Source organism: Nicotiana sylvestris, chromosome 5, assembly GCF_000393655.2.
Source record: "Nicotiana sylvestris chromosome 5, ASM39365v2, whole genome shotgun sequence".
Taxonomy (NCBI): Eukaryota; Viridiplantae; Streptophyta; class Magnoliopsida; order Solanales; family Solanaceae; genus Nicotiana; species Nicotiana sylvestris.
In genome coordinates, this window is record NC_091061.1 from 96,221,426 (window position 1) to 96,293,514 (window position 72,089).

At 40.1% G+C, this 72,089-nt stretch overlaps 2 protein-coding genes across 2 annotated transcripts; one reads left to right on the top strand and one right to left on the bottom strand.

The window, feature by feature from the left end:
• Positions 1-18,803: 18,803 nt before the first annotated feature.
• Positions 18,804-25,998, top strand: LOC138869010 (sister chromatid cohesion protein PDS5 homolog C-like). The gene is made up of 8 exons (XM_070146596.1): positions 18,804-18,866; positions 19,194-19,254; positions 19,808-20,012; positions 20,165-20,466; positions 20,577-20,787; positions 24,746-24,883; positions 24,969-25,614; positions 25,657-25,998. Exons 1-8 carry the CDS (start codon positions 18,804-18,806, stop codon positions 25,996-25,998), a joined length of 1,968 nt encoding a protein of 655 aa, XP_070002697.1.
• A 6,966-nt stretch (positions 25,999-32,964) lies between these two features.
• Positions 32,965-33,321, bottom strand: LOC138869011 (uncharacterized). Its single transcript, XM_070146597.1, has one exon. The coding sequence runs from the start codon at positions 33,319-33,321 to the stop codon at positions 32,965-32,967; it is 357 nt and encodes a 118-aa protein (XP_070002698.1).
• Positions 33,322-72,089: the final 38,768 nt, after the last annotated feature.

Consider the following 72,089-nt stretch of genomic DNA (forward strand, 5'->3'; position numbering starts at 1 on the left):
TAATCTTGCCGGCCTTATAGGCCCGTACTTCATATGTATAAATTTGTATTCAATCATGCTTTACTCTAGTTCATTTACCTATGATAGAATGAAATGAAAGATACTTTATGTTGGTACTCGGTTGAGTAAGGTACCGAGTTCCCATCGCAGTCCATCAGTTTGGGTCGTGACAGTATTAATGTTCTTTCTAATGAGATGGTGTTTAGTTTTACATACTAGTACTATTCGATAGTACTAACATCCCTTTCTCTAGGGGCGCCACTTCTTTAAATGGATGTAGGTGGTTCCATAGCAGATGTCGTGCCCCCTTTTTTTTCCTCCGCGGAGAGAAGTCCCAATTTCGACGTTCATGGGGGTAATAACTCATTCCCTTTTTGGGATTTGGGTATTTGAAGAGTCGCCACCTAATGGGTTATGGTGTGTTAGGGCACCTAGAGAGATTAACTCTTACACTAGCTTGCATTACTAGAGATTTATGGTAAGGGTTCAAAATAACCTTGAGGGGAAGGTGTTAGGAACCCCTCTCGGTCCAAAATGGTGGGTCCCGACCGAACTTATACTTATGTAAATTAGTCTTTTTAACAAATAAACAGTCTAAACACATACTTGCAAATGAAAGCATGTTTTGGCATTCTAAGCACATATATGATTCAAGTAATGAAATAAAAGAAAAGGTTTGAACAAGTTGCACATATATAAAGGAAAGTGAATTTATTTAAACAATGGGAATTGGGAAAGAGGGGTCCTAGGTTGATTAGCCTACATGATCACCTCACACAATGCCCGATAATCACTCCTCAATGAGGGGCTACACGTGACATTAGCGCGTAGTCATCATATCCTTACTACCCAATTCCCTCCCCTTGGTCATAGCCTAAAACATTCTAATAACCTTGATATACGTCCTATGCATGCACTACACATCCCTTCCTTGTGGCCCTGGAGGTATTTAGGACCTCTAATTTAGGTAGTTCTAGAACTTCCTAAGGTTTTAAAGGATAAAAGTCTAGGCGTCAATAAAAAACAATTAGGACTGCATTTAAAGAGAACAAATTGCAGGCTAACAGTCACCTCCACAAATATAACAAGTAAGTGTACGTCATTAAACAATAGTCAAGTATTTAAGAAAAATCCTAGAACGTGATATATAGGTGAGCAAGGATTATACAACATTGAATTAAGACCAAGTGTCAAAGACCTATTTAGCTTGCCTACAAATTTTACACCTGTTGAATGTGAGCAGACTTAGATAACAAAGCGCAGTATTTATAGTTGCAGGATTTTAATCGCCCTATAGGCTTGCCTAAGCACAAAACAATGATGTCCTAAAAGCATGGTGTCTATATTGATTGGAAATGCAGTAAAATAGTAAAATGATTTTTTAACGACAACTTGAGATCCAATAGGCATGCTTTCTAGCAGTGTTTGAAAACTTACTAAAGAAGCGACAGATTAATTGATTAATCCAATCAGAATAAACAAATGTGAATAATACATTACACATGCAGAGTTTAGACATGTTGAGCAAAGAAGTAGGCAGGAATACAAGTTGAACTCATAACTGATGATAGTGCAGGAATGAAACATATAGGGTTTGGATTTCAAAACAAAACTAGAGACATACTAGTTGAAGAAAAGAGTGCAGAATATAAAGCAGATGAAGTTCCAATATCTAGCCTTGGTTTTTAGTCGGCTAGACCAGTGAATATCACAAGTAGCAGAGGAGAAAAGAAAGCTTTAGAGTGTAAGTGTGCTTTGTGAACTAATGTTCTGTCTCTAGAAGTGAGAATAAGAGGGAGTTTATATAGTAATCAAAAGCTTAGAAAAATAAGGTAAGGGATCATTTAAGTAGCAATTAGAGAGATTCAGGGAATCAATCATATGTAAAAATCAGCAAGTCTTCCCCTTAATTAAGGGATAATCAAATCAATGGTAAAATCATACTAGATATTTAAGGAAAAGAATCAAGTAAATTTCGGATATAGAGTAGTTAATTAGGAGTAAATGAACAGAAGTTTCAATTAAGGTAACAATGAATAAAGATCAGCATATAACAAATAAGGCAAAGCGAAAGCTAATGTCACTACCCTAACCCGGACCTGGTCGTGATGGCACCTCTCAAGAAGATAAGGCCAGCCGACTACTCCCAATTCGACGTTAAATAGTTAAAACAGTAGTAAAACAGTCTAAGACATGATTAAAAATGCGAAGTAGCAAATAATATCAATAAAAAAAATGCAGAAGTACAACCCAACACAGCCCTAACCGGGATGTCACTAGTCATGAGCATCTATAAGTTCTAATACAAGTCTGAGAAGTCTATAAACTATTACAAACTATCTGAAAAGAGATAGAAGTGATAAAGGACTAGAGACACGAGGCTGCGGACACCAACAACTACCTCGTGAACTCCAAATGTCCGACTGAAGTTGGAGGGATCAACACTCGGGAGCGGAACTAGCTACGCCTGAATCTGCACACAGGGGTGCAGGAAGTAATGTGAGTACTCCAACTCAATGAGTAACAAATATAAATAAAGACTGAAAGCAAGAAATCACGTAAGGCACAAAGCATTCTATAATGAAGCAGTAAAACCATTTAAAATCACTAAATCAGTAAAAGGTTGGTAAAATCCTTTAACTCAATGTAGTTTCATGAAAGGCCTTTTTCAATACTTAAGCAAGTAATTGACAGTCAATTATGAACAGTAAACACATAAAGGCTCGCCCCTCGGGCACAGTACAACAAATCCGCCCCTCGGGCATTAGAACAGTACCAGCCCCTTGGACAATCACATAGAACAATACCAGCCCCTCAGGCTCAATCTCATATTACAATGGGTACCCGCACTCACTGGGGGTGTACAGACTCCTGGAAGGTCCCCTTACGACCTATGCACAATATCAAGCCACCTCGTGGCATCATCACTAGGCCCTCAGCCTCATATCAATCAAACCACCTCGTGGCGTACATATCTCAGGCCCTCGACCTCATATCAATATCAGTGTTTCCTCACAACATAGGCCCTCGGCCTGACTTACTCAGCCAATAATTCTCACAAGCCACTCGGGCAATAGTAAAACAGTGTTTCACAGCCCAAACATCATTTAAAATATCATTTACGTATCAAAAACCGAGTACACATGGCTGGGCATGAAAACAGTAGGAAATAACACGACTGAGTTCAAGTATAAAGTCAAAACAGTGAAGAAATATTAATAAAAATCCCCGAAGGGTTCAAATAGTTGGCACGAAGCCCAAATGCAACATCCAACCCAAATAATGATGATAGCAAATAGATTTCAGTTAAATACGCGGTAAAATCATCAATCAGGACGGACCAAGTCACAATACCCAATAGTGCACAACCCCACGCTCGTCATCAAGCATGTGTCTCACCTCAATATAGCACTATGATGTGCAATCCGAGGTTTCAAACCCTCAGAACATAATTTACAATAATTACTCACCTCGAACCGGCTAAATCTCTAGCTCGCGACGCCTTTGCCCCTCGAATCGGCCTCCACTCACATCGAATCTATCCAAAATTATAACGAGGATGTAAAAATATGTTAAGGGAACGAAGCCCAAGCGAAAACAATCAATAAAGGGCACCAATCCCGATATTACCAAAACCCGACCCCCGGCCCCACATCTTGGAATTCAATAATTTTTACATCCATCGACTCCTTATCTCCCCACGAGTTCAGACATATCAAAAGTTCTTAAATCCGACCCCAAATGGTCCTCCAAATCCCCAATCAAAAGTCCAAATTTCCAAGCCCTAGTTCTTCAATTTTTAGCTTAAGTTCCATGATTTTCTAGGTGGAATTCACATAATAATCGAGTTTTAGTCCAAAATTCTTACCTACAAACATTTCCCCTTGAAGCCCTCTTCAATCTCCTTCAAAAATCTTCAAAAACGACCAACTATGGAGGAAATAGGCCCCAAAATAGCAGACGAGATGAGCTTAAAAACATTCTGCCAGGCATTTATTCCTTCTTAGCGAACGCGGTCAAACCCTCGCGTTCGCGAAGCACAAATTTACTTCGACCAATATTTCTCCTACACGATCGCGACCAAGACCTCACAAACGCGATGCTTTACCCAGATGAACCTTCGCGAACGCGCTCCCCCTCTCGCGAATGTGATGTACAACTTGACCTCAAACCCAGCTGACCCAATTCCTTTACGCGAATGCGAAGCCCTACACGTGAACGCGATGCATCACTTCCCAGCCCTCCGCGAACACGAGGGTCCGCTCGTGAACACGAAGGCCAAAATTCAACTAACTTCCTCTGACTATTCACAAACGTGAGGGTCCGCTCGTGAACGCGAAGAGTAAAAACCTGCAACAGCTGACCTACAACTTCTCCAATTTTCTAAACTCCAAAATGATCTGATTGACCAACCGAAACTCACCCGAGGCCCCCGAGACCTCAACCAAAGGCACCAACATATCCTAAAACCTTATTCAAACTTGTTTGTTCCAATCATCAAAGCACCTCAAACGACATCAAATCACCCAAAACACATCGGATTCAATCCAAACTTTCTAAAATCTTCCAAATTCCGCTTTTGATCAAAAACCTAACCAAACCACGTCCGAATGACCTGAAAATTTGCACACACATACAAAATGACCTAAAGAAGATTCTACAAATCTCAGAATTCCATTCCGGCCCCTATATCAAAATCTCGCCTACCAACCAGAAATCACCAAAATATTGACTTTGCCAATTCAAGCCTAATTCTACTCCTAACCTCCGAAACTCATTCCCATCACACTCCTAAGTCACAAATCACTTCCCGAAGCTAACCGAGCCATCAGAACTCACATCCGAGCATTCAAATACATAAGTCAACATGCAGTTGACTTTTCCAACTTAAACTTCCTTAAAAGAGACTAAGTGTCTCAAACCTTACCAAAATCATTCCGGATTCGATCCGACCAACCTGATACCACAAAACATGGATAACGAAGAATAAATAAGAAGAAAGGGGGGAAACAGAGTGGTAACTCAAGAGGCGATTGGCCGGGTCGTCATATCCTCCCCAGGTGATGATATCTGCTCTGCATCTCCCGCTCGATCTCCCAGGTAGCCTCCTCCACAGGCCAACCTCTCCACTGCATCTTCATTGAAGCTATATATTTTGACCTCAACTTCCAAACCCGACGACCCAAAATAGTTAATAGCTCCACATCATAGGTCAAATCATCATCTTACTGAACCGTGCTGAAATCCAGAATATGAGATGGTTCCCCAATATACTTCCGGAGCATAGAAACATGAAAGACCGGATGCACACTCGACAAGCTAGGTGGCAACACAAGCTCATAAGCCACCTCCCCAATCCTCCGAAGCACATCAAAAGGCCCAATGAACCGCAGACTCAATTTCCCTTTCTTCCCAAATCTCATATCACCCTTCATGGGTGAAACCTTTAATAGAACCTTCTCGCCAACCATGTAGGATACATCTCGAACCTTCCTATTAGCATAACTCTTTTGCCTCGACTGCACTGTACGAAGCCTCTCCTAAATCACCTTCACCTTCTCCAAAGCATCCTGCACCAAATCAGTTCCCAATAGCCTAGCCTTATCAGGCTCAAACCAACCAACTGGAGATCTACACCGCCTCCCATACAAAGCCTCATATGGAGCCATCTGAATACTCGACTGGTAGCTGTTGTTATAAGCAAACTCTGTAAGTGGTAGAAACTGATCCCATGACCTTCCGAAATCAATGATACAAGCACGCAACATGTCCTCCAATATCTGAATAGTGCGCTCGGACTGCCCGTCCATCTGAGGGTGAAAAGCTTTGCTCAACTCAACCTGAGTACCCAACTCTCACTGCACAAACCTCCAAAACTGCGAAGTAAACTGAGTGCCCCTATCTAAACCGATGGAAATTGGGACACCATGCAAACGAACAATCTCCTGGATAAATATCTCTGCCAACCGCTCTAAAGAATAAGTAGTACACACAGGAATGAAGTGCGCGGACTTGGTCAGTTGATCCACAATCACCCAAATAGCATCGAACTTTCTCAAAGTCCGTGAAAGTCCAACAACAAAGTTCATAGTGATCCTCTCCCACTTCCACTCTGGAATATACATCTGTTGAAGCAAACCACACGATCTCTAATGCTCATATTTCACCTACTGACAATTGAGACACCGAGCTACAAATCCCACAATATCTTTCTTCATTCTTCTCCACCAATAGTGCTGCCTCAAATCATCATACATCTTCGCAGCACCCGGATGAATGGAATACCACGAGCTATGGGCCTCCTCTAGAATCAACTCCCGAAGCCCATCCACATTGGGCACACAAATCCGGCCCTGCATCCTCAACACCCTATCATCACCAATGGTCACATCTCTAGCATCATCATGCTGAACTCTATCCTTAAGGACAACCAAATGCAGATCATCATACTGACACTCTTTGATGCGATCATATAAAGAAGACCGAGAAACCACACAAGACAATACCCGACTAGGCTCCGAAATATCTAACCTCATGAACCAATAGGCCAAGGTCAGAACATCAAATGCAAGAGGTATCTCCCCAACTAGAATATATGCCAAACTCCCCATACTTACTGCCTTTCGGCTCAAAGCATCGGCCACCACATTGGCCTTTCCCGGATGGTAAAATATAGTGATATCATAATCCTGAAGTAACTCCAACCATCTTCGTTGCCTCAAATTAATATCCTTTTGTTTGAACAAGTACTGGAGGCTACGATGATCAGTAAACACCTCACAAGATACTCCATACAAGTAATGCCTCCAAATCTTCAATGCGTGAACTATGGCAGCCAACTCCAAATCATGAACGGGGTAATTCTTCTCATGGGGCTTCAACTGACGAGAAGCATAAGCAATAACTCTACCCTCCTGCATCAATACACAATCAATTCCAACTCTCGAAGCATCACAATACACGGTATATGAACCTGAAGCTGATGGCAAACTAACACTGGAGCTGTGGTCAAAGCTGGCTTGAGCTTCTGAAAGCTCTCCTCACACTCGTCCGACCATACAAATGAAGCACCCTTCTGAGTCAACTTGGTCAAGGGCGATGCGATAGATGAGAATCCCTGAACAAAACGGCGATAAAAACCCACAAAACCAAGAAAACTGTGAATCTCTGTGGTGGAGGATGGCCTGGGCCAACTCTGAACCGCCTCTATCTTCTTTGGATCAACCTGAATACCCTCGCTGGACACCACGTGCCCTAAGAAAGCCACTGAACTGAGCCAAAACTCACACTTGGAGAATTTTGCATAAAGCTTCTCCTCTCTCAATATCTGAACACAACTCTAAAATGCTCCACGTGCTCCTCCTGACTACGCGAATACACCAGAATATCATCAATGAAGACTATGACAAACAAGTCAAGATAAGGTCAGAACACGTTGTTCATCAAATACATGAGCACCATTGGGGCATTGGTCATCCCAAAAGACATCACCAAGAACTCATAATGACCATATCGGGTCCTGAAAGCCGTCTTAAGAATATCCGAGTCCCTGATCTTCAACTGGTGATAACATGAACGGAGATCAATTTTGGAGAACACCCTCGCTCCCTGAAGCTGGTCGAATAAATCATCAATGTGAGGCAAAGGATACTTATTCTTAATTGTTACTTTGTTCAATTGCCTATAATCAATGCACATTCTCATAGTGCCATCCTTCTTCTTCACGAATAGAACCGACGCACCCCAAGGTGACACACTAGGCCGAATGAACCCTTTATCAAGGAGTTCCTGAAGCCGTTCTTTTAATTCCTTCAAATCCACTTGTGCCATACGATATAGCAGAATAGAAATGGGCTGACTGCCTAGCACCAGGTCAATACCAAATTTAATATCCCTATTCGGTGGCATACCCGACAGGTTTGCAGGAAACACATCGAGAAAATACCTCACAATTGGAACAGAATCAATACTGGGAGTCTCAACACCGACATCCCTCACGAAGGTTAGAAACAAAAGACAACCCTTCCCAACCATATACTGGGATTTCAAGGATGAGATCACTCTAATGGGAACATAATCAGTCACACCTCGCCACTCAATCCGTGGCACACCCGCTATAGCCAATGTGACTGTCTTAGCATGACAATCCAGAATAGCACGATACAGAGATAGCCAATCCATGCCCAAGATGGCATCAAAATCCACCATACACAATAATAAAAGATCCGCACGGGTATCCAGACCCCCATTTGTCACCACACAGGACTGATACACACGGTCTACAACCATAGTATCACCCATCGGGGTAGATACATGAACATGTGAAGCAAGAAAATCACGGGGCGTACCCAAATAATGAGCAAAGTATAATGACACATAAGAATAAGTGGAATTGAGATCAAATAATATAGTGGCATCTCTATGACAGAATGAAACAATACCTGTAATGACAGCATCTGAAGCAATAGCATCGGGTCTACTTGGAAGTGCATAAAAACGGGCCTGATCGCCCCCTGATCGACCTCCCCCTCTGAGGCGACCCCTAGCTGACTGCCCTCCACCCCTAGCTGGCTGGGCGGGTGGTGGTGAAGTAACTGGAGCTGAAGCCGATGACTGACCCTCTGCTGAGATGAACTCGCAAGACGACGAGGGCACTGGCTCCACATATAACCCATCTCACCACACTCATAACAACTCCCAGGTGCTGGAGAAGGGGACTGAAGGGAACCCCTCGCACCGGAGTGACTAGCAGATGCACTCGGCATAGACGAGCCCTAAACTGATGGAGCACGGGACAAACTCTAAGATGGAAGGGCACTAAGTGATAACTGGCCCTGATGAGAACTGTGAGAAGCATGACCTGATGACGCCCCATGATAACTTAGGCAAACTGGCTGAGCATGCCTGAACGGGCGGCCTCTGCCGTGATAAAACTAACCCCTCGAAGGAGTACCACTGTAACTACCAGATCCTCGAGGCCTCTTGGCCTCCCTCTCCTCTCGCTCCTGGCAACGAATAGACTCAATCTCACGAGCAATATCCACAACCTCCTCAAAAGTAGCACCAATCACCCTCTCCCTGGTCATGAGAATACGAGGCTGATAAGTGAGGCCATCAACAAACCTCCTAATCCTCTCCCTATCTATCGGAATCATCCAAATAGCATGACTAGATAACTCGGAGAACCTCAGCTCGTACTGCGTCACAGTCATCTCTCCCTGATGCAACCACTCAAACTCCCTACGCAGCTCCTCTCTGCAGGACTGCAGCACATACTTCTCCAGGAATAGAATGGAGAACTGGTGCCAGGTAAGGAGTGCTGCACCAACAGGCCTACGCCTCTCAAAAGCCTCCCACCAAGTAAGGGCAGCTCCCGAAAACTGATAGGTAGTTAAAGCGAACCCGCTGGTATATAGAATACCCGTTGTAAGAAACATCTTCTAGCACTTATCTAAGAAACCCTGGGCATCCTCGCCCTCTACACCACTGAAGGTCAGAGGCTGCAGTGTACCAAACCTCTCCAACCTACGCTGCTCATCCTCCGACATAGCAGGAACTACATAGTCCTGAGCAGCTACAACTCAACACAGCCCTAACCGGGGTGTCACTAGTCATGAGCATCTATAAGTTCTAATACAAGTCTGAGAAGTCTATAAACTATTAAAGCTGTCTGAAAAGAGATAGAAGTGTTAACAGAGTAGAGACATGGCGCTGCGAACGCCAACAACTACCTCATGAACTCTGAATGTCCGCCTAAAGTTGGAGGGATCAACACTCGGGAGCGGAACCAGCTACGCCTGAATTTGCAAACAGGGGTGCAGGGAGTAATGTGAGTACTCCAACTTAGTGAGTAACAAATGTAAATAAAGACTGAAAGCAATAAATCACGTAAGACACAAATCATTCTATGATGAAGTAGTAAAACCATTTAAAATCAGTAAATCAGTGAAAGATATGTAAAATCATTTAACTCAATGTAGTTTCATGAAAGGCCTTTTTCAATACTTAAGCAGGTAATTGACAGTCAATTATGAACAGTAAACACATAAAGGCTCACACCTCAGGCAAAATATCAACAAATCCACCCTACGGGCAACATCTCAGAATAGTACCAGCCCCTCGGGCAAACATATAGAACAATACCAGCCCCTCGGGCTCAATCTCACGTCACAATGGGTACCCGCGCTCACTGGGGGTGTACAGACTCCTGGAGGGGCCCCTAACGGCCCATGTGCAATATCAAGCCACCTCGTGGCATCATCACTAGGCCCTCGGCCTCATATCAATCAAGCCACCTCGTGGCGTACATATCTCAGGCCCTCGACCTCATATCCGTATCATAGTTTCCTCACAACATAGGCCCTCAACCTGACTTACTCAGCCAATAATTCTCACAGGCCACTCGGGCAATAGTAAAATAGTTTTTCTCAGCCCAAACATTATTTAAAATATCATATAAGTATCAAAAACCGAGTAAACCTGGCTGAGTATGAAAATAGTGGGAAATAACATGACTGAGTTCAAGTATAAAGTCAAAACAGTGAGAAAATATTAAGAAAAATCCCCGAAGGGTTCAAATAGTCGGCACGAAGAACAAATACGACATCCAACCCAAATAATGATTATAGCAACTACATTTCAGTCAAATACGCGGTAAAATCATCAATCAAGACGGACCAATCACAATACCCAATAGTGCACGACCCCACACTCGTCATCAATCATGTGTCTCATCTCAATATAGCACTACGATGTGCAATTCGGGGTTTCAAACCCTCAGAACATCATTTACAATCATTACTCACCTCGAACCGGCTAAATCTCTAGCTCGCAACGCCTTTGCCCCTCGAATTGGCCTCCACTCACGTCGAATCTATCCAAAATCAGTACGAGGATGTCAAAATATGCTAAGGGAACGAAGCCCAAGCGAAAACAATCAACAAAGGGCACAAATCTCGAAATTACCAAAACCCGACCCCCAGGCCCACTTCTCGGAATTCAATAATTTTTACATCTGTAGAATCCTTATCTCCCCACGAGTTCATACATATCAAAAGTTCTCAAATCCGACCCCAAATGGTCCTCCAAATCCCCAATCAAAAGTCCAAATTTCCAAACCCTAGTTCTTCAATTTTTAGCTTAAGTGCCATGATTTGCTAGGTGGAATTCACATAATAATCGAGTTTTTAGTCAAAAGTTCTTACCTCCAAATGTCTCCCCTTGAATCCCTCTTCAATCTCCTTCAAAATTCTCCAAAAATGATCGACTATGGAGGAAATAGGCCCCAAAATCGCGGACAAGACGAGCTTAAAAACATTCTGCCCAGGCATTTATTCCTTCTTCGCGAACGCGATCAAACCCTTGCATTCGCGAAGCACAAATTTAATTTGACCAATTTTTCTCCTACGCGATCTCGACCAAGCCCTCGCGAACGCGATGCTTTACCTACACAAACCTTCGCGAACACACTCCCCCTCCCGCGAACGCATTGAACAACTTGACCTCAAACTCAGCTTAGCCAATTCCTCTACGCGAACACGAAGCCCTTCACGCGAACGCGATGCATCACTTCCCAACTCTCCGCGAATGTGAAACCCTTCTCGCAAATGCGAAGGACAAAATTCCACTGACTTCCTCTGACTCTTCGCGAACGCGAGGGTTCACTCACGAACGCGAATAGTAAAAACCTGCAATAGCTGACCTACAACTTCTACAATTTTCTAAACTCCAAAATGATCCGATTGACCACCCGAAACTCACCCGAGGCCCGCGAGACCTCAACCAAAGGCACAAACATATCATAAAACCTTATTCAAACTTGTTCCAATCATCAAAACACCTCAAACAACATCAAATCACCGAAAACACATAGGATTCAAGACAAACTTTCTAAAATCTTTCGAATTCCGCTTTTGATAAAAAACCCAACCAAACCACGTTCGAATGACTTGAAAATTTTCACACACATCCCAAATGACCCAACAAAGCTACTGAAACTCTTGGAATTCCACTCTGACCCCTATATCAAAATCTCGCCTACCAACCGAAAATCGCCAAAATATCAACTTCGCCAATTCAAACTTAATTCTACTCCGAACCTCCAAACCCCATTCCGATCACACTCCTAAGTCACAAATCACCTCCCGCAACTAAACGAGCTATCAGAACTCACATCCGAGCCCCGTAACACATAAGTCAACATCCGATTGACTTTTCTAACTTAAACTTCCTTAAAAGAAACTATGTGTCTCAAACCTTACCAAAATCATTCCGGATTCGATCCGACCTACCCAATACCAAAAACACGGATAACGAGTCATAAAGAAGCAGAAATAGGGGAAACAGAGCGGTTAATTAAGGCAAAGGGTTCAATCAAAAAATAAGAATCAAAGTTTGTTAAGAAAAAGAGTTCAAATCAAATCAGGGAATAAGAATTTCAGAATAGTCAAGGAGAAAATCACGTATACACTCACAAGTTTAGCAAATAACATGTAATTTTAATGAAACAAATAGTTAAATCGACACTAATTCAAGGAGAAAGACATAGGTCTTAACATGAATAGCCAGGATGAACACAAGTATATAGAATCAGTGAAAGGTTGAACTAAGAAATTCAGTAGAGGCATATTAGGACAAGAAAATCATGAGGACTCACAAGAACCAAAGCAAGAACTTAATCAGTATACCAATAATCAGAAAACTAGACGAAGAACGTTAAAAATTAGGGTTTTTAGTACAAGCGAGTTAAGGTTTACAAAATTAGTCAAAACACATAAGAAGCAGAAGATTAAACACTCAAAAATCATTAAACATTTTGTAAATGAAATTTCCGAAAACCCTAGTTTAGAAAAAGATGAAAATCACTTGAAAATCATACGATTCTTGTAAAGAGTCTCAAGGTTTTTGTAAAACTCATATGAAACAAGTTCAAATCATCTCAAATCGGTACAGATCTAAGAGGTTCAGAAAAAAGAAATTAGGGTTTTCTAAGAGAATCACACAGAGGTGAAGAAACATGCTTAGAAACCCATAGATCATAGTCAATATAGGACAATTTTACTTGGAATCATACTGGAATGACATGAAGCAGGCGAGAAAGGGACCCTAGATGCAATCCAACTAGCCCTGCTCACTTGAGGACCCTGGAGATGGCAAGACTACCGTGAGGGAGACCATTGGAGGCCTGGGGTGGTGAGAAACCACCATAGATAGCCCTGGACGAGTGACGATTAAGTCTGATCAGGGTTAGGTTTGAGAGCGTTTGAGAGAAGAGATGGTTTTCAGGGAGGCAGATGGTGTAGAATTAAAGGGTTTGGGGGGGGGGGGTCTTTTGGTTTATTTTATGAAGGGTCGTTTGTGGCCGTTGATCTCTATGATCAAAGGCCGAGATTAGAATGGGTTTTGGGGTCGGATCAGACAACAGGGCTTGGGATGGGTAATTTTAATTGGGATTGGGCTGATATTGGGTTGAATTTGGGGCTAACATTGAAATAAAAATAGGCCAGGTTTTAAATAGCCACTTTTTAATAAATACATCATTTATTAAAATGATAAATGGGTTCCAAAAAATATTTTCGTGTACTAAAATGACTTAAAATAGTTATTTAATATTTTAAAAATATAAAATACCATTATGTTAACATGGGCTATTATTACAAAGATGTACAATTTAGTCTATATTGTAAATGCAATTATAAAAAATGCACTAAAATACTTAAACAATTATGAGGGCATAAATAATGAATTTAAATGACTAAATCATCACAAAAGTAATTTAAAGGATAATTATTGGATATTTTATAAATAAAAGAGAAGAAATAAATTGATTTAGGGCTTTTAAAATTATAGAAAAAATTATAAAAGTGCTTATGCATTCTTATAACTGCATATGTGCAATTTTAAAAGTATATACATGTATTTAAAAAAAATGTGAGGAAATATTGGATATCAGCAGCTGCCCCTCTTTACCCGGGAAGGATGAAAGAGTTTTTGGATAAAGAAATGATGGCCAATTTTGACCGGTCGAGATGTTTTGAAAGAAAGAGACCAGACTCTGGTCTTGAGTTGCCTACATATCCCTAGTTTTACTAGAATCAGGCCAGGTGTAGTTCTGGATTCATTAGCGGAATATACCAATGAAGTCATTGCAAAAAGGGACACAAGATGCAGGAATGCTTATAGTGAGCGGTTATGTTTGAGACAGTTTTAAAGAACTGGAGCGAGGTCGCTCCTGCTAGGATAGTGGTTTCTTTCTATTCACCTGTAGATGAAAATATGCTATCGGCATGTATTTGTGCGGAAATTTAAACATGATGCAGATTCCCTTTGGACCATGAAAGTTGGCTTTGGACGGTTAAGGATGACGTCCTTGGACCATGATGTCCTGGGCCATGAATTATTTAGTGAGGGATTCGAAGGCCATTATATGATGTTCTCGGGCCATGAAGATGGTTCCTCCGAACCATGACGCCTTTGAATAATGATATGCAAATTTGAGGGATCCTCAGACCATGGCATGGTGTCTTCCGGCTAAGGGGATGATGCCTTTTAGACTATGATGCCTTTAGATAGGTTAGCGATATTTCAGCCCATGAGGTGCAATAATATGTTGCTACCAAGACAATGCTTAGTCTTGTGAAATAAAGGGTGGAGCTTAGCCCGATTGAAAAGAAAATAGGTAGTACTAGAAATAAAGTGATATATATGCAAAGAGGGACAGTGCCTGGTCCCATGCGAATGTGGAGGAAAGGATTAGCCTTATGTAGATATGGAGGTAGGGATTAGCCTCATGCAGATATGTAGGCAAGGATTAGCCTCACCAAGTATGGAGGCAATGATTAGCCTCATGCAAGTATGGAGGCAGGGATTAGCCTCGTGCAGATATGGAGGCAGGGATTAGCCTTATGCAATTATGGAGGCAGGGATTAGCCTTATGCAGGTATGGAGGCAGGGATTAGACTTATGCAAAAATGGAGGCAAGGATTAGCCTCATGCAAATATGGAGGCAAGGATTAGACTAATGCAAGTATGGAGGCAAGGATTAGCCTCATGCAGATAGGGAGGTAGGGATTAGCCTCATGCAAAAAGGTTGGCAGGGATTAGCCTCATGCAATGTGGAGGCAAGGATTAGCCTCATGCAAATAGGGAGGCAGGGATTAGCCTCATGTAGGTATGGAGGCAGGGATAAGCCTCATGCAAATAGGGAGGCATAGATTAGCCTCATGCAGATTGGGAGGCAGAGATTAGCCTCATGCACGTATGGAGGTAGGGATTAGCCTCATGAAGTTATGCGAGACAACGCTTAGTCCCATGCCAAGAGTGAGAGTAGTTTATTTCTTAGCTGGAGATATGTTCGGCGTCTGATGTCAGGATTGACAGTGAATTTGCTTTGTGTATACATATTTGCGAATGCTATCGCTATGTCAAATGTGCCTACGTTTAAAGGAAAATTGTAATTTTTGTGATGGGGAGGTTGGTTCGTGCTTCTGTCCGCTGGTCTTGCTTTTCTCTATTCAGGAGGCCTTTTCGAGTTTCTCCGGGTAACACCTGGCTGTTACAGAAATAGAGTTTTAGAAAATATGCAATTATTGGTAAAAAAAATAAAGTCATTTTAGAAACACCTGATATATCAAGTGATTTTTAGATGAACTAGTGACTATAACACATTTCAAAGACATTGCAACTCTCTTATGTTAGAATTTTAAGTGTCCTCCTCAAAATTCTACCCCAGTTTGGTAGATGACCTGTCGACTGTTTGCGGGTAATGTGTCTTGTTGAATCTTTTCTGGAATTTTGAGAATATTTCTCAAAATTCTGCCCCAGTTTCTTAACTGATTTTTGACCATTTGACATATGTTAGTGTTGGCTGAACTTGCTCCGAAATTTTGAGGGTCCTCTTAAAATTTCTGCCCCAGTTTGTGATCTCAGGGGGAAATGAAAATTTTATTATGATATGACCGAACCCATAAGGCTGCATACGTATCCCCTCTTAAACAGGAATCAGGTCAAGCATAGTTCAATTACATCAGACAAGGAAATGTAATTAGTCTAAGTATAGTATCTCTTGACTGCGTCTGAATTGATTGGTTTAGGCCAAATTTCTCCATCCATTTCTGCAAGTACGAGTGCTCCTCCTGTTAGCACCTTGTGAACCATGTAAGGACCTTGCCAGTTGGGAGAGAATTTTCCTTTGGCTTCATCTTGATGTGGGAATATCTTCTTAAGCACCAGCTGTTCTGGTGCAAAATGCCTTGGTTGACCCTTTTGTTTAAAGCTCTGGACATTCCGTTCTAATAAAGTTGGTCGTGACACACTGCGTTCATCCTCTTTCCATCAATAAGGTCCAACTGTTCATAGCGACTCCTTATCCACTCTGCATCGCTAAGTTCAGTTTCCTGTATGATTCTTAAAGAAGGAATCTCTACCTCGGCTGGAATGACAGCTTCGGTACCGTAGACCAACATGTAGGGAGTTGCCCCGGTTGATGTGCAAACTGTTGTGCGGTAACCCAACAAAGCGAAGGGTAGCTTCTCGTGCCATTGTTTGTGGTTTTCTACCATCTTCCTTAATATTTTCTTGATGTTTTTATTGGCGGCTTCTACGACACCATTCATTTGAGGTCTGTAGGCTATGAAATTCTTGTGCTTGATTTTGAATGTTTCACACATGGCATTCATCAGATCACTATTGAAATTGGCAGTATTATCAGTAACAATGGACTCGGGAACTCCAAATTGGCAAACGATATTATCTATGACAAAATCTGCAATGACTTTCTTGGTGACTATCGCGCCCCTTTTTTCTCGCGAAATCGGGTTTATGACATTTGGAGGGAAATTCCTTCCTTTTAAGAACTGGGTGTTGCATTTGAAGAGTCGCCACCTAATGAGTTAAGGTACATTAGGACACCAATAGAGATTCAATTCTAAGTTTGTTTGGATAACCAGAGATTGGGTAAGGGCTTGAAATTATCCCGAGGGGAAAGTGTTAGGCACCCCTCAGGATCCACTAGTGTGTTTCCCGGCTAGACAGTTTATTGTGAATTTAGCAAATATACAAGTACGGGCTCAAATATTAGGGTATTTGAACACATAAAAAGAAAGAACAATAAAAAGAAGAGTAAGAAAAGAGTTTGCTAATAAAAGGAAAAAAGGGGTCATATGTTTATATCTAACATGGATCACATCAATGAAATACCCGATAAGACACTCCTCAGAAGAGGAGATACACGTGGTACTAGCGCACCAGTCATCATATCCATATCTACCTCCCACCTTGTTAAGGTATTAGAGCGCGGATTGGTCTTGATTACTATTGCATGCTTTTACCCGTCCATTCCTATCAGTCCCGGAGAAACTTAGGACTACTAGTCCTAAAGGTTGGGATATTAGGCTGATTGGTTTCAAAGGATAAAAATCTAAGACGACATACAAAACAAATAACACTACACATTAGGGTAAAGCCTGCAAGTAAATAAAGGCTCAAGTATGCCTCTTCAAATAAAGCACATATACAACATGACTTGCACATACTTTTTAGGTTTGATTAAATATACTAAAGACGAGGGGGGTTTGATTAATGAAGCAGACTTTTTTATTACATAACTCAGATAAGAAGTCTGAATCAGGCCTGCCTGCTGGTTGTAGGAATTAACAAAAAAACAGATTCAATTTTAGAGTTATTACTCTAAGGCTTGCCTAAGTGTTTAGACGGGGTCCTATAGGCATGATATCTACTTAATTCAGAAGGTGGTGAAACAGTGATAACTCAAAACGAATTGTTTAAAATCCTATAAGCATGCTTGCTAAACCTCGTTAAAATAAGGGAATTAGATAAAAAAAAGGTTTAGAATGGACGAATTTTAAGTTAGACTAGTTTAGTTTCTGCAGATGACAGTATCCACTATCGCTGATTTTTACTCCTATGAACATGATATCTAGGATTACTGATTTTTGACCCTTGTAGACATAATTGTTGATTTTGACCTTAGTATCTGAATAATTTCAAACCCCTATAGGCATAATATCTAGTAGACAATGGAACAGGTAGGTTTTCCCTTGGAAATTCCTATAAGCATGATTTCTATACTTTATACGGATCTTAACTTGATACTGGGTTATAACTAATTGGGCCCTAAAAATATGATATCCAAATGGTGCCAAACGTGCAGAATTTTAGATAATTCATATAGGCAGATTATCTAGGTGTGAACAAGCAGGATTTAAAGTAAGTCCTATAGACATGGTTTCTAAATGTGATGTGAATATGAAGAATTAAAAGTAGTCCTATAGGCATGTTTTCTAAATGCGAATTGAGCATGTAGAAAATGCACTCCTATAGGCATGTTTTCTACCCTTGAGCATGCATAATACCCAACCCTTTTCACTGGCCAGCCCCAAATGTTCATTACAACTTATTACAAACCAAGAATACTGAATTACATCAGAAAAGTACAAAGAAAAGTAACAACTAAAGTAAGCCTGATTCTTGACTTCCTCTCTGTGTTATGAAATAAACCACCTCAAAATGCCATTGATCCAAAGCTTTTCTCATACATGAGTGTGTCAGAGTTCCCAAAGGCCTCAATAGGACCCCGGGCAGTGCTCACACCCAAGTTACATGATCAGAATAGAGATGGGTACAATGTAGAAATGCCATCCCTTATACGTCCAAGTTTAGAGGGAGCTCATGGGTCCCAAGTGTTGGCCCAAGAACAGGTGAAGTTTTAAAGAATGACAAATGAACTCAGTCATGGACTAGGTCCATCTTGTGAAGTAGTGTCATGATCGACCTACACATGTGAGATGCATGTGAATGAGATACGTCCTACTGATCAAGCAGCAATATCTCCTGATCTGATCGAAAAGGTTGCATATTGGATAAGGAGAGAAAGTCTCCTTATAGGAAGAGAACACAATCTAGATAAAGAGAGTCTTAGAGTTTGATATCTTCAACGACTCAACTACGATAGAAGATCAGAAATTGAGTCCCAATCGAACTTTGATTTCTAACATATAAAATGACAGTGATTGTTCTCTTTTACAGGTATTGCACAAACACAGAAGTTAAACTAAATTGAAAGCAAAAGAGAAAGGCAATTTTTCAAGCAATTTGTGTTAGATTTGAGTGTGCACTCCTGAAGCTACTTGAACGAGATAGAAGAACCAGTTTTATTGTGTTTTTTCTTATTCTAGTTCAATTGTAGTAGGTTGTTTAACGTTGTACCTTCAGCTTTCATAGAAGCAATTGTATTAGGTACTTTGAGTGTTCAAGTTATAAGCTAACTTGAAGTTTTCACAACAGTTGAGGTTGTGTGCCACAACGAGATTAGAGTTAATCCTTAGGTTTACAAAGTGTTTTTGTAAATGCTGTTTTGGGTCAGTGATTTTAGTGGAAGTTTGGGAAAATCCTACTGAGTAGTAGGTCATGGTTTTTTTCATCTTTTGAGCCAGGTGTTTTCCACGTAAAAATCTCTGTGTTCTTTATTTTATGTACTCTTTATTCCGCAAATAGTAGTAGTTAGAACACCTAGAAGAACCAGGTTTTTCTAGAGCAAAAATTGGGTACCACACAAATAACCCCCCCCTCTTGTGTGGTATTCACATTTAGAACATCAATTGGTTTCAGATCGGGTTATCCTTGAAGAGGCTAATACCTTAGGAAAATATCAACATGAGTGCACCACCTGGGAATTGAGAAGGGCAATCCACTACTAGGCCTCCACTTTTCAATGGTCTCTACTATTCTTGGTGGAAGAATAGGATGAGGGATCACATCATATGAGAAGACTATGAACTTTGGGACATAGTCACTGATGGACCTCTAGCAACTACTAAGAAGAATGCTGAAGGAGTGGATGTGCCAAAGACAAGAGCTGACTGCACTATTGAAGACCTGAAGAAGTGGGAGAAGAATGCCAAGGCCACAAAATGGCTTGTGTCTAGACTAGGTCCAGATGAGTACAGTAGAATTAAAGCTGTACCACTGCTAAGGAAATCTGGGACACTTTGCAAGTGGCTCATGAAGGAACACCCCAAGTGAAGAGGTCCAGAGGAACACTACTATATTCTCAGTATGAGAATTTCACCATGAAGGAAGTAGAAACCATCCAAGAGATGTATACAAGGTTCACCACACTGACAAATGAACTTAAGTCTCTTGGAAGGATTATTCTTGAAGAAGACAAAGTTGAGAAAATTCTGACAAGGGTTCTGCCAGTCTCTTGGGAAAGAAAAATCAGTACTATTCAGAAATCAAAGAACATTGCCACCCTCAAGCTGGATGAACTAATTGGAAACCTTACTACCTATGAACTGAGAAGGCAAACCACGAAAATGGATGCACCAAAGAAGGAAAGAAGTCTGGCTCTCAGAATTGCTGAAGGATCAGAGCTGGAGGATGATGAAATGGCTATGATCAGAAGAGATTTCAAAAAGTACATGATGAGAGGAAAAGGTTCTTCAAGAGGTACAACCTTCAACAAACTAAGGGCTCCTGAGAAACAGACCAATAAGGGTTGCTACAAATGCGGTAAGACTGATCACATGATCAAGAATTTCCCTCAATGGGAAATTGAGTGGAAGAGGTAAAGGCTGAACGAAGGAACATGAAGAAGGAACAGGTTCAACTAAAAAGGAATAAAGGATCAATAAAGGCTATGGTTGCTTCCTGGGGAGAAACATCACATGAGAAATCAGAAGATGAAGCTGGAGATAAACAAGCACTTATGGCCATCGGAGAATCAGATAATGAACAAGAGGTCCAAGTGAAGGGAAGCATGCAAATATGGTACATGGATAGTGGCTGCTCAAAATATATGACTGGAAGCAAGAACCAATTCCTTTCACTTGAGGACATAAGGGGAGGCAATGTCTCCTTTGGAAATGGGAAGAAAGGTGAGATCATTAGGTTGGAAGGGTAGGTAATACAGACTCTCACTCTATTGAGAATGTCTACTTGATAGATGGCTTGAAATACAGCCTGATCAGTGTGTCACAACTATGTGACAGAGGTAACCTTGTAGCATTCACCTCTACTAAATTCTTTGTGATTAACCTTACCACTAATAAGATTGTTTTGCAGGGAAAAAAGTTAATAATATTTACATTGTAGATTTGTCTACTCTCTCAGAAAATGAACTAACCTGCCTAAGTGTGCTGGATAATGATCCCCTCCTGTTGTACAAAAGACTTGGTCATGCTAGTCTGAATCAGCTAAACAAATTGGTTTCTAAGGACTTGGTGATATGGTTACCCAACATCAAGTTCAAAGAAGAAAAAGTTTGTGAGGCCTGTGCAAGAGGGAAGTAGGTAAGATCATATTTCAAAAGCAAGAAAATGGTAAGCACAACCAAGTCGTTAGAACTGGTCCATATGGATCTCTGTGGTCCAATGAGAACCATGAGCAGAGGAGGAAAGAAATATGTAATGGTACTTGTTGATGATTATTCTAGATTTACCTAGGTACTATTTCTAACATCTAAAGATGAAGCATTTCACATGTCCACTGCCTTTGTTAGAAAAACTCAGAAACAATTAGGAAATCAACTTACATCAATCAGGTCTTATCATGGAACTGAATTTGAAAATGCTAAGTTTGCTGAATTTTGTGATAAAAATGGTATAGTTCACAATTTCTCTGCCCCCAGGATCCCTCAACAAAATGGAGTAGTTGAAAGAAATAACATGACTCTTGAAGACATGGCTAGGACTATGCTTCTTTCTAGTAAACTACCCTATAGCTTCTGGGTAGAGGTCGTAAACACTGCATGTTACATTATCAATTGATGCATGACTAGACCTATTGAAGAGAAGACTCCCTATGAGTTACTTAAAGGGAGAAAACCAAATATATCCCATCTTAGGGCATTTGGATGCAAGTGCTTTGTGCACAATAATGGAAAAGACTCTCTAAGTAAGTTTGATCCCAGAAGTGATGAAGGAGTATTCTTGGGATTTTCTTCACATAGCAAATCATATAAAGTGTTCAATAAAAGAAATTTGTGTGTAGAAGAAAGTGTACATGTAGTATTTGATGAAACTAACATTCTTTCTGAGAGACAGGAACATGAATATGAAGCCATTGGATTGGTAAAGGATTTGACTGAAGCCTCAGCACACGTCAAAGTGGCACCAAAAGAAGGAACATGTGATGGAACAGGTTCTTCCATCCAGGGCAATCTGACAGGTGGAACTGATCAAAGAGAAATTGAAATAAATCCCCTAAAAGAACATGTTCATGACCCTGTTCCTCAGCAACAGAACATGGGAGAAACATCTAGCAGAAACTAGTTGGTTGTGAAATCTCACAAGTATCAAAGTTCTCATCCTATTGAGAACATTATCCCTAATCCAACATTCGGAATAAAAACTAGATCACAATTAAAGAATTTGTGTGCTTTTAATGCCTTTTTATCTCTTATTGAACCTAAAAATGTTGTTGAGGCTTTGCAGGAGCAGATTGGGTGAATGCAATGCAAGATGAACTCAATCAGTTCGAGATAAGTCATGTTTGGCATCTAGTTCCAAGACCCAAGGACAAATCAGTTATTGGTACAAAATGGATCTTTAGAAACAAACTTGATGAAGATTGAACAGTTACAAGAAACAAGGCAAGACTGGTGGTCCAAGGTTACAGCCAAGAGGAGGGCATAAATTATGATGAGACTTTTGCTCCAGTTGCAATACTAGAGGCAATCAGACTCCTCATGGCCATTGCAGCACACATGGAATTCACTCTTCATCAGATGGATGTCAAAAGTGCCTTCCTGAATGACTACCTAAAAGAAGAAGTGTTTGTAAAACAACCTCCAGGGTTTGAGAGCAAAGAATGTCCTGAGCATGTGTACAAGTTAGACAAGGCTCTCTATGGACTCAAGCAGGCCCCAAGAGCATGGTATGAACGACTGTCCAAATTCCTACTGGAGCATGGTTACAAAATAGGTAAAATTAACAGTACCTTATTCTTAAAGAAAAAAGGTAAGGATCTCCTTGTGGTACAAATATATGTTGATGACATAATCTTTGGGGCCACCACTGATAAGATAAGTAAGGACTTTGCAAATTTAATGGGGACTGAGTTTGAAATGAGTATGATGGGTGAGCTTAACTTCTTCTTAGGCTTGCAGATCAAACAAAGTCCTAATGGAACCATGATCCATCAGCAGAAGTATGCAAAAGAGCTTATCAAAAAGTTTAAAATGTAAGAATCAAAAGAAATAGACATACCCATTGCAACTGCCACTAAATTACACATTGATGAACCTGATTCATCAGTTGATCAAAAGTTGTATAGGGGTATGATTGGTTCACTCTTGTATCTTACTGCCAGCAGACCTGACATTGTTTTCAGTGTATGGCTTTGTGCTCGTTTTTAGGCAAATCCAAAAGAGTCTCACTTGACTGCTGTCAAGAGGATACTAAGATATCTGAAAGGCACCACTGATTTGTGTCTTTGGTACCCCAAAGGTAGTAATTTCAATCTAGTAGGATATGTTGATGCTGATTATGCAGGTTTCCTAGTGGATAGGAATAGCACCTCAGGTATGGCTCACTTTCTTAGTTCATGTCTTGTATCCTGGGCCACTAAAAAGCAAAATTCAGTGGCCTTATCCACTACTGAGGCTAAATATGTTGCTGATGCATCTTGTTGTGCTTAATTGTTATGGATCAAACAGCAGCTGGTAGATTTTAGTATTGAAGTTGGTTGCATTCCTATATTCTGTGATAACACTAGTGCCTTAAGTATGACAAAGAACCTTTTTCATCATAAGAGGACTACGCACATAGATGTTAGACACCACTTCTTAAGAGATAACTATGAGAAATGATTGATCTCCATAGAATTATGTGCTACTGATAAGCAAATTGCTGACATCTTCACTAAAGCACTGAGTAGAGAAAACTTTGAAAGGAACAGGTTGGAACTAGGGATGATTAAGATCACCTAATAGGTCCAGCTCATAATGCACAATGAAAAAAATGGAAAAAAAATTATTTTTTTTCTAGGAATTCTGAACCTGTGTAAATATCTAGATTAATTCTCACTCAGCTTCATACTTTAATTAGTATACTCCTGTGACATGTGTATATATGAATCACTGATCTCTTACAACATTTTCTCTATTATGGCATTTGAATCATGTTCAAGAGAGTTCTATATGAAGAACCTTGTTCATCAGTATGGGTTCATATGAAAGCTCAGGTATGTTTTCTATACTCTGCACAATTAGAAAGATTAATAATTCAATCATGAGCAAATTTCCTATACTTGTCAAATTCCTTGAAAATTCTATCAGTTGAGCGTTGAACTAGGTTCGTCCATATAGAACTCTAAACCGTGATTTTTGCCTAATATCTAGTAAGCCAAATCTATCATTAAAATTCTGGAATTTCAGTTTGATTAGACTTCTCTTTGACCCCTGAAAAAGCTGTCATTACTTACTTAATGTCCAATTTGCTTTAAATACACACCACATCTCTCCAGTCTTCTTCATAATTCTAAAACCGTCAAAAATTACTCTTTAGTTCTAATTGACCTCTTCTCCAATATTCCCAAATTCTCTGAAAAACGAAGAATCATGTCTAACCCACAAGATCATCCTGGCAGTCCTCCACCACCATCTCCCTCAAATTCATCCTCATCTACTCCACCCAGTACATCTCCCAAACCTAGGTTTCGAAGGCAGAAAATGCTTGCTCAAAAAGCTGTAGCATCTGGGGGCTCTGAGAAAGGTTTTAAATGAAAGGTTGAAAGCTAGCCAAGTGAAAGAAAGCCCACCTCCAAAGTCTGACTCTAGCTCTGATCTGAATCCATTCAATCCGCGACTAAGGGAGATGGACATGGGTCTTCTGGCACTGAAAAGACTCAAGAATCTCCTTCTGAGGTAAGTTCTTCTGTGGTTGAAAACTTAGAAACTAGGTTTTTTCTGGTTGGACCCATTAGGGATGTGAGTTTCATGAGATGAGTAGGAGTGGAGGTAAAAAGAAGTCTGAAGAAGAAAAAGAGAGAGATGGTGCATGTGGTGAAGAGAGGGGGAAAGGGAAGGGAGCAGTTCTTGCTATATTTGGGGTTGTACAAGATAGGTTAGATAAGAGTGGCATGAAGTTATGGGGAAGTGGTTCTAGGGAAGCAGCAGAGGGGTTGGTTCATCTAAGCAATCAAAGAGATGAACCTTTTTTATCTACTAAAGAAACCTTAGCTGACTTACTGAAAAAGGTTGGAGCAAGTTATGACCCAAAAAAACGCAAAGCTACTACACCAAAAGCCCCAAATGTTCCCAAGGCATCCAAGAAAAGAAAAACCTCATCCCCAACAACTACTGCCTCTTCAGTGCCTAGGGGTAGAGCCACAAGAAGCAGGGTAAAACATAGTAAAGCTGATCTACAAAAGGCTTTAGAGGAAAGAAAGAAAAAGAAAAAGGATAAGGGAAAGGGAAGAGTTGCAGAATCCTTAGAGGTTGTTGAGGAAGAAGATATGGAACTGGTCCATCAAGAGAGGGGTACAACAGTGGAGGTCCCTGCACCCAAGCCTAAGAAACCCAAGACTTCCTCCAAGAAGTCCTCCTCTGTGCTTGTAGCTGTTAAACCCATACTAGCCAAGAGGACAAGATCTGCAGTGAAAGCTAAACAAACCAAAGTTTATGATGATGATGATTAGAGTGGAGAAGAAGAAGAAGAAGAAGAAGAAGAAGATGAATCTGAGAAGGAACAGGATACGCTTGCCATTTTTGGAAGAAGAAAAATCTTAAAAGGTAGATTGTTGAAGGACCTGGTGGATGGAGTTGTCAGTAGCCAGGTAAAGGGAGTTCAAGTGCAGTTTAATGCTGTGAAACTGGGAGAGATTCTAGACATACACTCTGAAGGGTTTGATGACTATACTAGGCAAAGGTGGCCATTCCTGGACTCCCTCTCCACTGCCCTTGAAATCACCAAAAGGTTCTGTGATTTAGAGAATGTGAATGAAGCCAGAGCTGTGCAGAAGAGTGAGATGAGGCCTTAGCACAAGGTGGTGTTTGAGTTTGTCAACAAGTGCTTATTGCCAAGACAGGAGAGAAGGCACACCGCCAACTACATGGATCTAGTTCTTATGGAATGCCTGGAGAGAGGAAAGCAAATCAACTAGCCTGCCCTCATAGTCAAACTGCTACACAGGGTCATAAATGAAGGCTCATGCTACCCCATATGGCTTCATACTAACCATAGTTCTGGAAAGGCTCAATGTGCCTCTGAAGAAATGGGAAATGTCCTCGAGCAAAGAAACTTTGGCATCAAAAGTCTTCTTGCTTGTGACTATCCAGTCAATGCCATCCTAGTTGAACCTGGTTCATTCTTGAGGACACCCATCAACAGCAAGGTTAGGACTTTGGTTCAGGAATGTGCAGCTAAGGATGTTGAAATTGCTAGGCTCAAGGCTCGAGTGGTTGAAGTGGAAGTTGAGAGGGATGGTATCAAAATTGAGCTTGCAAAAGAAAAGGAGAAGAATGATGGAATTCTTCAGAACATGCTGAATCTTCTCCAAACTCAACCCTCCAGTTCCTCCAAGCCTTAGGACTCCTAGTTTCTGTCTCCTAAACTAGTTATAGTACCCCCAATGACCCAGATTAGAGACTTTTCGGTTTTTTGCTAATTATTTGGATGTTTTTCTTTCTTTTTGTGGATTGTTAATGGCAACATATCTCTCTCAATGACAACTGCTATCTTCTCTTGTTCAATATTTATTCTTACCTTGATATTTTAAATATGTTTGTTTGATTACTGATTATTACACCATGATTGCACTTGTAGTTGCCCCAGTGGCCATGAGTACTTATTAAAATCTGAAATTCACACTGTGTATGCAACTTTTCGATGATGCCAAAAGGGGGAAGAGATATTGTACTTTACACATTATTCTGAAATAAGTGATATTTATAACCTAATTAACCTGGTCCTTGATGAAAAGAAAATTTTCTAAGTTTAATGTTGATGGTTAAGCTGAGTTCTTACAGGTTTTTTGATCAATAAAAAGCACAGAGTTTGTCATCATCAAAAAGGGGGAATTTGTTGGCCCAAGAACAGGTAAAGTTTTGAATAATGACAAATGAACCTAGTCATGGACCAGGTCCATCTTGTGAAGCACTGCCATGATCGACCTACACATGTGAGATGCATGTGAAGGAGATAAGTCCTACTGATCAAGCAGCAATATCTCCTGATCTAATCGAAAAGGTTGCATATTGGATAAGGAGAGAAAGTCTCCTTATAGGAAGAGAATACAATCCGGATAAAAAAAGTGTTAGAGTTTGATATCTTCAAGGACTCAACTATGATAGAAGATCAGAAATTGAGTCCCAATCAAACTCTGACTTCTAACCTATTAAATGACAGTGATTGTTCTCTTTTACAGGTATTTCACAAACGCATAAGTTAAACTAAATTGAAAGCGAAAGAGCAAGGCGATTTTGCATGCAATTTGTGTGAGATTTGAGTGTGCACTCCTGAAGCTACTTGAACGAGATAGAAGAACCAGTTCCATTGTGTTTTTTCTTATTCTAGTTCAATTGTAGTAGGTGGTTTAAAGTTATACCTTTCAGCTTTCATAGAAGCAATTGTATTAGGTACTTTGAGTGTTCAAGTTATAAGCTAACTTGAAGTTATCACAACAGTTGAGGCTGTGTGCCACAATGGGATTAGAGTTAATCCTTAGGTTTACAAAGTGTTTTTGTAAATGTTGTTTTGGCACAGTGATTTTAGTGGAAGTTTGGGAAAATCCTACTGAGTAGTAGGTCCTGGTTTTTTTCACCTTTTGAGCCAGGTGTTTTTCACGTAAAAATCTCTATGTTCTTTATTTTATGTACTTTTTATTCTGCAAACAGTAGTAGTTAGAACACCTAGAAGAACCAGGTTCTTTTAGAGCGAAAATTGGGTACCACAAAATCACCCCCCCTCTTGTGTGTTATTGACATTTAGAACATCACCAAGGCAAGGCTCACATGAGGGGGGCACAACTTAAGTATAAGAAGAGAGTGAAAGTGCAGAAACAGAGTTCTAAGAGCTGAGGGAATAAAGGAGAGGGAAAGGGTAATAAGAGACAACCATTAACATTTCAGGGAGTCAATAACTTCACACAAAGGGGGCAGGGGATTGGGAATCCATTGCAAGGAGCCTATACACTTAGGCATGGGTTAACTTGGTGCATGTCAGCTATAAGAAGTGCTGACATGCCTGTAAATCAACCAGAACACACAACATATAAGATAAACATGGACGTTATGATCCTAAGAGGAATTAGTTTGGGTCATGCACATCAATGTCTAATGTTGTCATGCCCAAACCAACCACAAGTATTAAACACATTGGGGTAGGGATTTAGAATCCATAAGTCATAATAAGTAATGGCAAAACATTAATTCAGAATCAGAAAGGGGCAGATTAAAACATACTTAATAATGGTACTAAATTAAATACAAACGGCAGACAAGCAAGGATGCAAGAGATAGTAAATAAGCATGTTTTTGTTGATGCAGAAGCTTAATTAGGACATACTAGTAAGAAATGCAAGTGCAGAAAAAATAAGCAAGTTTCCCACTGCCTAGCCTAGGCTTTCAGCCGGCTAGGTAAGGCAGCAATATAGTAGTAACAGAGAAAAAAGAGAGATTTTGTGGAGTGTGTGTGAACTCAACTGTTTTTATGCCTTGTATTCGTGTGTTTTTGAAAGAGAAGAAGTACATGGTATTTATAATTTTTGAAAACGAGTAAGAGAGAGGCAATAAGCTATAAACATGGAAACAATCATGATTAGGAACCAATTATACAAGTGATTCCCTTTAATTAAGGGATCACTTTATTAACGGGCATTGACAGGTTCAAAACAAGGAAAGAAATCAATTTGTCAGCAGGCTGACAATTGCCATATAAGAAGTAGTAAAACCTTAAGCAAATAATGGAGTCTAGGTACAGAAATACTGTAATTTTGGAAAGGATTTAGTAAGGCAAAATAGGAAAAGAAATCAGTTAACCTTAACAGGCGGGTGAAATCAGAATTTCACAAAGGAAAAGTTTGAAATCAGTCACAAGTTTGAAAATAAGTCAAATAAGGAGACTCAACATATAAATAGGGTGCATAAACATTATACATGCGAGGCCAAACCTATTGGTCAAAGGAAAATAGCATGCAGTAGTAGCACAAAAAGAAAATTCAATGGATAGCAACACTCGAAGCATGATAGTCAATTGAATCAATAGTGAAGAAACATAGAATATCAAAAGCATGCAAAGGTCTCACAGTAGCAAGTGAGGAAAACTCCTTTTGAAAAATTAGGGTTTCGAGCATACTTGAGTTCTAGAGGAAATAGGAATCCAGAATCAAAAGGATCACACAAAGGAATAGAGGTTTTGAAATAAAGAACTTCAAATCGATCCTTGTACTTAAACTAATAGTCTCTGATCCAAAGCAATAGGGTTTTCAACAATAGAAGAATTTTAAAAGATGGATAAACAAACAAATCGGACAAAACTTAAGCAAACCAGCATTAGTCTAATAAACAGTTCAAAAGGAATTAAGACTTTTAACATGCAAACTCAGGCAGAAGAATAATACGAGCAAACACAGCAAAACATGTCAAAATCCAAAGAAATGTTTTTGAAATAACTTAACAGAACTGTAAATGAAAAGATAAGGAGTTTTGAAAGAAGAGTTTTAAAATCTTTGAGAAAAGTGCTTAAAAGTTCAGAGCAAACATAGATCTACAACGGATCTAAGAGAAATCGAAACAACCTTAGAGGTTAGGGTTACAGAAGAACCCCAGATGATGAGAAAGGCTTTGAAAACCCTCGATCTAAGCAGGATAGTCAAAATTCTGACTCGAATAGACATGGCTGGCCGGAGAAAGGTTAGAGACGACCGGAAAATAGTCATCGAGCAAAGACTAGACAAAGCACTAGACAAAGCCCCTTCACGATCTGGTAATAAGACCACAGAATCGAACACTTAGAAGCCATGAGAGGTGGATATAGGTCTCTGATGACCTCAGAAGCTATAGATTTGGGGAGTTATTATGGTTGTAGTTTGATGGCGGCAGTTACGGTTTCAGAAGATTTGAGAGAGGATTGAGAAAGAAGGGGATTCAGAGGCGGCGGACTTTGGAAATGAGGCTAGGGTTGGGGGTCGTTGGAATTAAAAAAGGGAAGGAATCGTGAGGGCCGTTGATCTAAAAGATCAACGGCCAGGATTTTGCGGGTCTTGAGTCGGGTAGGTAGATTTAGGGCTTGGGTCGGTTCAGTTGGAAATTGGGCTGGGTAATTGGGTTTAAATTGGGGGTCCAATTCGGGTTGTAATTGAAATACAATTGGGGGCTAGATTTTAAATAGGTGCTTTTCCCTTATTTATTTTATAAGAAATAGCAAATTAATTTCTGAAAACAAATTGAAGGTACTAAGATGATAATACATAATTATCAATTTAAAAATACTGAACTTAATCTTTTATAAATATAAACGCAATTAAATCTAAAAGAGGCTAATATTGTAATTATATGCAATTTAGCTTTAAAAATACTAAACGATTTGTCAAAATATGCAAAAGTTATATTAGATATATTTTAGTATGAATATGAGAATTCCATAAATGAATCATCAAAATAATAATTTTGAAAATTATTATTGGATATTAGGGATGAAAATAGGGAATAAATTGGTTTAAACCCTTTTAAAAATTAAGAAAAAATAATAAAACAATTGGACATACTTATAAATTCATACATGTGCTATTTGAAAAGTATTTTTCATATTAGAAAATACATAGGGAAAAATTGGGTATCAACAGCTACCCTTCTTTACCCGGGAAGGATGAAAGAGTTGCCGGGTAAAAATATGATGGCCAATTTTGACCAAGCGAGATTGTTCAAAGAAGGTTAGGCCATGCCCTAGCTTCTAAGCTGCCTACATATCCCTGGTTTTACAGGAATCAGATCATATGTAGTTCAGAATCCGTCGGCGGAGTATGCCGATGGAGACGCAATATCTAGGACGGGGTGAATGGTTAAGGTCTGATAGGGCTGCAGGAACTGGAGCGGAATCGCTCCTGCTGAGATGGTCGTTTGCTCACCGGTTTACCTACAAATAAGTAATACATGCATATATTGTGCATAAATTTAAACATGATGCAATTTTCCGTTTGACCATGAAGGTTGTCTTTGGACGGTTAGGATGACGTCTTTAGACCATGATGTCTTGGGCCATGAAGCGTATAATAAAGGATTCACAGGCTAAGAAATAATGCTCTCGGGCTATGAGGATGGTTCCTCCGAACCATGATGACTTTGAATGATGATATGCGAAAGATTAAAAGGGGTCCTCACAACATGACATGGTGTTCTCCGGCTATGAAAATGGTGCCTCCAAACGATGTGCCTTTGGATAATTTGGCGATTTTTTAGCCCATGAGATGCATTGTTTGGCAATCTTTCAGCCCATGCAATGCAGTAGGTGGCGATCTTTCAGCCATGCAAATGTACATAAGGTGGCGATCTTTCAGCCAATGCAAATACAGATAAGGTGGCAATCTTTCAACCCATGAGATGCAGTATTTGACGATCTTTCAGCCCATGCAATGCAGTAGGTGGCGATCTTTCAGCCATGCAAATACGGATAAGGTAGAGATCTTTCAGCCCATGAGATATAGCAGGTGGCGATCTTTCAGCCATGCAAATGTAGATGTGGTGATCTTTCAGCCATGCAATGCAGTACGTGGTGATCTTTTACCCATGCAAATGGGGATAAGGTGGCGATGTTTCAGCCCATGAGATGCAGCAGGTGGCGATCTTTCAGCCATGCAAATATAGATGTGGCAATATTTCAGCTATGCAATGCAGTATGTGGCGATCTTTCAGCCATGCAAATGTAAATGTGGCGGTCTTTCAGCCATACAACGCGGATGGAGGTAGAGCTTAACCTCGGAAGGCAGAATGGTAGCCTTATGCAATGCAGAAATGCAGATGGAGACAGTGTTTAGTCTCGGAAGGTAGAATAGTAGCCTTATGCAACGCAGAAATGCAAATGGAGATAGTGTTTAGTCTCGGAAGGCAAAATGGTAGCCTTATGCAATGCAGAAATACAGATGGAGATAGTGTTTAGTCTCAGAAGAGAGAATGGTAGCCTTATGCAATGCAAAAAATGTAGACGGAGACAACATTTATTCTCGGAAGGCAGAATGGTAACCATATGAAAGAAATAAAATGGCAAATGGTAATAGAGTTTTCTTAGCTGGTAGAAGATTGAGATATCGTGACTGTTGGGGACATTGTCGTGTGTGGATAGCAGATGTGAGTAAGTGCAACGGTTCCGAGGGGTGTATTCCCGAAATGTTTGTCTCATAAGTGTATAGTATGCCAGATACTTTCGTATTCCACGTACCTGCATCTAAAGAAAAATCGTGAGTTTTGTAAAGGGAAGGAGGTTAGTTCGTATCCCCGCTGGCTCTGCTTGGCTTACTCGGCTTTGATCTGGTGATACTGTATGTATCATTGGGGTACCGTTGCTAAACAAAGCAATTTTAGTAAAAAACATGCATGATTTTGTAAAAAATACGATATAAGTATACAATTAAGAAATTCTTTTAGATGAACCGATGACTCTGCTGTGGTTTAGGACATTGCAACCTCTTTTGCTATGGAATTTTAAGAGTCCTCCTCATAATTCTGCCCCAGTTAATGGGTTGATGCTTCTGACCGTTGCTTCCGACGATTGGCTGAAATCACTTCAGAATTTTGAGGGTCCTCCTCAAAATTTTTCCCCAGTTTCCGATTGCGGGGGAAATGGAAATTTTATTGAATTGTGACCAAACCCATAGGGCTGCCTATGTATCCTCTCCTAAACAGGAATCAGGTCAGGCGTAGTTTAAATTACATCACATAAGGAAAGCATAAAGACTACACATAGTAACACTTGACTGTATCTGAATTGATTGGCTTTGGCCAGACTTCTCCGTCTATTTCTGCAAGTATGAGGATACTCCTATCAGAATCCGATAAACCATGTATGGACCCTGCCAGTTGGGAGAGAACTTCCCTTTGGCTTCATCCTGATATGGAAAAATTTTCTTTAACACCAGGTGTCCCGATGTGAACTGTCTCGACTTGACTCTTTTGTTGAAGGCTCTGGACATTCTATTCTGATAAAGTTGACCATGGCAAACTGCATTCATTCTTTTTCCGTCTATAAGGGCTAGTTGCTCGTAATGAATTTTCACCCACTCTGCGTCGTCGAGCTCAGCTTCCTGCATGATGCTTAGGGAGGGAATTTCTACGTCAGCCAGAATGACTACCTCTGTACCGTAAACCAGCATATAAGGGGTTGCCCCGGTTGATGTGCGGACGGAGGTGCGATACCCCAATAAAGCAAATTATAACTTCTCGTGCCACTGTTTATGCTTCTCTATCATTTTCCTCAATATCTTCTTGATATTCTTGTTGGAGGCTTCTACGGCCCTGTTCATTTGAGGCCTGTAGGTTGTAGAATTCTTGTGTTTCATCCTGAAGGTTTCACACATAGCTTTCATCAAGTCATTGTTGAGGTTGGAGCCATTATCAGTAATGATCGACCCTGGAATCCCGAATCGACAAACAATGCGGGTCGCGGACAAAGTCTGCCACGACATTCTTGGTTATTGCCCTGTAAAATGCTGCTTTGACCTATTTGGTGAAATAGTCGATTGCTACCAGGATAAATCTATGTCCATTGGAAGCTGCAGGCTCAATTGGTCCAATAACATCCATTCTTCAGGCGTAATGAAAGCCGTTTTCTCAGCATCTTCTTCATCCATCAAGATCTAATGATAACTAGTGAAGCAATCTACAAATGACTGCAGCTCATGCTTGGCCCAATTGTCAATCCAGATGTGTATGTTCAGCAAAGGGAAGTTGTCTTTTGGACTGGCCCGGATGAGATCCCGGTAGTCGACACAGACTCTGACCTTCCCATCCTTCTTTGGCACTGGTACGATGTTTGCTAACTGTGTCGGGTATTCTACTACCCTAAGAACCTTAGCTTTGACCTACTTAGTGACTTCTTCCTTGATTTCCAAACTCATATCAGGCTTGAACTTTCTGAGCTTCTGCTTTACCGGCAGACATGTTGGATCAGTTCGCAGTTTGTGAGCTACAATAGACGTACTCAAACCAGTCATGTCATCGTATGACCAGGCGAATATGTCCTCATATTCCCTTAAAAAATTTGTATATTCTTTCTTTTCTGATGGCGATAAGTAAATGTTGATTCGTGTTTCCTTCACGTTTTCTACATCTCCCAGGTTAACAATCTCGGTCTCGTCCAGGTTGGACTTAGGTCTGTTTTCAAAACTCTCAACTTCTTTAACAATCTCTTCTGGTATGTCATCTTCCTTTGAATCTATGTCTGTTTGTTGCGTTGTCTCATTGCATGTCACAGTCATTGGCCCATCAAGGTAAGTAATAGTAATGTTGTATAAGTAAAGTAATGAGAGAAAAATAATAATAAACATCGAATTATAAGAAAAGTTAAAATGCTTGGATAAATTGCATAATTTTTTGGAACATTGGAGCTCTTATTGCGGGAATTAAAATGCAAAACGAAAATCATTTAATAAATAAAAATAGTGCATGATGCTTGTTTTAGCCTTGCTACCCCGAGGCTCGTCGAGCTATGGTTTTCCTGATAGTCCAGTTATTGAGGCGTGCTCCTCTGCTTACATCATGTATAAAAGGGCCTTCCTCCCTATTCTCCTGGAGAAAAACACAACAATCCATGTCATTGTCTTCTAGGAACAAGTTCTTCACTGCTGCGAGTGCTTCCTCTTCATTTGACCCATAAATAATAATGGCCGGTTGGAAAGTCTGCTCAAAATGTGGTATTGGCTGGTCCAGCGGATAGTAAGGACCGCGCCATAGTGGCGACCAGTTGTTGAATTCTTCTTAGGTGTACTCATATCCTAGACCGAAAGTTGTGCCATGTTTCTTGCGTTTTATGGGCTTAGTGATTCCTTGAAGGTTCTTGCCGAGCCCCTTGCCAGGTTCGTACCCACTCCAATTTAGTATACTCTCGATCTTGTTATCGCACCATTTGTCTTTTTCCACAACATTTACTCGTTTGATGTGATGGTAAGTCTCTACACCTAGCTTCCTTCTTCCCTTGATTGACGGAATGGTCTAGCGATTGTATATGGGGTTGCTACCGTCGCCGTGAATGATCACCTCTTGGTGATTCCATTCAAACTTTACCACCTGATGTATTGTTGATGCTACGGTCCTAGCAGCATGAATCCATGGCTTTCCCAATAGCAGATTGTAAGATGATGGCACATCTATCACTTGCAAATCAACATCGAACCAAGTTGCCCCCATTTGCAAACACAGACTAATCTCCCCAATGGTGGACCTTTGGGAGCCGTCGAAAGCTTTCACATTGATAGCTCTGTCCTTTATTTCATGCAGTCCCTTACCCAACTTCTTGAGTGTTACCAGCGGACAAATGTTGAACTAGACCCTTCATCGATCAGGATTCTGGTGATAAAATAGTCTTCGCATTGCACGGTGATGTGCAGTGCCTTGTTATTACCCAAACCTACAGGTGACAACTCATTCTCATGTAAAGTAATTTTATGACTTTCCAATACCTTTCCTACCATATTAGCCATTTACCTGCCAGTGCTGTTGCTTGGCACGTATGTTTCACTTAGCACCCTCAACAAGGCATTCTTGTGTGCCTCAAAATTTTGTAGCAAACCAATGATGGAAATTTTCGCCGGTGTTTTGTTCAACTGGTCGATGATCGAGTATTCCTTGGCCTGTATCTTTCTCCAAAGATCGTCCGTCCCTATCTCAATGATGGGTGACCGATTGGAGGCCTGCTTGCTTGACTCGGCTAGATGCTCAGGGGTATAGACTCTACCCGTTCTTGTCATACCCTGTGCTGCAATAGTCTCTTCGAACCTAACCTTGCCTTTCCTCCTTGCCTCAGTTGTATAATCCCAAGGTACTACCTTTGTATGGAATGGTGTCATGGCCGACATCACCACTGGGATCGGTATAGCTATCTTTATTCCGAATAGAGCCTGTGCTTTGGGTGGTAAAACTGCAACTTTAAATGGTGTGGGTGCGTTTGCTGGGGACACGAATTCAACCTCAATTGGCACTGGTGTCTTTGCAGATGACGTTGCTTCAAACTCAAGTGGTACAAACATATTTAACTTGGCACCCCAGAGGGCTGAATCTGGACTACGATCAGATTAAGAGTAATTATTGGCTTCTTTGGGTCATCACCTTCTGCGATCAACTCGATTGATCCTTCGGGATCCTAATCATCCTCTATTTCAATCATGTGAACGCCTCCAGCCTTGTGGTCTGACAGAGGATTATTGTAGGCATTTGGAGCAGGTTCCTTTGCCACAATAATCTTATTATCAATTAAAGTTTGGATCTTATCTTTCAAAGAACGACATTCGTCAATGGTTATGCTAGAATAGTATGCACAGGTTTTGTTTGGGTTAACCCACTGAGAAGGGTTCTCAAGGGTTGCAGCAGGGATGTGGGTGACATAACCAACAGCTTTGAGTCTTTCGTACAACTGGTCAATGGGTTCAGCAATGACTGTATATTATTTCGGAGGTCTGCGATCAAAATTTGGCTGAGGTCTAGGGAAGTTTAGGCGTGTAGGAGGGGATTGATAGTGGGATGGTTGAGTATTGTAGGCTTGGTAAACATGTGCAGGTTGGGAATATCTCGGTGAAGTAGGCTGATATGTAGGATGTGGAGGTGATTGATAAGTGGGTGGTGGAGTTTGGTAGGAGGGTGAGGGTGCTTGGTAGTTCGGAGTTGGTTGATATGTGAGTGGAGGTGTTGGGTAAATTTGGTATTTGACTGGAGATTTGGTTCTCTGTGAAACCATTATGGCTCCTATGTCCCTTTTCTTGGACACAACACTTGACTACAAGGCCTTATCTGTAGCTTGCAAGGCCTCGACGTTTGTAACCATACCGCTTTTGATGCCCTCTTGGATCCTTTCTCCCAGCTTGATAATGTCAAAAAATTTGTGGCTCTCGATCATGATTAGTCGTTCATAATATTGCGGGTCTTGAGCCCGGACAAAGAATTTGTTCATTTGTTCCTCCTCTAAGGCAAGTCTGACCTTAGCAGCTTCGGACCTCCAGTGAGTAGCATACTCGTGGAACGTTTTTGTAGGCTTCTTTTTTAGATTCTTAATATAAAACACATTCGGCGCATTCTCTGTGTAGAACCTGAACCTTTCTATAAAGTCGGATGCCATGCCTACCCAGTTTGACCACTTCTTTGGATCATGGCTGATGTACCAAGACAAAGCATCTCCTTTCAAGCTTCTCATGAAAAGCTTCATGTAGATTCTTTCGTCTTTCTCGACTCCAACCAGCTTGTCACAGTAAGTTCTCAAATGCACCCTTGGATCCCCTACACCTTCAAACATTTTGAACTTTGGAGGTTTGTACCCTTTGGGCTGTTCGACATCGGGTTGTATGCAAAGATCTTCATAGTTCAGCCCTTCAATTCCCTTACCTCCTTTAACTCCTTGAATTCGGCTAGTTAATTTCTTAAGTTCTTCAGCCAGGATCCTGATGAGCAAGTCCTTATCATAAGACTCATGCGTGCTTGAGATGGGTTGGGTAGATTGTAGCCTGGTCTCCACGTAGATGGGAGTATTATGGTTGGTGTGGAAGTGATAATTTGTGGAGTTTTAGAGTTCTGGGATGAGCAGCGGGGTGTTATTTGAGGAGTGGCAGGTGTTGTAGTAGTGGTGAGGGGCGGGATGGTTTTGCTGCTTGGGTATATTCTGTGGAGGTGTGGGGTTCTGAGCATTTGGGAAATTGATATCTGGAATGGTGAGGAAAAATAATAGATTTGCCAGATTCCGAACCTGATCAAGTTCTTCTTGGAATTTCAGCAGCTTTTGTTCGAGTTGGGATGCATTTTCTTTGGAAACCTGAGTACCATGACCATGAGTGACCTCTACCCATTAAGTTGAGTTCTTCTTACTGGTGTTGTTCAAATCTTCCATCTTCCCTTTATTCTTGTTTTTGTTAGGACTAAGAGGAGGAGTGGGTGGAGGGCCCCTGGATCTCGTGGAATAAGATGATGTTACCAGAGTGCACGAACTAACCTTTAGGGAGGGGAATAATAAATAGAAGTAAAAACAAAAAGGTAACAAGTTAGAGAGGATTATAAAAAGTATTGTGATATTTAAACACATAGTGCATGAATGTAAAGTGTGCCCTAACTTAGGAACCTCTTTGTGCCTGAGGTAGGCCTAGCGACAAATTGATTTGGAGAACTTGGAATGCTAAATGACTCATTTTATTAATAAATATACAAGAATCCCAAAGCGACACTAAATAAACAAGAAATGAAAGTCACTAATAGACTTTGGCCTTATTACATTCATAAAGCGAAAAAGTAAATTCCTATCTATTTGGTCCCAGAAGGACCTTCCTCAAGTTGAATGCTCTCGTTGATCATATCCTCCACTTCGCGTAGGTTCACCAGTAAAAATGCCTTTGCCAGGTGTTCTCCTTTGTTTCCCTCAGCATTCTGGCAGTCGGTGACTGTCTTCCTCACCTTTCCTTCCAATTCCAACAAGCTGTATTCCAGATATTCCAGCTTTTCGCTGGATTTGGCGGCCCTCTCTTTTCATTCTTTGATTTGGTCATTTGACGGAAGATTCCTCCACAGTCTAGCAAGAACGGGGGCATGATAATCATACTGAAACTGGGGACCTCATACCTCATTTTCTACAAGACAAATAAGGTTAGACCCTTAACCCCACCAGACTCGACTATTTAATATCAATAATTAGCAGGAAGCATTTAGTTCTCCAAATAAATGCACAGAACGTGATGATGTCTGTTTGGGTTTAGGGAAACCATGTGGAATTTGGACAAGGCTATCTTAAAGAGTCATTATGCGGACAACATAACTGACTCGGCTAGGTTTAACCATGATGCATGCACAGTTTAAACATAGTAAGGTTTCTATGGGGTTTAGACTGGTACCCTTGAGCAGAAAACTCAAGGGATAAAGGCACGGAACCGTCGACTACACCGTTGATTGACTGGTTTTACCGCAAATATGCCTTTTCCAAATTTAGGGGGTAATAATACAGGAAGAGCGCTCATTATAAGCATTGCTATGACATTTGTTTGGCACGAGTGGAGTGTGATGTTGAGCATTATTATGCAATAATTAAAAGCATGTTGGCGTGTATTTGCACATTAAGAAAGCAATAAATACAGCAGTTTCATAATTTAAAGCAGTAGTAAAGGAAAGAAACAAAGAAGACAAGTCAGTTTTGCAGTTGAAAAGGGAATTGAATGCTTAAAGGAATTAAACAAGTAATTGCACATAAAGAAGCGTAAATTCACAATAATAGCCTGAAATGGTAAAAGCCTAAAGATCCCCAAAAGAGTCGCCATGCTGTCGCACCCCCTTTTTCTTGCGAAATCGGGTTTATGACATTTGTAGGGAAACTCGTTCCTTTTGGGAACTAGGTTTTGCATTTGAAGAGTCGCCACCTAATGAGTTAAGGTGCATTAGGACACCAATAGAGATTCAAATCTAAGTTTGTTTGGATAACCAGAGATTGGGTAAGGGCTTGAAATTATCCTGAGGGGAAGGTGTTAGACACCCCTCAGGATCCACTAGTGTGGTTCCCAGCCAGACATTTTATTGTAAATTTAGCAAATATACAAGTACAAGCTCAAATATTAGGGGATTTAAACACATAAAAAGAAAGACAATTAAAAGAAGAGTAAAAAAGAGTTTGCTAATAAAAGGAAAAGGGGGGGGGGGGTCCTAGGTTTATATCTAACATGGATCATATCAATGCAATACCCGGTAAGACACTCCTCAGAAGAGGGGATACACATGGTATTAGCGCAACGGTCATCATATCCATATCTACCCTTCCCAACTTGTTAAGGTATTAAAGCGTGGATTGGTCTCGATTATTATTGCATGCTATTACCCGTCCTATTCCTATCAGTCCCGAAGGCACTTAGGACTACCAGTCCTAAAGGGTGGGATATTAGGCTGATTGGTTTCAAAGGATAAAAATCTAAGGCGACATATAAAACAAATAACACTGCACATTAGGGGAAAGCATGCAAGTAAATAAAGGCTTAGGTATGCCTCCTCAAACAAAGCATATATATAGCATGACTTGCACATACTTTTTAGGTGTGATTAAAAATACTAAAGACGAGGGGGGTTTGATTAGTGAAGCAGACATGTTTATTACATAACTCAGATAAGAAGTCCGAATCAGGCCTGCCTGCTGGTTGTAGCAATTAACAAAAAAACAGATTCAATTTTACAGTTATTACTCTAAGGCTTGCCTAAGTGTTTAGACGGGGTCCTATAGGCATGATATCTACTTAATTCAGAAGGTGGTGAAATAGTGATAACTCAAAACGAATTGTTTAAAATCCTATAAGCATGCTTGATAAACCTCGTTAAAATAAGGGAATTAGATAGAAAAAAGGGTTCAGAATGGACGAAGTTTAAGTTAGACTAGTTTAGTTTCTGCAGATGACAGTATCCACTATCGCTGATTTTTATTCCTATGAACATGATATCTAGGATTACTGATTGTAGACCCTTATAGGCATAATTGCTGATTTTAACCCCACTATCTAAATAATGTCAAACCCCTATATGCATAATATCTAGTAGACAATGGAAACATGCAGGTTTTCCCTTGGGAATTCATATAAGCATGATTTCTATACTTTATACGAATCTTAACTTGCTACTGGGTTATAACCAATTGGGCCCTAAAAACATGATATCTAAATGGTGACAAACGTGCAGATTTTAGATAATTCCTATAGGCAGATTATCTAGGTGTGAATAAGCAGTATTTAAAGTAAGTTATATAGACATGGTTTCTAAATATGATGTGAATATGCAGAATTAAAAGTAGTTCTATAGGCATGTTTTTTAAATGCGAATTGAACATGTAGAAAACGCAGTCATATAGGCATGTTTTATACCCTTGAGCATGCATAATTATCCAACCCTTTTCACTAGCCAACCCCAAATGTTCATTACAACTTATTACAAACTAGGAATACTGAATTACATCAGAAAAGTACAAAGAAAAGTTACAACAAAAGGAAGCCTGATTCTTGACTTCCTCTCTGAGTTATGAAATAAACCACCTCAAAATGCCATTGATCCAAATTTTTATTAGACTTGAGTGTGTCAGAGTTCCCTAAGGGCCTCAATAGGACCCCGGGTAGTACTCACCCCAAGTTACATGATCAGAATAGAGATGGGTGCAATATAGAAATGTCAGCCCTTATGCGTCCAAGTTCAGAGGGAGCTCATGGGTCCCAAGGCAAGGCTCACATAAGGGGGGCAGAACATTAGTCTAAGAAGAGAGTGAAAGTGCAGAAATAGAGTTCTAAGAGTTGAGGGAATAAAGGAGAGGGAAAGGGTGATGAGAGACAGCTATTAACATTTCAGTGAGTCAATAACTTCACACAAAGGGGGGCAAGGGATTGGGAATCCATTGCAAGAAGCCTATACACTTAGGCATGGGTTAACTTGGGGTATGTACATCAATAGGAAGTGCTGACATGCCTGTAAATCAACCAGAACATACAACATATAAGAGAAACATGGAGGTTATGATCCTAAGAGGATCAAGTTTGGGTCATGCACAGCAATGTCTAATGTTGTCATGCCCCAAACGAACCACAAATATTAAACAAATTGAGGTAGGGATTCAGAATTCATAAGTCATAATAAGTAATGACAAAACATTAATTCCGAATCAAGAAGGGGTTGATTAAAACAAGCTTAATAATGGTACTGAATTAAATACAAACGGTAGACACGCAAGGATACAAGAGATAGTAAATAAGCATGTTGTTGTTGATGCAGAAGGTTAATTAGTACATACCACTAAGAAATGCAAGTGCAGAAAAAATAAGCAAGTTTCCCACAGCCTAGCCTTAGCTTTCAGCCGGCTAGGTAAGGCAACAATATAGTAGTAACAGAGAAAAAAGAGAGATTTTGTGGAGTGTGTGTGAACTCAAGTGTTTTTATGCCTTGTATTTGTGTGTTTTTGAAAGAGAAGAAGTACAGGGTATTTATAGTTTTTGAAAACGAGTAAGAGAGAGGCAATAAGTTATAAACATGGAAACAATCATGATTCAGAATCAATTATACAAGTGATTCCCTTTAATTAAGGGATCACTTGCTTAACGGGCATTGACAGGTTCAAAACAAGGAAAGAAATCAATTTTTCAGCAGGCTGACAGTTGCCATAAAAGAAGTAGTAAAACATTAAGCAAACAATGGAGTCTAGGTACAGAAATACTGTAATTTTGGAAAGGATTTAGTAAGGCAAAACAGGAAAAAAAATCAGTTAACCTTAACAGGCAAGTGAAATCAGAATTTCGCAAAGGAAAAGTTTGAAATCAGTCACAAGTTTGAAAATCAGTCAAAGAAGGAGACTCAACATATAAATAGGGTGCATAAACATTATACATGCGAGGCCAAACCTGTTGGCTAAAGGAAAATAGCATATAGTAGTAGCACAAAAAGAAAATTCAATGGATAGCAACACTCAAAGCATGATAGTCAATTGAATCAGTAGTGAAGAAACATAGAATATCAAAAGCATGTGAAGGTCTCACAGTAGCAGGTGAAGAAAACTCCTTTTGAAAAATTAGGGTTTCGAGCATACTTGAGTTCTAGAGGAAATAGGAACCCAGAATCAAAAGGATTAAACAAAGGAATAGAGGTATCGAAATAAAGAACTTCAAATCGAGCCTTGTACTTAAACTAACAGTCTTAGATCCAAACCAATAGGGTTTTCAACAATAGAAGAATTTTAAAAGATGGATAGACAAACAAATCGGTCAAAACTCAAGCAAACCAGCATTAGTCTAATAAACAGTTCAAAAGGAATTAGGACTTTTAACATGTAACCTTAGGCAGAAGAATAATACGAGCAAAGATAGCAAAACATGTCAAAAACCAAAGAAAACTTTTTGAAATAACTTAACAGAACCCTAATCGAAAAGATAAGGAGTTTTGAAAGCATAGTTCTAAAAGAAACTTCGAGAAAAGTGCTTAAAAGTTTAGAGCAAACATAGATGTGAAACAAATCTAAAAGAAATCGAAAGAACTTTAGAGGTTAGGGTTTCAGAATAACCCCAAATGATAAGAAAGGCTTTGAAAACCCTCGATCTAAGCAGGAGAGTCAAAAGTCTGACTCGAATAGCCATGGCTGGCCAGAGAAAGGTCAGATATGACCGAAAAACAGTCATTGAGCAAAGACTGGACAAAGACCCATCACGATCTAGTCATTAGACCGCAAAATTGAACACATAGAAGCCATGAGAGGTGGATACAGGTCTCCGATGACCTCGGAAGCCATAGAATTTGGGAGGTATTAGGGTTGTAGTTTGATGGCGACGGTTAGGGTTTGAGAAGATTTGAGAGAGGATTGAGATAAGGGGGATTCAGAGGGTGCGGAGTTTGAAAATGAGGCTAGGGTTGGGGGTCGTTGGAATTAAAAAAGGAAAGGAATCGTGAGGGCCGTTGATCTTTTAGATCAACGGCCAGGATTTACCGGGTCTTGAGTCGGACAGGCGGATTTGGGGTTGGGTCGGTTCAGATGGCAATTGGGCTGGGTAATTGGGTTTAAATAGGGGGTCCATTTCAGGTTGTAATTGAAATGCAATTGGGGGCTAGATTTTAAATAGCTGCTTTTCCCTTATTTATTTTATAAAACCTAGCAAATTAATTTCTGAAAATAAATTAAAGCTGCTAAGATGATTTGTAATACATAATTATCAATTTATAAATACTGAACTTCATTTTTTATAAATATAAACGCAATTAAATATAATAGAGGCTAATATTGCAATTTAGCTTTAAAAATACTAAATGACTTTGTAAAAATATGCAAAAATTATATTAGCTATATTTTAGTATGAATATAAGAATCCCATAAATTAATCATCAAAATAATAATTTTGGAAATTATTATTGGATTTTAGGAATGAAAATAAGGAAATAAATTGGTTTAAAACCTTTTAAAAATTAAAGAAAAATAATAAAACAATAGGGCATACTTATATATGCATACATATGCTATTTTGAAAGTATTTTGCATATTAAAAAATATATATTGGGAAAATTGGGTATCAACAATGACAGTTTTGTAAGATGCAGCCTCTACCCATTTTGTGAAGTAATCAATGGCTACCAGAATTAACATGTGTCCGTTTGAAGCAGTGGGCTCGATCAGGAAAATGGCATCCATTACCCAGGAAGAAAATGGCCAAGGTGATCTTGTTGCATTGAGCTCATTTGGCGGCACTTTTATCATAACGGCATGTACTTGGCATTGGAAGCATTTGCGGACATCCTAGATGCAGTCCGTCTCCATGGTCATCCAAAAGTAACCGGTCCTAAGTATCTTCTTATCCAAGATAAAACCATTCATGTGCGGGCCACAGGTCCCAGCATGTACGTCCTCAAGCAATTTAAAGCTTCTTTTGCGTCAACACATCTTAGCAATCCCAAATAAGGAGTTCTTCTGTACAGATTTCCTCCATTGTGGAAGAAGTGATTGGACAATATCCGGAGTTTGCATTTCTGAGTGTGGTTTGCGTGCTTTGCATATTCTCCCTTTGACAAACACCCCCTGATGTCATGGAACCAAGGCTTTCCATCTATTTCTTCTTCAACATGAGCACAATATGCCGGCTGATTATGGATTCTTACTGGGATGGGATCAATGAAATTCTTATCTTGATGTTGTATCATAGATGACAAGGTGGCCAATGCATCGACAAACTCATTCTAAATTCTAGGCATATGTCGGAATTCTATCTTCGTGAACCTCTTTCTCAATTACTGCACATGGTACAGATGTGACAATATCTTGGAATTCTTGGTGGGCCACTCTCCTTGTACCTGGTGCACGAGCAAATCTGAATCACCGATTACCAGCACCTCCTAAATATTTATGTCAACTACCTTGTTGAGTCCTAGTATGCAGGCTTCATATTCTGCCATGTTGTTGGTATAGGGAAATCTGAGTTTAGCGGATACCGGATAATGTTGACCCATTTCTGATACCAAAACTGCTCCAATGCCCACTCCTTTGAAATTTGCAGCTCCGTCAGAGAACATCCTCCAACCGTCGTATGCTTTGATAATGTCTTCTCCTATGAATGACACTTCTTCATCAGGAAAATACGTTTTCAAGGGCTCGTAATCTTCTCCCACCATATTTTCAACAAGATGATCTACCAATGCTTGCCTTTTGACCGCCTTTTGAGTTATGTAGACGATATCAAACTCGCTCAACAGTATCTGCCACTTGGTCAACTTCCCAATCGGCATGGGTTTCTGAAATATATACTTCAAAGGGTCCATCCTGGATATAAGGTATGTGGTATAGGCACAGAAGTAATGCCTCAACTTCTGGGCTGTCCAGGTCAAAGCACAGCAAGTGCGTTCCAGCAAAGAGTATCATGCTTCGTAAGGTGTGAACTTCTTACTGAAGTAATATATGACTTGCTCCTTTCTCCCTATATCTTCATGTTGTGTTAGAACACATCTGAAAGCTCCATCTAATATAAATAGATAGAGTAGAAAAGGCCACCCCGGCTCTAGCGGGACCAAACCTTATGGGGTGGATAAGTAATCTTTGTTTTTGTCGAAGGCTTTCTGACAATCCTCTGTCCAGCTTGTTTCGACATTTTTCCTCAGCATCTTGAAGATGGGTTCACATATGACTGTGGACTGTGCTATGAAGCGACTGATATAAATGAAACATCCTATGAAGCTCATCACGTCCTTTTTTCTCCTAGGTGGTGGTAACTCCTCAATAGCCTTTACTTTAGATGGATCCAGCTCGATTCCTCGACGACTGACAATGAATCCCAACAACTTTCCTACGGGAACCCCGAATGCACACTTTGCGGGGTTCAGTTTCAAGTTGTACCTCTGTAGTCTGTCAAAGTACTTTCTCAAGTCCGCTATGTGATCTGCGGACCTCTTGGATTTGATAATGACGTCGTCTACATACACCTCTATCTCTTTGTGTATCATATCATGGAAGATGGTTGTCATGACTCTTACGTAGGTAGCCCCAGCATTCTTTAGAACAAATGGCATCATCTTGAAGCAGTATACCCCCCAAGGTGTGATAAAAGCTGTTTTCTCTGCGTCTTCTTCATCCATCCAGATCTGGTGATAACCCGCAAAGCAATTTACAAAGGATTGGAGTTCATGCTTGGCGCAGTTGTCGATCAAAATGTGTATGTTTAGTAGTGGAAATCCGTCCTTGGGACTTGCTCTATTTAAATCCCGATAGTCAACACATACCTTGAGTTTCCCATCCTTCTTCAAAACTAGCACAATGTTAGCTAACCAGGTTGGGTACTCGACCACATTGAGAACTTTGGATTTGATCTACTTGGTAACTTCCTCCTTGATTTTCAGGCTCATGTCGGGTTTGAACTTTCTGAGTTTCTGCTTCACTGGTGGACAAATGGGCTTATTAGGCAACTTGTGAGCCACTATGGAAGTGCTCAAAAAGTTCATGTCATCATATACCATGCGAAAATGTCCTCATATTCTTTTAGAAAAAGGATGTACTCTTCCTTCTCTGCTGGTGACAAGTGAATGCTAATGCGAGTATCCTTGACGGTCTCGGTATCCCCCAAGTTTACTGCTTGGGTTTTGTCCATATTGGACTTAGGCTTATTCTCAAAGTTTTCAACTTCCTCGGGTATCTCATCTTTTTCATCTGAATCACTATTTTCATGTTGCATTGCCTCATTATATATCGCAGTCACCGGTTCATCAGAAAAAGTAATAATAACGTTGTAAAAAGAAAATGTGTAGAAAATAGTAATGAATAATAAAGAGCAAATGCATTTGATTAAAATTAAACAACATCTACACAAGTGCGGCTTGAAGAATCGAGCATTTATTTTTGAAACAAGCAAGTCTTTAAATCAAAATTACTGAAAATTTTAAATGCCTAGAATGGCTATAGAAATAAAATCTACCAAGCTACCTAGGGACTCGGCGGGCCCGGGACGATCTGATGGTCCAGTTCCTGAGAATAGCTCCCTTCTTCATAGTCTGAATAGTGAGGCCTTCTTCCTCCTCCTCCTCAACTATGGCATTGCAGTCCATGTCTTCATCCTCCAAGAACAGATTCTTTAACCCAACTAATGCTTCCTCTTCTGCAGTTCCCCATATTATATCATCTTGGTGAAAATCTTGATCTAGATGTGGCACTAATTTCTCGAGAGGGTAATACGGTCTACACCATGGAGGCAACCAATCATTATTTCCATATGTACTGATATCCGAGCCCAAAGGTAGTACCATGACCCTTTAGCTGTTTCAGTTTGGTGATACCCTGAAGATTCTTCCCTAGTCCTTTGCCGGGCTCATGCCCAGACCATGCTAATATGCTTCCTATTTTACTGCTCCACCATTTATCTTTCTCGATGGAATTGACGCGTTCAATGTGATGATAGGTTTCCCCTCCTAGCCTTCTCCTATGTCCAATGACTGAGATGGTTTGACTGGTGTAAATAGGGTTACTCCCATCACCATGAATGATCACCTCTTGACGATTCCATTTTAACTTCACGACTTGATGTAGTGTAGAAGGCAAGGCTCCAGTGGCATGGATCCATGGTCGGCCCAATAGAAGATTATATGAGGCTAGTATGTCGAGCACCTGAAACTCGACGTCGAACCAAGTTGGCCCCATCTTCAAGCAAAGGTTGATTTCCCCGATTGTGGTCTTTTGAGACCAATCGAAAGCTTTCAAGTTCATGATTCCTACAAGTATTTCATGAAAACCTTTGTCCAACCTTTTCAGAGTGTCTAACAGACAAATATTGAGGCTCGAACCTCCGTCAACCAAAACCCTGGCGATGAATTTGTCTTCAAATTGCACTGTAATATGCAATGCTCGGTTATGATTCAACCCTTCAGGTGGTAGCTCATCTTCGTGGAAGATGATCTTGTGACTCTCCAGTACTTTCCCTACCATATTGGCCATCTCTCCATCAGTGACGTTATTGGTTACATAAGCTTCACTCAACACTTTTATTAAAGCGTTCTTGTGCGCCTCTAAATTTTACAATAGTGACATGATGGATATCTTAGTTGGGGTTTTGTTCAGATGGTCAATAACGGAATACTCCTTTGCTTGTACTTTCCACCACAGGTAATCTGGCCCTATTTTAATGACAGGATGTATGGTAGCGGCATCCTTACTTGGTCCTCCCAAATGATCAGGTGTGTAGACTCTTCCAGTCCTAGTCAATCCTTGTGCAGCATCAGATTCCTCCATTTTTGCCTTTCCTTTTCGCTAAGCTTCGGTAACGTAATCCCATGGTATTGCTTTTGAGTCGAAAGGAGGTGTGGTTGACATTGTCACTGTGAAAGCTGTGACCACTTCTACTTCAAATGGCATAGGGGTGGCCGTAGGTGGAGCTACCTCTAACTCAAATGGAACCAGTGCAGCTACCTCGACCTCGATTGGTGACTAAGTATGTACCACAATAGGAGTAAGTGTGACTGCAACTTTAAAGTCATCAACTTATCGAATAAGCCCAATCGACCCCTTAGGGTACCATTCTTTGTTCGTCTTTATCACATGTACCCCACCACCTCTATGATCATGGAGGGGGTTATTGCAGACATTGGGTGCGGCTTCCTTTGCATGTATAACCTTATTGTCAATTAGTGTCTGGATCTTATCCTTCAATGTTCAGCACTCATTAGTGGTGTGCCCCTTCATACTGAAGTGGTACGTATAAGTTTTGTTCGGATTGACTCATTGGGATGGATCTTCTAATGCCACAGCAGGAATGGGGGTGACATAACCAGCGGCTTTCAACCTTTCATATAGTTGGTCGATGGGTTTAGCAATGGCAGTGTATTGTCTGGGTGGCTTACGGTCAAAATTGGCCGTGTTCTTAGAAAGTTTTGGCGAGTTGAAGGTGATTGGAAATGGGATGGTTGGGAGTTATAGGTGTGATGGACAGTGGCTGGTTAGGAATATCTGGGAGATGAAGGCTAATATGTAGGCGGTGATGCTTGGTATATGGGCGGAGGTGATTGATATGTGGGTGGAGATTTTTGATATGTAAGTGGAGGTGTTTGATATGCGGGTAGAGGTGTTTGATAGGTAAGTGGAAATTTTGGGCCTTGGGCTACCATTACTGCCCCAACGTCTCTCTTCTTTGATATGTCGTCTGATTGTAACGCCTTGTTTGTGGCCTATAATGCCTCAAAATTTGTCACCATCCTGCTTTTGATGCCTTCCTCAATTCTTCCCCAAGCTTGATGATATCAGAGAACTTATGGTTTTCAATAGCCATCAATCTTTCATAATAATGCAGATCCTGTGTTCTGACGAAGAACTTGTTCATCTGTTCTGCGTCCAAAGATGGCCCGACCTTGGCTGCTTCTGACCTCTAACGAGTAGCATAATCGCAGAAAGTCTCGGTAGATTTCTTCTTAAGATTCTGGATGTAGAAAACATCCAGTGCATTCTCTGTATTGAACCTGACCCGGTCCATGAAATCCGATGCCATACTCACCCAACTAGACCATTTCTTGGGATCCTGACTGATGTACCGGGACAAAGCATCAACAGTAAGACTCCTCATAAAGAGTTTCATTCAGATCTTTTCATCCTTTATGACCTCGACAAGCTTGTCACAATAGGTCCTCAAATGAACCCTGGGATCATCTATACCGTCAAACATTTAGAACTTGGAAGGTTTGTACCCATCTGGTAGTTCTACATCTGGCTGTATGCATAGGTCTTCATAGTTCAACCCTTATATTCCCTTGTCGCCTTCGACGCACTGAACCCGGCTCGTCAACTTCTTGAGTTCTTCAGCTATGTTTTTAATGAGGAGGTCCTTCTTAGAGGATTCTGGTGCATAGGAGATTGGTTGGATAGAGTGAGGTACAGTTTCCACATATATAGGATTTCTTTGATAGGTACCGGTGACTTGGGTGTAATGATGGTCATTGGTTGAGTTTTGAGGATCGGGAATGGGTTGTGGTGTGTTTTGGGGAGTGTGGTAAATGTTGGTTGGTGAGTACTAAATCAGTTGATGCTGATGTTGTGGCGGAGTTGGTACAAGTAAGGAATTGAGATTTTAGGGTGGGGTTACGTATTGATTAGGTGCAGAAGGATTTTGTGGGTGTTGGATTTGTGTGTTTTGGGGAGGTGTTGGGTTCTTTGTGTTTTGTTGGTTGATGTCAGAGATATTCAGGGTGAGTGACAAGTTTGCCAAGTTGCGATCCTGCTCAAGTTCTCCTTGTAATTCCAATATCTTTTGTTCCAATCTCAAGACTAGATCATTTGGTGCTGGAGTACTCCATCCATCTGAAGTTTCTACATTCTCAATTTTCTACTTTCGGATGCCACTTAAGTCGTCCATTTTTGCTTTTTCTCTGCCTTTTGTATTGCTTGGAGGAGGAGGAGATGGAGGGACACTAGATATGGTGTGATATGCTGATGAGGCCAGTATGTGCGAACCATCCTTAGGGGATGGGAATAGAGAATAAAGAGAAATAAAAGGTAGACAAGTCAGTAAGTATTCTGAAATGTTTGCAGTATATAAACACATATTGCGTGAATATAAATTCATGGCCTAATTTGGGATCCTTGTTGTGCCCGAGGTAGTCCTAGCAACAAATAAATTTGGAGAACCTTAGATTCCAGTAAATGCTTCATTTCATAATGTGAAAACAGACGAATCCCAAAATGACAATAAGACAATAGAAAAGTAAGTCACTATTGGCACTTGGCCTTATTACATTAAGGAAAGCTAATAAATCTAGCCTACTTGGTCCTAGAAGGACCTTCCCCATATTCAATCTTCTTGACTTCATCATACAGGTTCCCCAACTCGTGCAGACCTAGCAGCAGGTAGGCTCAGGCCAGATGTCCTCATTCACTTCTTTCAACATTCAATCCTCAAGTCCTCACTCCAGATATTCCAACTTTCTGTTGGAAGTGATAGACATCTCTTTCCACTCATCGATCAATCTTATGTTTTTCTCGTGTATTTCCCTGTGTTGATTCTTAGAGTCGTGGACCCTCTTGTGCTGCCTGTTGTATTTGACTTGAGCCTCAGCTTCTTCGTCTATTATTTTATTCCCTTGACTAGTTCCTGGCATCACCATCCCCTTCAGATTGTCCTCTAACCATGCTGGGTAGAGAGATTCACACCCGCATGATACCTGTCTAGCTCAATGGTGTTCTTTTCTACAACAATATTGTAGTGCCACATGTCCTGAGCTTGGCACTTGTAAGGGACATCATCATCCTGAAAGTCTACTCTGAAATGGCTCATTTTTGCGATACTAGGTACTACCTGTTTCCTGCTTGCTTGCCTCTTGACTCGGATAGAGACATAGGGGTATATCCCTCTCAACCCAATCAGTATCAAGTGTGGAGCGTCCCTAAATCTTATGATGAATTCGTCTGTTAGGAACCATTCAAACATCCATTGCACCTGTTCCTCAGTCAGATTGTCGAAGAACTCTACCCACTCTTTGGCACTTTTTGGCTGAGCAAACCTGTCCTGAATGTAAGTCATCCACTTGGGGTGATGAAAGGAAATATGGTCGTTTCAAGCCCTTCCCGGAAACTCTTGGCAATAGTGACCCTTTTGAAGATGTTCTAATAACCACAACTGCAGCAACATGTTACAACCCTCGAATTGTTTGACCCCTCTTTGATAGCGCTCCAAAGCCCTTTAGATGTCGGCTATGATCATAGGGACTATAATGTATGTTTGCCCACTGATCCCCTCCATCAAAGTATTGGTGACCGTGACCAACCTAGTATGGATTATTTCCCTTTCATAGGGAACACTATCAAGCCCAAGATGCATACGATGAACACGAACACTCTGCGGTGGATGTGTCCCAGAGAAGTGATAAAGAGCTCATTGCGGAAGGTACGGTAGGACTTTCTATGGCCATATCTCTCATACAGGTACTCGAAGGGTATGTAGGACTTCTCCAGGCATCCCAAGTCATCATTTTTCTTCAACCCCATTATCTTTAGGAAACCCTTACCAGTACGGTTCTCCGGTACCAATAGCCTAGGGCTATCCCAAGCAGATCCCGCAAGTCCCCTAATTTCCTCTAGGAGTGGAGTCATTTCTATGTTGCCGAAATGGAACACAGACCTTACACTGTCCCATAACAAAGTAGCAGCCTCGATCAACTTGTTGTTTGGCTAAATGTCTAGCAGGGAAGGCAATTTCCGAGGTACTTTCTTACATGTTTCTTGTCACTTGAGGAAAGGTCCTCCCACCAATCTAGCAACAATGGTGGAATGTTTCTAACCATACCGAATCTGGGGACCTCGTGCCTCATTTTCTGCAAAACAAAAAGGTTAGGCCCTTCTTCCCCACCAGACTCGACTATTTATACATTCATGATTAACATATTGGCATTTAGTTCTCCAAATTAATGCACAGAATGTGGTTGTGTCCGTTGGAATTATGGAAACCCTAGTGGACTTTTGGAAAAGCCTCGTCTTAAAGGATTATTATATAGACAACATATTAATTCGACTAGGTTTGACCATGATGCATGCACAATTTCAATTAGAGTAAGGTTACTACGGGGATTTTGACTGGTACCCTCAAGCGGACAACTTGAGGGGGAAAGGCATGGAACCATCTAGTTTTACCGCAAATAAGCCTTTTCAAATTTAAGGGTAATAAATAGGAAGAGCGCAACAACTCATCAAGTGTTGCTATAGGATTTAATACACATGAGTGAAATATGATGTGGAGCATGATTTATACAGCAATAAATAGCATGTAGTCAAGTATTTGCACGTAAGAGAATAATAAATGCAGTATTTAAATAATTGAAAGACAGTTACAGAAAAAAAAAACAAGGAGACAAGTCAATTTCAAGAAGAAATCATAAATGCTTGAAAATAGATAGTTAAATTCAAATAAGGGGAAATGGTATGTGGGATGGAGCATGCTTGGACTAATTCTCAAAAGATAAGTTCGTTATGGTAAGAGCCTAAGAAATCCCCAGCGGAGTCGCCATGCTGTCGTGCCCTCTTTTTTTCCTCTGCGGAGAAAAGTCCGGGTTACGACGTTCTTGGGGGTAATAACTCATTTCATCTTTGGGATTTGGGTATTTGAAGAGTCGCCACCTAATGGATTATGGTGTGTTAGGGCACCTAGAGCGATAAACTCTTAGAGTAGTTTGCATTACCAGAGATTTAGGGTAAGGGCTCGAAATAACCTTGAGGGAAAGGTGTTAGGCACCCCTCTCGGTCCTCAAAGGTGGGTCCCGGCCGAACTTATACTTATGTGAATTAGTCTTTTTAACAAATAAATAGTCTAAACACATACTTGCAAATGAAGGCATGTGTTGGCATTCTAAGCACATGTATGATTCAAGTAATGAAATAAAAGAAAAGGTTTAAACAAGTTGCACATATATAAAGGAAAGTGAATTTATTTAAACAATGGAAATTGGAAAAGAGGGGTCCTAGGTTGATTATCATACAAGATCACCCCACACAATGCCCGGTAATCACTCCTTAGTGAGGGGCTACACGTGACATTAGCGCGTAGTCATTATATCCTTACTACCCAATTCCCTCCCCTTGGTCATGGACTAAAGCGTTCTAATAACCTTGATAGACGTCCTATGCGTGCACTACCCATCCCTTCCTTATGGCCCTGGAGGTATATAGGACATCTAATTTAGGTAGTTCTAGAACTTCCTAATGTTTTAAAGGATAAAAGTCTAGGCGTCAATCAAAAACAATTAGGACTACATTTAAAGAGAAAAATTACAGGCTCACAGTCACCTCCACAAATCCTAGAACATGATATCTAGGTGAGCAGGGATTATACAACATTGAATTAGGACCAAGCGTCAAAGATCTATTTAGCTTGCCTACTAATTTTAGACCTGTTAAATGTGAGCAGATTTATATAACAAAGCGCAATTTTTATAGTTGCAGGATTTTAATCGTCCTATAGGCTTGCCTAAGCGCATAATAGTGACGTCCTAAAAGCATGGTATCTATAGTGATTGGAAATGCAGTAAAACAGTAAAATGATTTTTAAATAACAACTTGAGATCCTATAAGCATGCTTTCTTGCAGTATTAATTTTAAGGTAGTGTTTGAAAACTTATTTAAGAAGCGACAGATTAATTGATTAATCTAATTTAGAATAAACAAACGCGAATTAGATGGATTTATTTAACTAAACTAGTTTTAGCACTGATTTTAATTCCTATAGGCATGGTATCTAATTATTAAAAGCTGATTTTAATCTTATAGGCGTGATCTAATTTATTAAAGCCATTTAGATCCTATAGACATGGTTTTTAATATTGTGGAAGCAAAGCAAACATAGAAAACACATATGAATCAACACGACCCTATAGGCATGGTACCCAATTTACCCAACATATATATATATATATATATATATATATATATATATATATATATATATATTCACTAATCAACCCAATGTTTGTTTACAATAATTATTACAGACCATTGAATTAAAATAAAAAGTACATAAATAAATAAGAGTTAATATATAGGGAGCCTACAATAGGCCCAAATGACTTCCCAGCCTCCAATAGCCTCAAATTCCCAAAGTTCCATAGCCAATTTCATTTCGAGGTGTGTCAGAGTTTCCTAAGGACCTCAAGGATCCGGGCAGCCCTCACACCTGGACCTTTTCTCAAACCATAACTGATTTAGGTGCAGTGTAAAAAGGCCAGCTATGACATGCCAGAGTTTAGGGAGATCTCAAGCATCTCAAGACAGTACACATATCAGAGTGGCAGAACCTAGTATTCCAAGAGTGAAGTGAGAGTGCTTGACATAGTTGTTATAAGATTTTGAAAATAGTACAGAGATGACTTTAGGAGTAAAAAGGTTTTCAGAAAATAGGAAATAGTTTGACAGTAAAAGACAATTTGAGAAGAGTACCAAAATAGCAGACAATCAATTGGTCATAAAAACATCCAAATTCGGAAAACACTTAACAAACAGATTTCACAGGGGGATAAAGGGATTGGGGCACATAAGAGTCATATTGGGGTATATGGATAGGGTATAGAAGAAACATATAGTCAACAAACTGCATAAAAATACTTAGGGTTTTAGAGACTTAACAGGCTAAACATGGACAAGAAGTGGTTAAGACATAGATCATAGTTGACATGTCTTGAACATGATTAAACATACAATTTAGATATACTAGGTAAAGAAGTAAGCAGGAAAGAGTGCAGAATATAAAGAATACATTGAACAGGTAGAGTTTAGACATGCTAAGCAAAGAAGTAGGTAGGAATACAAGTTGAACTCATAACTGATGAACTAGTGCAAGAATGAAACATATAGGGTTTGGATTTCAAAACTTAACTAGAGACATACCATTTGAAGAAAAGAGTGCAGAATATAAAGAGGATGAAGTTCCAATATCTAGCCTTGGCTTTCAGTCGGCTAGACCAGTGAATATCACAAGTAGCAGAGGAGAAAAGAAAGATTTAGAGTGTAAGTGTGCGTTGTAAACTAATGTTCTGTCTCTAGAAGTGAGAATAGGAGGGAGTTTATATAGTAATCAAAAGCTTAGCAAAATAAGGTAAGGGATCAATTAAGTAGCAATTAGAGAGATTCAGGGAATCAATCACATGTAAAAATCAGCAAGTCTTTCCCTTAATCAAGGGATAATCAAATCAAAGGTAAAAGCATACTAGATATTTAAGGAAAAGAATCAAATAAACTTCGGGTATAGAGTAGGTAATTAAGAGTATTGAACATAAGTTTCAATTAAGAAAACAATCAATAAAGTTCAGCAAATAACAAATAAGGCAAAGGGAAAGCTAATTAAGGCAAATGCTTCAATCAAAAAATATGAATCAAAGTTTGTTAAGGAAAAGAGTTCAAATCAAATCAGGGAATAAGAATGCCAGAATAGTCAAGGAGAAAATCACGTATAGAGTAACAAGTTTAGCAAATAAAATAAGGTAAGAAATGAATAGTCAGGATTCAACACATAATTTTAACGAAACAAATAGTTAAAACGACACTAATTCAAGGAGAAAGACATAGGTCTTAACATGAATAGTCAGGATGAACACAAGCATATAGAATCAGTGAAAGGTTGAACTAAGAAATTCAGTAGAGGCATATCAAGACAAGAAAATCATGAGGAATCACAAGAACCAAAGCAAAAACACAATCAGAATACCAATACTCAGAAAACCAAATGAAGAACGTTAAAAATTAGGGCTTTTAGTACAAGCTAGTTAAGGTTTACAAGATCAGTCAAAACACATAAGAAGTAGAAGATTAAACACTCAAAAATCATCAAATATTTTGTAAATGAAATTTTCGGAAACCCTAGTTTAGAAAAAGATGAAAATCACTTGAAAATCATACGAGTCTTGTAAAGAATCTCAAAGTTGTTGTAAAACTCATATGAAACAAGTTCAAATCATCGCAGATCTGTACAGATCTAAGAGGTTCAAAAAAAGAAATTAGGGTTTTCAAAGGGAATAACACAGAGGTGAAGAAACATGCTTAGAAACCCATAGATCATAGTCATTATAGGATAATCTTGCTTGGAATCATATTGGAATAGCCTGAAGCAGGCGAGAAAGGGACCCTAGATGCAAGCCAACTAGCCCTGGTCCCTTGAGGACCCTGGAGATGGCAAGACTAACGTGAGGGAGGCCATTGGAGGCCTGTGGGTGGGGAGAAACCACCATAGATAGCCATGGACGAGTGATGATTAGGTCCGATTAGGGTTAGGTTTGAGAGCGTTTGAGAGAAGAGAGGGGTTTCAGGGCGGCGGATGGTGTAGAATGAAAGGGTTTTAGGGGGTCTTTTGGTTTATTTTAGGAAGGGTCGTTTGTGGCCGTTGATATCTATGATTAACAGTCGAGATTAGAAGGGGTTTTTGGGCTGGATTGGGTAGCAGGGTTTGGGTTGGGTAATTTTAATTCGGATTGGGCTGGTATTGGGTTGAATTTGGGGCTAAAATTGAAATAAAAATGGGCCAGGCTTTAAATAGCCACTTTTTAGAAAATACATAATTTATAAAAATGATAAATGGGTTCCAAAAAATATTTTCGTGTACTTAAATAATTTAAAATAGTTATTTAATATTTTTAAAATATAAAACACCATTTTGTGCATCAATAAAGTAATTATATGTTAACATGGGCTATCATTGCAAAGATATGTAATTTAGCCTAAAAATGTAAATGCAATTATAAAAAATACACTAAAATATTTAAAAAATTATGAGGGCATAAGTAATAAATTTAAATGACTAATTCATCACAAAATTAATTTAAAGGATAATTATTGGATATTTTATAAATAAAAGAGAAGAAATAAATTGATTTAGGGCTTTTACAATTATAGAAAAAATTATAAAAGTGCTTATGCATGCTTATAACCACATAAGTGCTATTTTAAAATTATATATATGTATTTAAGAAACATGTGAGGAAATATTGGGTATCAACAATGTTACTTGACAGGTTCCCAGGGACAGGGCGAGAATCAAGAGGTTCGTTGATGGCCTCAACTATCAGCTACGAATTTTTCTTACCAGAGAGAGAGTATTTGGCACTTATTATGAGGAGGTCGTTGACATTGCCAGAGAGATTGAGTCAGTTCGTGACCAGGAGCGAGAGGAGAGGGAGGCCAAGAGCCCTCGGGGATCTGAGAGTTTTAGGGGTTCTTCTTCGGGAGGCCAGTTTCAGCACGGTAGAGGCCGTTCATTCAGGCATGCTCCGCCAGCCCGTTTAGGTCACCGTGGTGGGTCATCTGGACATGGTTCTCATAGTTCACATCAGGGTTACTCGTCTCTCAGAGCCCTTCCAGCTCAAAGTTCGACTCAGGAACCATTAGTTCATGGCTCTTCTATACCGGTTTCTTCTAGTGGGCATCCCGGCGCACGGGGCTCCCTTCAGTCCCCATTGCCACTTGCTACGAGGGGTTTCTTTGAGTGTGGATATTTGGGTCATATCAAGAGGTTATGTCCCCGTCTTACGGGAGGTTCATCCCAGCAGAGGAGTCAGCCTTCAGCTTCAGCACTGTTACTTCCACCCGCTTAGTCAGCTCGGGGTGGAGGTCAGTCAGCTAGGGGTCACCCTAGAGAGGGAGTTCGATCAGGTGGTGGTCAACCCCCTTTCTATGCCCTCCCAGCCAGGCCAGATGTTAATGCTTTAGATGCTATGATCACAGGTATTATCTTAATCTACCACAGAGATGCCTCTGTATTATTTGATCCCGGTTCCACATTTTCTTATGTGTCATCATATTTTTCCCATTATTTGGATATGCCCCACGAGTCTCTTGTTTCATCTGTTCATGTCTCTACACCTGTGGGTGATACTATTGTTGTGTATCGTGTATATCGATCGTGTGTAGTGACTATTGGGGGGTTGGATACCCAAGTGGATCTCTTGTTGCTTAGCATGGTTGATTTTGATGTGATATTGGGAATGGATTGGTTATCTTTGTGTTGTGCTCTTTTGGACTGTCATGCTAAGACAGTGACGTTGGCTATGCCGGGATTGCCACGGATTTAGTGGCGAGGTTCGGCTGATAATGTTCCTAGTAGGGTGATTTCATTTGTAAAGGCCCAACGGATGGTTGGGAATGATTGTCTTTCATACTTAGCATTTGTGAGGGATGTCAGTGCAGAGACTCGCAGCATTGATTCTGTTCCAGTTGTGAGGAATTTTCCCGATGTGTTTCCTGCAGACCTACCGGGCATGCCACCGGATAGGGATGTTGATTTTGGTATTGTTTTGGTGTCGGGCACTCAGCCCATTTCTATTCCACCATATCGTATGGCACCGGCGGAGTTGAAGGAGCAGCTTCAGGAACTCCTTGATGAGGGGTTTATTCGGCCCAGTGTTTCGTCGTAGGGTGCTCCTATTCTATTTGTAAAGAAGAATGATGGTATTATGAGGATGTGCATTGATTATAGGCAGCTGAACAAGGTTACAATTAAGAACAAGTATCCTCTACCTCGCATTGATGATTTATTGGACTAGCTCAAGGGAGAGAGGTTGTTCTCCAAGATTGATCTTCGTTCAGGTTATCACCTGTTACATCTCGTATTTTTCCTACGTTAAAATTTTGTCTTCAGTTAATTGACGTAGACTCGGGGATGAGATTATCTGGAGGTTAGCATATTTATGTGATTTATAACAAGCAATAACTAAGTACCATGAAGGAAAGGGTACACGAATTAAAGAAAATGAGTTTCGTTCAAGGTTATCTATTTGGGATAAAGTACGGGCCGAGCGTCAATACCCGATAAGTATAAACTATTACCATGAAAGGTACCATATGACCATGGTAGTATAATATATAAAGTATATATGAAGTATTTTAAGAATAAATAGAATGTTAAGTAATTTGTGATAATGTTTAAATTACGCGGTAATTGATTTATTACCGGGTAACAGGACATTACCCGGTTAACTAATAAGTGGATAAGATTAAATCCCTTCCCCCAAGAAAATGTGGCAAAAAGGCCACTACTTAAGAATGACTCATATTAAATTATATGTAGGTGACAATAACATAAGTCAAGTCTTATCAAAATAAGACTTAAAGCATTTTGGCCTTGGGGTTCAAAAAGACATTCTGTTTTTGACATCAATTATCAAAATTCATTTGGTCTTGGTTGAAAGAGCAAACGTTAAAGCAGTATTAGATTACATTTTTGAAAGCTAGCTTCATTCATAAAAAATTCGTTCATCAATTCAATTTTAGCCAACATTTTAATTTCAAAGAACTATCAATTCTGTTTCTAAATTTCGAGAGATTCAAAGCAGAATTTTGTCCATATTTTGCAGAAGCAGATTCTTTAAAAAAATTCCGGGAACAGGTATGTTAAGGCTAAGCTTTTCCTTCATTTTAGCATGATATCATAATTACACAAGTTTGATATCGAGGCATGGAGAAAAATTCGTATCCCGGAATTTACGTATATTTTGCTAGTCTCGCAAATTACATATATTTTCCTAGTTTTGTAAGTTACCGTACTCTTCTTATCAGGACTGCATATTCATTTTAGTATTTCCTTCTTCTGGTCAAAAGAGTAGAGAGTTTACATATATACAGTATTAAAAGTATTTTCATTACCATCGAGCTATAATCGATGGACAGGCCTCTATTGGGCAACCTCTGATCAGATGGTAAGTTATATATCGAGCCTACTGTGGTTGAGCACTTATGAGCGAGCCCAGTTGGTCGGATACAAAGACTAGTATGGCCGAGTGCCTATGAGCGAGCCTACTACGGTAGAGAAATTATATATATATACCGAGCCTTATAGGGCCGAACAACTATTTTACTTACTATACTGAGAAAGTTGAGTTAGTATCAGCAGGTAAGCATATCTTTAAATTATCTTTGACTTCCAACTACTTGCAGTTATTATATTTTCAGTTCAGTTTTAGCTTTCAGTATATTGCCTAACATACTCAGTACATTATTTCGTACTGACGTCCCTTTTCTGGGGGCGCTGTATTTCATGAGTGCAGGTCAGACAGATAGATGGGTAGGCCTCTTCAATAAGTGCTGCCCGAGTTCAGCTTGATCAGTAAGCTCCATGCCTTTCGGAGTTTCTGGGTCTAAAACCTTATATACATCTTGTATATATATGTATACATGTTACCGTAGCTCGGGAAGCTATTTCGATCACAGTATATCCATCAGTAGAGGCTTATAGACATATCCTGTCAGTTAGTGCAATATATTGGGCTTGTAGGTCATGTATATATATTTGTTTGGTTTGTCAGCTGCAATAATTATAACGGCCTTGTCGGCCCAGCTTTATATTGATATTTAGTTAGCATTCGCAGTTGTCTTACAATGTGGCCCATGGATAAAGTATGAAATCACATGTTCAGAGTTCCTTAGTCGCAAGTTGGTACACAAGGATAGGTGAGGCACCAGGTGTAGGTCTCGCTCCCAGGTTCAGGGCGTGACATCACCAGTTGAAGATCAGGGACTTGGATATTCCTAAAACAACGTTCAGGACTAGATATGGTCATTATGAGTTCCTTGTGATGTCTTTTGGGCTGACCAACGCCCCAGCAGCGTTCATGCATTTGATGAACAACGTGTTTCGGCCTTATCTTGACTCATTCTTCATGGTCTTCATTGATGATATTCTGGTGTACTTACATAGTCAGGAGGAGCATGCGGAGCATTTGAGAGTTGTGTTGCAAAGATTGAGAGAGGAGAAGCTTTATGCAAAGTTCTCCAAATGTGAGTTTTGGCTCAGCTCAATGGCTTTCTTGGGGCACATGGTGTCCAGTGAGGGTATTTATCTCCATTCACATGGTCGGATGAGAATGAGGCGAGCTTTCAGAAGCTCAAGACTGTCTTAACCACAACTCCAGTATTAGTTTTGCCATCAGCTTCCGGTTCATATACCATGTATTGTAATGCTTCCAGAGTTGTTATTGGGTGTGTGTTGATGTAGGAGGGTAGAGTTATTGTTTATGCTTCTCGTCAGTTGAATCCCCATGAGAAGAACTACCCTATTCATGATTTGGAGTTGGCTGCCATTATTTATGTGTTGACGATTTGGAGGCATTATCTGTATGACGTGTCTTGTGAGGTATTTACTGATCATTATAGCCTCCAGCACTTGTTCAAGCAGAAGGATCTAAATTTGAGGCAGCGCAGACGGTTGGAACTGCTAAAGGACTATGATATCACTATTTGGAACCATCAGGGGAAGGCCAATATAGTGGTCGATGCCTTAAGTAGGAAGGCGGTGAGTATGGGGCAGTTTGGTGTATATTCCAGTTGGGGAGAGACCTCTTGCAGTTGATGTTCAGGCCTTGGCCAATCGGTTCGTGAGGTTAGATATTTTGGAGCCCAGTCAGGTATTAGTTTGTGTGATTTCTTGGTCTTCCTTATTTGATCACATCAGAGAGCGCTAGTATGATGATCCTCATTTGCTTGTCCTAAAGGACAAAGTTCAGCATGATGATGCCAAATATGTGAATATTGATGATGATGGGGTGTTGAGGACGCAAGGCCGGATATGTGTTCCCAATGTAGATGGACTTCGAGAGTTGAGTCTAGAGGAGGCTCATAGTTCGCGGTATTCTATTCATTCGGGTGCCGCGAAGATGTATCAGGATCTAAGACGGTATTATTGGTGGAGGAGAATTAAGAAGGATATTGTGGAATTTGTTGCCCAGTGTCTCAATTGTAAGAAGGTGAAATATTAGAATCAGAGACCGGGTAGTTTGCTTCAGCAGATATATATTCCATAGTGGAAGTGGGAGCAGATCACCATGGACTTTGTAGTTGGGCTCCCACGGACTTTGAAAAAATTCGATGCTATTTGGGTGATTGTGGATTAGCTGACCAAGTCCGTGCACTTCATCCCTATATGTACTACCTATTCGGTTGTGTAAGGCCCTATGAAATTTCTACTCAAAAACCCGAATCTCGTGGTTCCAAGTTAGGATCATGTGTTAGAAATTCATAAAATTCTTCATGGCGAGCAAGATCGCGTGGTTCGGACCCTTTGGATTGATCTGTACATTAAAAAGTTAAAGAATAGTATTTTCCAGAAAAGTGCGATTATACGAACAACTATGCGGTCGAATAATAGCTACGCGAACCGCATAGTCGCCACAGAATCAGGCAGTGTGATGGTTAATTTTGAGGTAAACTATGTGGCCAATTATGTGATCGCATAGTCGATATGTGGGCTGCATAGTCATTGCACAATCCCCTTAGAGTTTTTGCAAGGGGCAGTTCTGCGGTGCATTGTGCGACTACAGAACAGGTATACAGACCGCATTCTTGTCGCATACCCAGGCAGTTTGTTCAGGTTTTGGAAGCATTTTTGCAGTCCATTCTATGGGGCACATGTCAATTTTACGATCGCATATACGAGTGCAGATCTGAGTTGGGGCTCTAGATTTCTAAATTTAAAACCCGACCCTCCTATCATTATATTCTGTGCAATAGCTCATTTTTTAGCCTATTTCCTGGTGCTTTTAGAGTGAGAGGGAGGGTCTAAGAGAGGGGAAGTATCTTTCATCAAAATTGCTCCACAAATCCTTGTTAAAACATTGAAGATAATCAAGTGGGGCACCCAAACCTTCATCCCAGGAGGTAAGACTTCATCACCTCAGCTCTTAATTTTATACATATCTATAAGGGGTCATTAGTGAGGTAATTCATAGGGATAAGGGTGATTGCATTTCATGCATGTGTTCTTAAAAGATATGTGGAAATTATAAATAGAGAGACATGGGGAATGGGCTAGTGTAATCTTGCATAAAAGGACCATAAGGCCTCAATGAACACTCAATGCTTGATAAAATGCTCAAGTGAGCTTAGATTATGATCTTTTTCTAATTATGGATTCAATTGTGCTACATTGCTTAAATAGATTGAAGTGGGAACATTCTGGAATATTATAGGATTAAGGAAAGCTCAGTTGATGTATGTATGGCTAAAACCCTATCTTTTAGAAATTGAGCTTTGTTGGCGTTTGAGTAAATACGATAAAATTTAAGTTGAACTATTGTATTGATTGTTGTTTCACATGAATTTGGGGTTGCAAGCTTATATGCGTGAAAGATGTGTCAATATGATCAATGTGCTATCCTTGATAACTTGAAAAGGTGCATGGAATATGAATCATGTATTGAAATGCGTAGACCTTAAATTGAGATTGAAGCTGCCTATGTTGTGCCATCTATGTGAAGTCTCATCTATGATTACAATTTTATTTTCTCTTGTGTGCACATATTACCCTAAATTACAAATCTAACATTGAAATTGAGAATGATGTGAAATGTGGCCTAGTGCCAAATATATGACGTGATAGCTGTGGCCCCAAGTGCCTATGAAATGATATATGTGAAAAAAGATTGAAATGAGATGATTGATGAGAAAGGAAAAATGCCTAGGTAAGGCGGCCTAACCGATCAAGCCGTGATCGGACACCATGCCGCACACATAGTGGTAATGTGATGATATTGAATTTAGAAAAAGGGAAATGAAATGGTTATTGAGGTATATGTCTCAAATGAGGCAACCTAGCCGATCGGGTTGCGATCGGACTTCGCTCAAGATAGCGGTGGTATTGAGAACAATGAGGAACATATGAAAGGAATGCCCCAAACTAAAGATGTTGAAATTATGTGAAAGATTATATAATTCTTTTATCAATGATGTGGTGTCCGGTTAAAACCTTTGATTGTCTCTCTTGATTTCCTTGTTCTTGCATGACAATTCTTTTTAATAAAATGGAGTTTAGTTATACATACTAGTACTATTCCATTGTACTAACGTCCCTTTTGCCGGGGGCGCTACATTTTTAAATGAATGTAGGTGGCTCCATAGTGGATAGTGTCGATCGCGTGTGGCGGAGTATCCTCTTATCAAAGTCTTGATGAGCCCATATCTCCTCCAAAGGGTTATGTTGTACATCTTTTGTTATAGATATCCACTTTTGAGGTATAGCTGGGGCCTTGTTGCCGGCATTGTCATATTTGTCTTTTATATCCTTAAAGGCTCTGTAGACGTTTGTGTGGGTTATGTACGTGTGTTGGACGGGTCTATGAACTATGTAGTAAATCTAACTCTTGTCTCTCTAAACTGTAACTGTATGGAATCTTGAAAACTTATTTATGGTTTAAGGTTGTGATATGAAATGATCTATCAATGTCGAATATACAACCTTTCCTATTGTTTAAATAAACGAAAACATGGTTTTCTTAATCATATTGAGTTGGGTAGAAAGGGTTTGATAAGGCTTGCTCAGTTGGGTAAACTCGATTGAGCACCGGTTGCGCCTCCCGAGGTTGGCGCGTGACAAACTTTGTATCAGAGCCTAAGATTTTAAAGTGTCTTAAGATGTACGAAGCCGTGTCTAGTAGAGTCCTTCTTATCAGTGTGTAGTCGACCACATCAATAAGTTGGAGGCTACTTGGGCATTTAGGAATAACACCCTTCTTTGATATTCTGGATCGTGCGACAAGACTTGTTATGAAACTATTCCCCCTCTAACTAGTGCATTGTTATATCTTTCAGTAAATGGCAGCTAAGAAGAAAGCGAGAATTGGCCAAGAAGCCAATGCCACCTCAGGAGTGGCTGATGATTCAATACTTGATAGTGCAGGTGAGGGTAGTCGCCCTGCTATCACCCTGTCTGGTTCTTCTATTCCAGAGCAGACTACCCCAGCCAGCAGCAGTGTAGTCGTTTTAGGCTCGGTTAGGGCAATAGGGGATCCTATCAGTGGTGTTAGTCAAGAGAGAGGTCCTAGCAGCAGCAGAGGTCCCCGTGCCCTTGTGCGGGAAAATGCACTCAGGGATTTGCTATTTGGAGTTAATCGTATGCTATGGATTTGGGATGAGGGGTCATATTCAGAGGCATTGTCATGTATCCTGCCAGGGAGCGGGTAGGGGCATAGCACAATCATCCAGTCCAGCAGCTGCTACATCCTCAGCCCCCTCTCCAACTCGAGGTACCCCAGCACCCACATGGTGTGGTGTAGCTAGGGGTGGTGCGCAGAGTTCAGGAGGACCCATCCAGTTCTATGCTATGAGTGGTCGCCAAATGGTAGAGGCTTCTCTCGATGTTGTTATAGGTATTATGACTGTCCAATCTCATGATGTGTATACACTTATTGACCCTGGTTCCACCTTGTCTTATGTTAGCCCTTTTGTTGCTATGGAATTTGGGATAAAACCAGATAAACTTCATGAGCCATTTTCGGTGTCTACTCTGATTAGTGAGTCTATTACGGCTGCTCGAGTTTATAGAGGTTGTGTTGTTACGGTACAGTGTTGGGATACCACGGTCGATCTTATTGAACTAGGTATGGTCGATTTTGATGTAATATTGGGTATGGATTGGCTTTATTCATGCTTTACTAACCTTGACTGTCGGACTAGGACCCTGAGGCTTGAATTTCCTAATGAGCCCATTGTGGAATGGAAGGGAGATAATGTAGTGCCAAAAGGTTGGTTTATTTCTTACCTTAAGGCCGCAAAGATAATTAAGAAGGGGTGTATCTATCATTTAGTCCGTGTTACGGACACCAATGTCGAGACACCTAGCCTTGAGTTTGTACCAATTGTGAATGAATTTCCACATGCCTTTCTAGATGAGCTCCCTAGGATTCCACCTGACAGGGAGATTGATTTTGGGATCGATGTGATGCCAGGCACGCCGCCTATATTAATTCCACCTTACAGAATGGCACCGACAGAATTAAAAGGGCTAAAGGAACAACTGAAGGATTTGCTAGAAAAGGGTTTCATCTGGCAGAGTGTGTCACCGTGAGGTGCACCGGTCTTGTTTGTAAGAAAGAAAGATGGGTCGCTACGGATGTGTATTGACTACCGGCAACTCAACAAGGTCACAATAAAGAATAAATACCCTCTACCAAGGATAGATGACTTGTTTGATCAATTGCAAGGTGCTACGTGTTTCTCAAAAATTGTCTTACAGTCCGGGTATCATCAATTGAAGATAAGGGAGTAGGATATTCCAAAAATAGCTTTCAGGACCCAGTATGGGCACTTTGAATTTCTGGTGATGTCTTTTGGGCCAACAAATGCCCAGGCATCTTTCATGGATCTTATGAATCGAGTCTTCAAGCATTTTCTAGACTCCTTTGTGATAGTGTTCATTGACGATATTCTTGTGTATTCCCGAAGTCGGGAGGACCATGCTGACCATCTCAGTGCAGTTTTGTAGACTTTTCAGCGACATTAATTGTATGCGAAATTTTCAAAATGTGAATTTTGGCTTGAACCTGTCGCGTTCTTGGGTCATGTCGTCTCTAGGGAAGGGATCATGGTTGATCCTCGAAAGATTGTAATAGTGAAGAATTGACCTAGACCTACCACTCCAATAGATATTCGCAGTTTCTTGGGTTTGGCTGGGTACTACAGGAGATTTGTGGAGGGGTTTTCTACCCTTGCCTCTCCATTGACTAAATTGACGCAGAAAGCATTTAAATTCCAATGGTCTGATGCTTGTGAAAGGAGTTTCCAAGAATTGAAATCAAGATTGACTACAACACCGGTATTAGCCCTGCCAGAGGGTACAGAGGGATTTGTGGTATATTGTGATGCTTCAAGGATCGGGCTTGGGTGTGTGTTAATGCAACACGTCAAGGTTATAGCCAACACTTCTAGGCAACTCAAGAATCATGAAAAGAACTATCCAACCCATGACTTAGAGCTTGCGGCAGTGGTGTTTGCGCTAAAGATTTGGTGACATTATTTTTATGGGGTCCATGTGGATGTATTTATAGATCACAAGAGCCTTCAATATATATTCAAGCAGAAGGAGTTGAATCTGAGACAAAGAAGATGGCTAGAGTTACTCATGGACTATGACATTGATATTCTCTATCACTCGGGAAAGGCTAATGTTGTGGCAGATGCTCTTAGTCAAAAATATATGGGAAGTTTGGCTCATTTAGAGGCATATCAGAGGTCGTTGGACAAGGAAGTTCACCAGTTGTCTAGTTTAGGAGTTTTCTTGCAGACTCTAATGAAGGAGGAGTGATTGAGCAGAATAGGGCTGAATCATCACTTGTAGCGGAGGTGAAGGAGAAGCAATTCAACGATCCATTGTTGGCACAACTGAAAAAGAGGATTCATAGACACGAGACCATAGCTTTTTCCTTTGGTATGGATGATGGTACCCTACAGTACCAAGGACGCCTATGTGTTCCGGATATTGACAGTCTTTGGGAAAGGATCACGACAGAAGCTCACACTTCCATGTATTCCGTCCACCCAGGTTCTACTAAAATGTATCATGATCTCAAGAAGGTTTATTGGTGGAATAACATGAAAAGTGTCCGAACTGTCAGCAAGTGAATGCCGAACATCAAAGGCCCATTAGATTGGCCCAAAGCATAGAAATTCCAATGTGGAAGTGGGAGATGATCAACATAGATTTTGTGGTAGGGTTGTCGCGCACTCGGTGCAAGTTTGACTCAAATTGGGTGATCGTGGATCGACTAACGAAATCAGTGCACTTCTTGCCAGTTAAATCTACCAAAACAGCATAACAGTATGCTCAGTTGTATATTAAGAAAATAGTTAGGTTGCATGGCACTCCAGTCTCAATCATTTCAGATTGAGGGGCTCAGTTCACAGCCAACTATTGGAAGAAATTTCAGCAAGTTTTGGGCACGCAGGTAAATCTTAGCACAGCTTTTCAACCTCAAACCGACGCGCAAGCAGAACAAACTATTCAAACACTTGAGAACATGTTGCGTGCTTGTACTCTCGATTTCAACGGTAACTAGGATGATCATTTGCCACTCACAGAATTTGCTTATAACAACAGCTTCAATGCTAGTATCCAGATGGCACCATTTGAGGCGTTGTATGGTAGGAGATGTAGATCTCCCATTGGGTGGTTCTAGGTTGGAGAAGCTGAATTGATAGGGCCGAACCTCGTGCATCAGGCTATGGAGAAAGTCAAGATTATTAAAGAGAGGTTGAAAACTGCTCAAAGTCGCCTAAAATCTTACTCGAATGTTCATCGCAGGGATTTAGAGTTCAAAGAAGATAATTAGGTATTTGTGAAGCTTTCCCCTATGAAGGGTATCATGCGGTTTGGAAAGAAAGGAAAATTGAGTCCGAGGTATGTCGGACCGTATATAATCCTTCAAAGGATTGGTCAGGTGGCGTACAAGCTCGAGCTACCACCCGAGATGTCATTAGTACACCCAGTCTTCCATGTGTCTATGTTGAAGAAGGTGGTGGGAGATCCGTACACTATTATGCCAGTTGAAACTATTGAGTTTAATGAAGAACTGTCTTATGATGAAGTTCCAGTTGCCATTCTTGACAGGCAAGTTCATAAATTGAGAAATAAGGAAATTGCCTCCGTAAAAGTGTTATGGAGGAACCAACAGGTTGATGAAGCCACTTGGAAAGCTGAGGAAGAAATAAGAAAGAAGTACCCACATTTGTTTGAACAGTCATATAATAGCTTATAAACATTTGGTCCCTATGAACTCTTTTCTTTTGATTTGATCGATGTAAAACTATTCTGTTTTGGTTATATGTTGCCTACGCGGCCATGGTTAGTGTTGTACAAGTTATGTTATGTCTTTCGAATGTGTATATGCTGTTAGGATATGTTTCTGGGGCCCTATGACAGGTGGATAGGCCTAGTTACAAAGGAAACTCTGGCAATTTTTTTTGAAATTTAGGGAGTTAGCCAAATTTGGGGCTGTTGATATGATTCATGTTGTGAAAAACTGAGGTTGCATAAATATTGCTAATGAGTGACATTACTGAGCAAGCTCTCCACGGTTCGTACCCTTTGGATTATCTGTGCATTAAAAAGTTAAAGTATAGTGTTTTCCAGAAAAGTGCGATTTTGCGGTCAACTATGCGGTCGCATAATAGCTATGAGGACCGCATAGTCGCTGCAGAATCAAGCAGTGTGATGGAAAATTTTGAGGTCAACTATGTGGCCAGTTATGCGATCACATAGTCGATATGCGGGCTGCATAGTCATCGCACAATCCCCTTGGAATTTTTGTGAGGGGCAGTTCTACGGTGCATTGTGCGACCGAAGAACAAGTATACAGACTGCATTCTTGTCGCATACCGAAGTAGTTTGTTTAGGTTTTGGGAGAATTTTTGCGGTCCATTCTGCGGGCCATATGTCAAATTTGCGATCGCATATGCGACCTCAGATCTGAGCCGGGGCTCCAAATTTCTAAATTTTAAACCCAACCCCCTGTCGTTATATCTTATACAATAGCTCATTTTGAGCCTATTTCCTGGTGCTTTTAGAGTGAGAGGGAGGGTCTAAGAGAGGGGAAGTGCCTTTCATCAAAATTGCTCCACAAATCCTTGTTAATACATTAAAGATAATCAAGTGGGGCACCTAAACCTTCATCCCAGGAGGTAAGACTTCATCACCTCAGCTCTTAATTTTATACATAGTTATAAGGGGTCATTAGTGAGGTAATTCATAGGGATAAGGGTGATTGCATTGCATACATGTGTTCTTAGAAGATATGGGGAAATTATACATAGAGAGACTGTCACACCTCCTTTTTCTGCCCTCGTGGGGGTACAGGAGTTTTTTCCAATTAAAGGACAGTCGAAACGGGATTTATTTCTTTATTTCAGAGTCGCCACTTGGGAGATTTAGGGTGTCCCAAGTCACCTATTTTAATCCCGAATCGAGGAAAAGAATGACTCTGTATTACAGTCTGCGCACCAGAAATCCGGATAAGGAATTCTGTTAACCCGGGAGAAGGTGTTAGGCATTCCCGAGTTCCGTGGTTCTAGCACGGTCGCTTAACTGTTATATTCGGCTTGATTATCTAATATAATACGTATTATAAACTTATGTGCAAATTTTATTCCTTAGCCGCTTTTATTATTCTTTTTATTTATTGTTATTATTTTACGAAAAATTGCAACATTGTGAAAACGTATTTCAAATCACGTCGCAATCAATTGCACCCGTGGTTATCGACACATTTCGACTCCGTTGAGATTTAGATTTGGGTTACATAAATGCACACCCGTATTTAAGGAAATAACATTATTAAATACGCGCCTAGAGCGACTAGCGTGTCATTATTTTTGGGTAGGGCCATGAAATTTGCTAAAACGGCTCCTCCCTAATTCTAAGCAATTAACTGTACATTTATTGAGGGCCCCGAAATCTATACATTTCATTAAGCGAGGCTCATCTCATTTATTTTAAATGGACAAATCTTAAAGCGACTACATTTTTTCTATAAAAATTAGTCTCTAAAATAAAGAAAGAAAAATCCTAATTAATTACTAGCTTTTATAATTTTAAGAAAACATGACATGCTAATTGCTTGGTTAATGCAAATATTGATGAAAAAAAAATTTACTCTTAATTTCGAAATTTTAAATAAAATAAAAATTCAACAACTAATATTCAAAATAAACAAATATAGCTAGATTAAAACTCAGCATTGTTATTATTATTATTTTTTTTTTAAAATATTATTGAAATTAATTATTCACAATCATTTGAAACTAGATTTAACCACAATTACTAAAGCTTATTAGAAAGTTTATTAGACTTAAACGTTCTTCTAATCTTGCTTAAGCTCAAGTCATGCCTTAATGCCTAATTTACGATGTTTAATTTAAATTCATGTTTTAACTAAATTTAGCTACTTGTTCATGATCAACCTACAATCTTGAAGCCTTCATAGTTAGTGAATTAACCTGTTTTGCCGAACTGATTTATTACAGACTAACTTATGATATTATTTTCTTATTCCAGCTATTATTTAGTAATTCATGAAATAGCTTAAATACAATCAACAAAAGAAACAAAGAAAAAAAACGAAATTAAAACTTCAAATTTTCATTCTTCATATGTATTCATGCTTCATATTTCGGATTACAATAACCAGCTTTTCAGTTGTGTACCTGATATTGGAAGCAAAAGAAAATGAATATGAGAATCAGCAGCAGCAGTAAAATCAGTACAACACAGCAACAATAGCCCAGCAACAGTAACAAACCAGTGGAGTAGTAATCCAAAAAAAACAAAATCTTCCAGCTTTGATGAAACAACAATTAATTCTGATTTCAAACAACAAAAGAAAGCAGAATATTTTTTTAGTTTTTTTTTTATTTTGAAAGCTTAAATATTTTTCGGAATTTTCTATCTCTTAAATGTTCAGCCCTTTTCTCTCTCTTATTTTCAGATTTGTTTCTCTCTCTCGTATCTGTGTATTTTTTTTCTATCTCCCTCTGTCTATATTTTTTGATTTCAAGACTTCACATATATAACCCATCCCATAAACCTTTCAATTAATTAAAATCAATACTTTTTCTCTACCCAACCCATTATCTTTCCACTCATCCCCATTACATTAAATAAACATATCACACCACCCCATTTCATTTTGTCCCCCATGCTTCATTTAAAATAATGCAAGATTC

Bases quoted from the DNA above. Each gene is read 5' to 3' on its own strand.
- LOC138869011 (XM_070146597.1), bottom strand. From the start codon at position 33,321: ATGCTGGTTTACGGTACAGAGGTAGTCATTCTGGCTGACGTAGAAATT.
- LOC138869010 (XM_070146596.1), top strand. From the start codon at position 18,804: ATGCATGTGAATGAGATACGTCCTACTGATCAAGCAGCAATATCTCCT. The intron at 19,255-19,807 runs GTACTTTGAGTG...TTTGGGACATAG, and splicing joins CATAGAAGCAATTGTATTAG to TCACTGATGGACCTCTAGCA. The intron at 20,467-20,576 runs GTACAACCTTCA...TGGGAAATTGAG, and splicing joins AGGAAAAGGTTCTTCAAGAG to TGGAAGAGGTAAAGGCTGAA.